Source organism: Lycium barbarum, chromosome 12 (assembly GCF_019175385.1).
Source record: "Lycium barbarum isolate Lr01 chromosome 12, ASM1917538v2, whole genome shotgun sequence".
NCBI classification, from domain to species: domain Eukaryota; kingdom Viridiplantae; phylum Streptophyta; class Magnoliopsida; order Solanales; family Solanaceae; genus Lycium; species Lycium barbarum.
This window is the reverse complement of record NC_083348.1, coordinates 87,104,019-87,176,107: the sequence shown is the minus strand read 5'-3', so window position 1 is coordinate 87,176,107 and position 72,089 is coordinate 87,104,019. Positions and strand designations below refer to the sequence as shown.

The 72,089-nt window shown below is 37.1% G+C and overlaps 5 protein-coding genes and 2 pseudogenes across 26 annotated transcripts in view; 2 read left to right on the top strand and 5 right to left on the bottom strand.

The window, feature by feature from the left end:
• Window positions 1-28,619: 28,619 nt before the first annotated feature.
• On the bottom strand, window positions 28,620-32,543 carry LOC132622349 (G-type lectin S-receptor-like serine/threonine-protein kinase At1g11300). Its single transcript, XM_060336952.1, has 7 exons — window positions 30,707-32,543; window positions 30,367-30,483; window positions 30,081-30,277; window positions 29,793-30,003; window positions 29,428-29,665; window positions 29,193-29,343; window positions 28,620-29,057 (listed from the first exon to the last, which is right to left on the bottom strand). Exons 1-7 carry the CDS (start codon window positions 31,983-31,985, stop codon window positions 28,758-28,760), a joined length of 2,493 nt encoding a protein of 830 aa, XP_060192935.1. The 5' UTR covers window positions 31,986-32,543; the 3' UTR covers window positions 28,620-28,757.
• Window positions 32,544-34,119: 1,576 nt separating this feature from the next.
• On the bottom strand, window positions 34,120-36,216 carry LOC132622350 (G-type lectin S-receptor-like serine/threonine-protein kinase At1g11330; annotated as a pseudogene).
• A 2,942-nt stretch (window positions 36,217-39,158) lies between these two features.
• Window positions 39,159-42,792, bottom strand: LOC132623861 (G-type lectin S-receptor-like serine/threonine-protein kinase At1g11330). Its single transcript, XM_060338670.1, has 7 exons — window positions 41,314-42,792; window positions 41,116-41,223; window positions 40,834-41,030; window positions 40,549-40,759; window positions 40,210-40,453; window positions 39,974-40,124; window positions 39,159-39,876 (listed from the first exon to the last, which is right to left on the bottom strand). The coding sequence occupies exons 1-7, from the start codon at window positions 42,590-42,592 to the stop codon at window positions 39,577-39,579; spliced, it is 2,490 nt and encodes an 829-aa protein (XP_060194653.1). The 5' UTR covers window positions 42,593-42,792; the 3' UTR covers window positions 39,159-39,576.
• Window positions 42,793-52,189: 9,397 nt separating this feature from the next.
• Window positions 52,190-54,186, bottom strand: LOC132624599 (G-type lectin S-receptor-like serine/threonine-protein kinase At1g11300; annotated as a pseudogene).
• A 4,574-nt stretch (window positions 54,187-58,760) lies between these two features.
• On the bottom strand, window positions 58,761-61,946 carry LOC132623164 (G-type lectin S-receptor-like serine/threonine-protein kinase At1g11330). The gene is made up of 7 exons (XM_060337878.1): window positions 60,528-61,946; window positions 60,330-60,437; window positions 60,048-60,244; window positions 59,763-59,973; window positions 59,424-59,667; window positions 59,188-59,338; window positions 58,761-59,090 (listed from the first exon to the last, which is right to left on the bottom strand). The coding sequence occupies exons 1-7, from the start codon at window positions 61,798-61,800 to the stop codon at window positions 58,791-58,793; spliced, it is 2,484 nt and encodes an 827-aa protein (XP_060193861.1). The 5' UTR covers window positions 61,801-61,946; the 3' UTR covers window positions 58,761-58,790.
• A 6,505-nt stretch (window positions 61,947-68,451) lies between these two features.
• On the top strand, window positions 68,452-69,168 carry LOC132622393 (calcium-binding protein KRP1-like). Its single transcript, XM_060337002.1, has one exon. It carries the CDS (start codon window positions 68,638-68,640, stop codon window positions 68,980-68,982), a length of 345 nt encoding a protein of 114 aa, XP_060192985.1. The 5' UTR covers window positions 68,452-68,637; the 3' UTR covers window positions 68,983-69,168.
• A 1,006-nt stretch (window positions 69,169-70,174) lies between these two features.
• Window positions 70,175-72,089, top strand: part of LOC132623532 (transmembrane E3 ubiquitin-protein ligase FLY1-like) — a 2,840-nt gene continuing 925 nt past the window's right edge. Inside the window, exons 1-5 of one of the 22 annotated variants that reach the window (XR_009576277.1) lie at window positions 70,184-70,477; window positions 71,236-71,304; window positions 71,427-71,584; window positions 71,672-71,730; window positions 71,890-72,037. Coding sequence is in view for 10 of the 22 variants with exons in the window: in XM_060338305.1 (XP_060194288.1) it covers window positions 70,471-70,477; window positions 71,236-71,304; window positions 71,427-71,584; window positions 71,672-71,730; window positions 71,850-71,907 (351 nt within the window). In the remaining 12 variants the exon portion in view is untranslated. Of the gene's footprint in view, window positions 71,731-71,849 lie in introns of all 22 variants that reach the window. The other 21 variants (XM_060338307.1, XM_060338309.1, XM_060338306.1 and 18 more) reach the window with 21 other exon arrangements.

The following is a 72,089-nucleotide window of genomic DNA, read 5'->3' as shown; positions in this document are numbered from 1 at the left end:
TTTATATACGAACTACGCTGACCTGATTCCTTTGGTGGGATACGTAGGCAGCCCACAAAGGGTTCGGTTGCTTTTAAAAAAAAAAAAAAAAAAAAAAAAAAAAAAAAAAAAAAAAAATCTTATCCGTACGAACTACGCAGCCCACATAAGGTTCGGTTGCGCTATAACAGAAAATCCAAAAATCCTTACACAAAGAAAACCACATAGGGCCTGATTCCCCCGGAGGAATTCATAGACTATCAACATACAGATCCGTCACACCTAGATAAAATCCAACAAACCCTTTACCATAGATATAGTAGAACTACGCCGACCTGATTCCCTTGGTGGGATACGTAGGCAATCCACATCGGGTTCGGTCCCTTTATTAGAAAACTTCAGACCATTTTTGTTATGAACTTACGAACTACGTTCTGACCTGATTCCTCGGCGGATACGTAGGCAACCTATATAAGGTTCGGTCACACCGCAACATAAATTTAGTACACCCCTCAGAACCAAAACTGGGGCATATTTTTTTTTTAGAAAAAAATATAGGCAAAAGAATAATTGTGCATCGACAAGATTAAGACTACCAGACAGGAAGTATTATGAACCAATTACTTTAGAAGTGTCACAATCCGAAGTTGGCAGAATATTTTACAACTTACATACATAAATTTACATGTATATCTTTCCTTACGTACATACATTTACACATACATATTTCTCAACTTATCTACATATAGTTACATTTCCTTATACATATTCTTATATACCTACCTTTCAAATGAAATACTTTCTTTCAATCATTTTCACTACTGTTCATCTACCGAGGCTTAAACAGAGATCACGAGATCCAAACAAACAAGACAAATGAAGCGCCAACAACGACAAGCTTCGAGTCAACACGAATCAACTTCCCCCTCCCAAACTAAGAATTTTTCTTTGAGTACAGGAATTAAAGGACCGCAAGATCAATAGTCAAGTCTATCAATCGCGACGAAAAGCATCGTTAAAGACGAATCAAATCAGGATTACGCGTCATTAATTCAGCCTGTCACAATACCGTCGACATCATCAGCCAAACGGCTATGCTATCACTTTACTCCATACTTTATTACCTTCTTTACCTGCTTTAACCACTTTGCCCTGAACTTTACAGGAATCAACATTAAGTCCCCGAAGACAACCGGAGACACAACATCAAGTCCCCGAAGACAACCGGAGACATAGCATCAAGTCCCCGAAGACAACCGGGGGCATCATTCGGCTATACAGCCTCACATGCATAAGCCAGACGGCTACACTATGACTTTACTCTCTACTTTATCATTCACTTTACCAACTTTAACGATTTTACCCTGAACTTTACAGGAATTATCATTGGAGCCTCCGAAGACAACCGGAGACATCGTCCACTTTACAACTTTATCCTGGACTTTACGGGAATCATCATCAAATCTCTGAAGACAACCAGAGACATCGCATGGCCACACGGCCTCAATACGCATAAGCCAGACGGCTACACTTTGACTTTACTCTCTACTTTATCATTTACTTTACCAACTTTAACAATTTTACCCTGAACTTTACAGGAATTATCATTGAGCCTCCGAAGACAACCGGAGACATCGTTTGGCTATATAGCCTCATCAGCATATCATTGAGTCCCGACAACCATCGGAGACATCACCCGGCTACACGGCCTCACTTGCATAAGCCAAACGGCTACACACTTATTTTTCTCCTTACTTCATTCCTTTATTTCATCATCTACCTTACCGCTTTAATGAATTTACCTTAAAATTCGCAGATATCATTTATCATCGAGTCCCGGAAGACAGCCGGAGACCTTATCACTATCATCTTCCAATGCAGCGGGAGATATTATTACATCCCTAGCATGCGCATCACACATTCATTCAAGTCCCTGAAGACAACCAGAGAGAACATTGGCCACACGGCTTCATTTTTCATTCCCCCAATCTATTTACTATAATTTACACTCTTTATAGTTTTACACTGTTAACTTTATTACTAATTTTGACATGAATTTCAGTTTTGGCAGAAAATACAACCTGCAGGGACACAACACAACGTGGAACTTTATCTTACGCAGTGAACTGGGGCAAATTTGCTAAAGAGGAATACCAAACTCACAAGCAAAGGTCACGAATCTACTCTCGAACTCAATTCCGCCTATGTCCACAAACACGTGGTACGTAGGTTAAATTCTCTTTCACATCCTCCGCTAAAACTCTACTCAATCTACTCTTTTCACAATCTCATATTCCTTTCTACACCCCAGTGTCTCCATAACTCAACACTGGGGCATCTTTGAAGAATTCACATCGTGCCTTGTAGAGTCCTACTTAAAGGTGTGTTGCGCGCCACATTTATAATTAGGAGGCTATAAGCATGTGTTCCATTCTTGAACGCTCTCGTCACCTGTCCACAACCCCTACAAGATTATGAATCCACAAAAACTTTCGAACTACACATGGCCTGATCCTCGTGCAGCCCGAGGTATGTAGGCAACTCGAAACCGAGATTCGGTCATAATTTTCCATAATTCCTTCGGTCCTCATAATATTTACCATCAATTTTCCTAAATCGTACTTTCTTATAAATTCATATTCGTTGGTCCAAACAAAATTGGCTACTACGTCAACTTCTTCGCCCGAAGATTCTTACATCATCTCCGGTCGAAGAGGGGCATCTGTTGACACCCAATTTTGTCCCTCTCCTATTTAATTTACCCGGTTTTCTAAATTTACTGACGAGCTAAATACTTTATTTTCACTACTATTATTTTCGCTACTTTTATTTTTTAACATTATAAGTATTACTTTATCACAGATTTTAAACGGTTAGTCATCGTTTCATTTTTTTCGGGTGGACTCGTTAAAATTAATTACAAGACAACATTTTCTAAAATCCTTATTTTTCTACATATTAATTACTATTTATCTTCACATAATAAATATTGTACTAGTTACTGAATTAGAAGCCTGAAAATAATTAAAATAGCGGAGGAAGGACCAACAATTTTCAGCCAAATTAATGGCCCAAAATACAAATGTAATATTATTTCCCTACCCGAATAAGCAACCCACATTTTTAATATCCAATCCACATTTATATCAGCCCATATTTAAATTAATAGGCCAGCCCAAAACGGACCAGCCCAAACAATTCCGCGACCCGACCAGCCCAACCCCTTCACTTTTCTACCCTAATCCCTCATGCTCTTCTTTTTCTCTTCTCAATCTCTTCCGCCTCCATCTCCCTTCCTCCATTTTCTCCTTCTTTTTCGCCTTCTTCTTCTCCTCCATTCCCGCTTCTTCTTTCCGCCTCTTCATCTCTCTTTCTTCCTTTTCCCCCTTTCCTCCGCCTCCACTCACCCGACACCACTCCCACTCGTCGCTGTCCCCCACTCTCTGTCCACGCTCCTCTCTTTCTCAAACCACACGAAGCCCTATAAATCTAGGACGAATTGTTCTGAAAAAGGGGGGAGATTTTACCACATTCAACATTTGGACCCTTCCGTTACTTTAGATTTCGAATCTGTTCAAATCCCAGTGTGTTTCGAATCATTCTTTCACTTACATTCAGGATTATTTAAAAAATCAAACCAAACTTCTCTTTGAAGAGAGTAATCGATTCCATCAAAATTTTCGATTTGGAAGACTATTTTCGGGTTCGAGTTCATCGCATTCGAGTGTAGATTCGAGACCCCGACGACCTCAGTTCACTGCGCGCAAAGCAGGTCAGTGCCACCCTCCTCTTTTTCCCTTTGGTTTCGATCTAACTCTTATCTGTGTCGGTGATTTTTTTTTGGTTGCATGATTAAAGTGTTTTTAGTTTCAAGTTGGATGTTGCGATAAAATTCTGTATATCCGAGGTCATAAAGATAGGAAGCTACATTTTTTTCGTTTAATAATGGTTGCTGCTCATTTAGCGCATTCAGTGTTTCATCTGAAAATATGGCTTGAATCTCTATCGGGTATTCATATGAGTCGATTCTCTGAAGTTAGTTAGTCCTAGTTAATTTTATTCAATGAATTTCATGCCCGCTTGGTGTGCTAGTCGTGTCACTTGATTGATAATTGATTTAGATTGGGCGTCAAATCCGTTCATATGTTTGATTAGGAATCTCTGTTTAATGTTAATCTATAGCTATATGCTCAGTTTCAAGCATGCTTATTGTTGAAGTATGGTTCGATGCATTAGATGTCAACTGGTAATAATAGTCTTAAAATCATGTTATTAACCAATACGCTCAGGTTTAGATGACTTCTTGATAACGATTGGTTCTAATATTTGATATGCTTAACATCAGGATCTGTTTAAAAGAGTAGCATAATTTCCTTGTTCAAAGTTCAGAAATCAGCCCAGTTATGTGTTTATTGTCCAGATTCTGTTCGGTTTAATGACCATGCTTAAGTTTAGTTTAATGGCATCATCTGCTTAGTGTGATATTCTTGATTTGCTTAGCCTGATTATCGTATGGCTCAGTCTCATTTAGTCATCTTTGTTCTGAGAATGATATTAGTCTCTTGCTCAAAGTCTAATGCACATAAGGTCAGAACCCAATTAGTGTGTCCGAGACCCAGTTTCCATTACTTTTGAAATAATATGGGTTTCTGTCTAGGCTGTTTGCTCTATATGTTGCATGAAAGATCAGTCCGCTCCCAAATTAAGCCTGTTTGCTTTCATCATGGTAGGTGTGCCCTGTTGTTTTTTTAGTACTGTTTATATGTGGTCATCGAGTGTTAACTCCTTAGCATGATTCAGCTGGCTGTTTATGCCCTTATCGTCTGGGCTTCTCTAGAGACTGTCCAGTGATATACCAGATATACAGGGTATATTCACTACCACACACTCTTTAAAAAAAAAAAAAATGTACATGAGTTTAGTATATAAACTATGCTGATAATATCTGGGTCGGGACTAAATGTTAATGCATCCCATGTTATAAATCTTCTCAAACTGTTCTTTTTTTTGCTTTCTCTGAACAATAAGTTGCTGAACTTTCTGCTCAATTTTCATGATTGTGGGTTGTTTCACCTATATTCCAGTCCCTCCTCTTTGTTTTCCCTTTCATCCTCTTGAATGCTATATGTTAATTAACCTATCCTAATTATAGCAATCTATCATGTATGTTATGTTTACCTCCTTGCTGCATTATGCTGTTTCCAGATATTTGTGTGCTGCCATGACTTCGACTCTACTTATTCAATATCTTTTCTCCTGCTTGCTTAGAAGCTGTTGAATAGCTATAGGCAGTTCCTGATTAAATTAAAGCCACTAAATTGCGAATAGATTGCTCCGCTCGATAAATGTCTTGTGGAGTATTGAATTGATGTCCCTTGCCTTTTTTTAAAAAAAAAAAACTGCTGTAGTTTTCAGCCAGCTTCAACTGGCTTCATCTCTGTATGGACTCCTTCATTGGTGCTCATATTTTCTTTTCTTTTGCTGAGCCATTTGAATTATAATAGAATAGAATATTGAGATTGCTTATCAGGGAAAACAAAACTGTTGTTTGCGCACCTTTGTTGATCATCAATCCCTGATGAAGGTTCTGTTTTGCCTTGCTTCATGTTTGAATCTTCTCTTTGGAACAAATAATGCTAATCTGCCGTGCTCCCTATCTGCTGGGTTGTTTTGTTTGTTGTTTGGGAACTATGATTGTGATCATAATAGCTTAATTAGCCGGTTGGAATACTTCCAATGCACCTACAGTTGTTTATATATCTATGTATACATGAGATATACTAAAATATACGTGACATATACGTATAATCGGCTGCTTCATTTTTTCGTTCTATCTCGCGTGTTTGAATCCGTTTATGGTTCGTATACTAATCTTTTCCTTTTCATTTTATGCATGAACATCGCACACGGGTCTCTCGGACTCATCATCTCCCGCATTTGGTGTTGGGCCATAGCCCAACGGGATCTTCTCCTTTCCTATCCTCTGTCCACAGCAAGAAAAAACAAAAAATGAAATCTGGGCCGAGGCCCAGCCATCAGCAAATCGTAACAGTCCAAGGAGATGGGTTGGGCCCATCTCCGTTATATCTATTCCATCATCCTTTTTATTTTGTTCTTTTATGTGCATTTAACGCGTATTGTATGATTAACATTGTGTTTGCTAATTTAGATAAACTTTAGTAACATTGGGGATTTCAGTTTAGTTGTGGGTAGTTAATTCAAAGAGAAAACTAACAATTAGCTCCATTAGTTTATGTCGAAATTATTTATTAATATTTATCTTTTAGAATAATTGATTTTCAAAGTATCATGACTATATACTTTTGACTAAGGGAACCAAATTATACTTTTCTATTTTAGAAATTTTTAAAACGCTCCAAATCTTACACTAGGTTAGCTTATTCTAAGAAACAAAAAGCAAACTAACTCAACGAACAACTCTTTCACCTTAGATTATTTCCAACACTTAAGCAAATCCATATTGAAATACATATTTGTCTAGAATAATCTTTAAAAACTTTTTTTTTATTTAAATAACTCTTTTAAATTTTAGTCATTTCCTCCATATACGAACATTACATATCCCGCTTTCCTTTTAGTTTATTTTTAACTAAACTCTTTTATGCGATTACTATTTTCTATAAGTATTACTTTAAATAACGCTATTATACTTTCGTCTTAAACTCTAACAACATTTATAAATCGTATTTCAAAATAGCATTAAAAGCACTCTTTTATACGAATTATCATTATTTTTATAAGTTCTATTTTAAATAGCATCCTTACATATTTATCTATAACTTTGGCCATACTTATAAAATTACTTTCCTTTTTCCTGTAATATTATATTTACATTTAGCCTAATTAATCATAAGTCCGGTCGGTTAACCATTGTTAATGGGTCTTAAAGGATGCCTAATACCTTCCCTTTAGACTAATTGAACCCTTACCTAGAATCTTAAGTTTCGCAGACCTTAAACAGAGTTAACTTTAAACATAACTTTAATAAACTTTAGGTGTCCTAATTCACCATAAGTAATTAGGTGGCGACTCCTTAAAAACAACAAACAAAAAAACAGGAATCTCCAATACGTCGTACTTCTAATTTTAACCTCCGGGTAAAAAATGGGGTGTGACACCCACCATATTTGTTTCTCTAGTAGATCTCTATTTTCCAACATCATTTTCCACACCTGAGATCCACCTCTCCATTAAACCAGTGAAGGAATTTGCATTTTACAGTATTTGTTCCACATAAATGTAGTACATAAAGATTTACCAGTCCTAAATTTCCACCATAGCTTGGCAAACATTGCTTTGGACACATCAAACATGGATCTAAATCCCAATCCCCTTCTATGTCTAGGCAAGCAAATATTAGGCCAAGAGGACCAATGTCTATTTTTCCCTTCTACCTTGTTGCTCCAAACGAACTTTGCAAACACTTTACGTATCTCATTAATCACACATTTTGGAGGTACCAGTTCAGACAGTAAATGAATGCGGATACTTTGTAATACAGATGTAAATAGTACTGATTTTCCTCCATATGAAAGTATTCTATCTTTCCATGCTTGTAACTTATCTTTCACCTTTTTGATGATCTCAGCATAATAAACTTTTCTCTTCCTAGCATGAGTAATAGGACAGCCCAAATAGATAAAAGGAAATTGTCCTCTAGTCATACCAGTTCTTTGTTGCACCAGATGTACCAACTCATTGGACACATTTGTATGTACATATAAGTCACTCTTCTGCTTTTTTATCTTCTGACGCGATTGTTACTCATACTCCTGTAGTGTCTGCATTATCATATCTAAGGAAGCTTGATTTGCTGAGGTGAAAATGATTGTGTCATCTGTATAAGCAAGGTGATTTAAATTGACACTCCACTTTGGCATACCAAATCCAACATACATATCATTTTCAAATAAAGAATTCAATGATCTTTTTAGAACTTCTACTGATAGAAGGAATAGTGTAGGTGATAGAGGGTCCCCTTGTTTAACTCCCCTTATTGAATGGAAGAATCCATGAGCTTGACCATTAATCAAAATAGAATACCAATTATTAGCTAATAGTCTCCATATCATATCCAAAAACATCTCTGAAAATCCCATTTTCTTCAAAACTTCGATGAGAAAAGACCATGACACTCTATCATAGGCCTTTGTCATGTCAAGTTTAATTATAACATTTGCTGGTTTACCCCTTTTCCTGATGTCAGTCACTATCTCCTGTGTTAACAACACATTTTCTATAATATTCCTTCCCTTCACAAATCCAGACTAATTTGCAGAAATAAGATATGGCAACACCTTTTCTAACCTGTCATGCACCACCCTTGACAATACTTTATTGATGAAATTACTCAAGCTTATGGGCCTCATATCAGAATAGGTTAGAACATCATTTTTCTTTGAAAGAATAACCATGTTTGTGTGAGTTATTGACTTAGGAAGAGTTTGACCATCAAAGAAAGCCTGAGTGATCTTCACTATATCTATACTCACTATTTCCCAGCATGATTGGAAAAAATATCCTGTGAAACCATCCGGGCCACAAGCACTATCCCCATGCAACTCAAAAACTGCCTTCTTCACTTCCTCTAAGGTAGGAGAATCACACAACATTAAGTTTTCCCCAGTAGAGATCATCTCAGGTATATATTGCAACAAAGAAAAATTTGTGTGACTAGTATCTTGAGAAAATTGGCTCTGATAAAACCTGATTGCTTCATCTGCTATTTGTTCCTCTTCCTCTAACCATACTCCTTGTTCATTCTGGATCTTTTTCAGCTGCAACCTCCTCCTTTTTCCATTCACTAGATTGTGAAAGAATCTAGTATTTCTTTCTCCTTCATCAAACCATGTAACACCAGCCTTCTGCCTCTAAAACTCTTCTTCAAAGTGCAAGTACCTCTTATATTCTGCTTGTGCCTGATGTAGCACCATTCTATTAATATCAGTAGGAGAATCTTCAAATAATTGCTCTTTGATCTTCACAATGTCCTCCCTGATAATCACCTATTTAAAAATATCTCCAAATGTATCTTGACTTCATCTCTTCAAAGCTAATTTGGTGTTCTTCATTTTCAACTTAAAATCCACAAAATGGATCTCCAATTTCTGGTGCCTTCCAATGCTGCAATACTACTTCTTTGAATGATGCATTATCTGTCCATAATTTCAATAATCTAAAACGCCTATAAATATGTTGTCCTTGAACACCACAAGAAATAAGAAGAGGAGAATGATCTGAGCCTGTTCTTGCTCAGTGTTCAACCTCCAATCTTCCAAACCAATTTTGCATCTCTTGATTGATAAGTATTCTATCTAGCCTTTCAAATATGCAGTCATTTCCAGCTCTGCCATTTCACCAAGTAAATGGACTCCCTTTAAAACCAACCGCCAACAGTTCACATGATCCAATGCAATTTGCAAAATCTTCATAATCAAGGGGAATAATAGGAGTTCCACCTATCTTTTCCTCTTCATTTAAAACTACATTAAAGTCACCTCCACAAGCCAAGGAAGATTCATATTATCAGCCACCTGATACATATTTTCCCACAATTCCAGTCTCTCCATCACACTTGGCATACACAAGAGTAATGATCATTGATCTATTAAACTCTTGTAAGTGCAACTTAAGAGTTATTTGTTGCACAGTGTCCAATATAAATTCCACATCTACGACATCATTAGAAAAATACCATATTTTCCCATTGCAATTCGCAGCAGCTAAAGGCATATTCAATTTCCTCCTGTAACTCTGGATGTGCCTAACCTCTTGAAAAGGTTCCAGTAGAGCAATAAACATAAATTTGTGATGTCTATGTAGCATTTGAAGCCTATGAAAGGCTTTCTGAGTCCTTATAGATCTTATATTCCAAATAAATGATTTGATCATCATTTACTAGAACTCTTTGCAACAACCCTCTTTGAAGCAACCTGTGAGGACCCACAGCTGGCGCTAACCATACTGTGAACCCTTGTGCCAGCTGGGCGCTAACCATACTGGACACCATGAACATGATCTGCATGACATGACATACTGAGGTATTGTATGAGCAAGAATCACAGACAGTTCGCACACGCTGCAGCGCTTCGAACCCGTGACCTCTCCCCTTTTGTTCTCCCGAAGGAGACGACTCTTACCAATTGAGCTGCAGCTCAATTGGTGAAAGTCGTCTCCTTCGGGAGAACAAAAGGCCTGAGGTCATGGGTTCGAAGTGCTGCAGCGTGTGCGAACTGTCTGTGATTCTTGCTCATACAATACCTGAGTATGTCATGTCATGCAGATCATGTTCATGGTGTCCAGTATGGTTAGCGCCCAGCTGGCACAAGGGTTCACAGTATGGTTAGCGCCCAGCTGTGGGTCCTCACAAAAAAGGCGACTTTTTGTCGAGGATCCGAAGGTGTTACCCATACATGCAACGGGTTGCCCTCTCGTACATACATGACATGCATACATACATGACCCACAGAAGGTGTTACCCATACATGCAACTGTGAGGACTACTGAGTAATTGTGGCAGTGAAATCACAGACAATTCGAGATAGCACGCTGCAGCGCCTCGAACCCGTGACCTCAAGCCTTTTGTCCCCCGAAGGAGCGCCTCTTACCAATTGAGCTGCAGCTCAACTGGTAAGAGGCGCTCCTTTGGGGGACGAAAGGCCTGAGGTCACGGGTTCGAGGCGCTGCAGCGTGCTATCTCGAATTGTCTGTGATTTCACTGCCACAATTACTCAGTAGTCCATGCACAGTATGGTTAGCGCCCAGCTGTGGTATGTCAGCATGTCATGTACGCATGTATGTATGAGAGGGCAACCCGTTGCATGTATGGGTAACACCTTCGGATCCTCGACAAAAATTCGCCTTTTTTGTGAGGACCCACAGTTGGGCGCTAACCATACTGTGAACCCTTGTGCCAGCTGGGCGCTAACCATACTGGACACCATGAACATAATCTGCATGACATGACATACTCAGGTATTGTAGCAGTGAAATCACAACAGTTCGCTACGCGCTGCAGCACTTCGAACCCATGACCTCAGGCCTTTTGTTCTCCCGAAGGAGACGACTTTCACCAATTGAGCTGCAGCTCAACTGGTAAGAGTCGTCTCCTTCGGGAGAACAAAAGGGGAGAGGTCACAGGTTCGAAGCGCTGCAGCGTGTGCGAACTGTCTGTGATTCTTGCTCATACAATACCTCAGTATGTCATGTCATGTATATATGTATGTACGCATGTTCATGGGGTCAGTATGGTTAGCGCCCAGCTGTACCCAGAGGTTCACAGTATGGTGAGCGCCCAGCTGTGGGTCCTCACAAAAAAGGCGACTTTTTGTCGAGGATCCGAAGGTGTTACCCATACATGCAATGGGTTGCCCTCTCATACATACATACGTACATGACATGCTGACATACCACAGCTGGGCGCTAACCATGCTGTGCATGGACTACTGAGTAATTGTGGCAGTGAAATCACAGACAGTTCGCACACGCTGCAGCGCTTCGAACTCGTGACCTCAGGCCCTTTGTCCCCCTGATGGAGCGCCTCTTACCAATTGAGCTGCAGCTCAATTGGTGAAAGTCGTCTCGTTTGGGAGAACAAAAGGCCTAAGGTCACGGGTTCGAAGTGCTGCAACGCGTAGCGAACTATGTGTGATTTCACTGCTACAATACCTGAGTATGTCATGTCATGCAGATCATATTCATGGTGTCCAGTATGGTTAGCGCCCAGCTGGCACAAGGGTTCACAGTATGGTTAGCGCCCAGCTGTGGGTCCTCACAAAAAAAGGCGACTTTTTGTCGAGGATCCGAAGGTGTTACCCATACATACAACGGGTTGCCCTCTCATACATACATGACATGCATACATACATGACGCACAGAAGGTGTTACCCATACATGCAACTGTGAGGACTACTGAGTAATTGTGGCAGTGAAATCACAGACAATTCGAGATAGCACGCTGCAGCGCCTCGAACCCGTGACCTTAAGCCTTTTGTCCCCCGAAGGAGCGCCTCTTACCAGTTGAGCTGCAGCTCAATTGGTGAGAGTCGTCTCCTTTGGGAGAATAAAAGGGGGGAGGTCACGGGTTCGATACCAGTCGCTGCAGCGTATATCGAATTGTCTGTTGGCACCTGCCCATACAATACCTGAGTATGCATGTCATGTATGTATGTATGTATGTACGCATGTTCATGGGGTCAGTATGGTTAGCGCCCAGCTGTACCCAGGGGTTCACAGTATGGTTAGCGCCCAGCTGTGGGTCCTCACAAAAAAGGCGACTTTTTGTCGAGGATCCGAAGGTGTTACCCATACATGCAACGGGTTGCCCTCTCATACATACATGCGTGCATACATACATGACCTACAGAAGGTGTTACCCATACATGCAACTGTGAGGACTACTGAGTAATTGTGGCAGTGAAATCACAGACAATTCGAGATAGCACGCTGCAGCGCCTCGAACCCGTGACCTCAAGCCTTTTGTCCCCCGAAGGAGCGCCTCTTACCAGTTGAGCTGCAGCTCAATTGGTGAAAGTCGTCTCCTTTGGGAGAACAAAAGGCCTGAGGTCACGGGTTCGAAGTGCTGCAGCGCGTAGCGAACTATGTGTGATTTCACTGCTACAATACCTGAGTATGTCATGTCATGCAGATCATGTTCATGGTGTCCAGTATGGTTAGCGCCCAGCTGGCACAAGGGTTCACAGTATGGTTAGCGCCCAGCTGTGGGTCCTCACACAACCCTAGTGGACAACACAGTTTCACTTGCTACCTGTTTCTTCCCTTTTCTTTTCGATTTGTTGGATGCTCTTGGAGAAGTATCAACATGCACCTTAGGCTTTTCTCCTAAACCCTCACTTTTTGAACTCTGTCTGGTACATCTTTCTTGTTTCTCAATCTCCTTCAGAACAGGAAGACTATGAGAGACTAGCTCATGCAAAACCTTATTAGAAGAATTTTTCTTACTTCTTGATACTTAATCCTGTTGATCCTGTTGAACATTCTTATTTAATATATTATATTTTTGAGCCTCATCTATACTAGGAAAATCAACCTATTGTTCATCTTAACCCGTATCATGCAAGTTCTTATCACTTGAGTCAGTAGTAAAATTGTGATCATCACCCTCCTCTGAAATTTGTGGATCCCCTATATGTTCTTGTATCTACTAATCTTCTATCTTCTCTGACTTGGTATGTTGGATTTCCTCTGATTTGTCACCCTTGTCCACTTCTACCATAGTTTCCATGTCAGTATGACCTTATTTTTGCAATGAATCAAAATTTCCAACTTTGTCTCCTGAATCTGCTAAAGTACTTTGCACTTCCTCCTCTTAAAAAATGATATCCCCAACAACCATTTCATTGTTGGCAGGGATGGGATTTATGTTACTTCCCTCAGAAGATGTCAACTCCTGATCAGATGACTGTTGTGACTTCTTAACTACACTGTGCTCTATAGAATCAATGTTGATTTTCGTCACTTCCTTCAATTCTTCTTTCCTCTCATTCCTTGATTCCAAGACTGTTTTATTTTCTTCAAGATTATGCAACTTCCCCCCTTGAGTCTCATGACTTACTACTTGTGAAAATATTAAAATCTTGTCTACTACTTCCTTTACTTATATCTGATCTTCTGTACCCTTTGAATTAGCCCCTTGATCACTAATGATTAAACATTGTTGTTGTACCGTGTCATCCTCAATTCTATCACCAGTTCCATTAATTACAGCTACCATATCATTGTTGTTCATTTCCTTTGGCATCTCCATCTTATCTTTATCAGCAACATCACTACTGCTTTGTCCTACTATGACTTGATCAAAATTGCTTTGATCATTGCCACACAGAATTTCCTTTGTACAACCATCTCCACCAGTAGCTTGAGCCCCTTCTTTATTGTTACTATCATCTTTTCCACCTTGGCTATCCTTGACATTATCCTCATCCCCATTGATGTTTAAAACATCATACTTGTTGTGAATCTGAACCACTGAACCTTGCCCCCTATCTCTGCTGTCTTGTTATTATCCCTTCTATCCACCTGTTTCTTGAGATCTGGGTAGGTTACAACCTTTCCACTTGATAACACCTTAGGTACAAATATCTGGATAGAATGGTGTCACCATGTTTAGCATTTTGGTCCTCTTTCTTGGCATTTTGCTCCTCAGTAACAACGACCTCTTCCTCCACTCTCTTCTCTAGGTGAAGAACTCTACATTCCTCTATGGAATGCCCTTGCAGTTTGCATTCAGTACAATTCTTGGGTAAGTAATCATACTGGATTTTAACAATCACATGCCTAGTCTGCTTTAACTCTTCATCCTCAATTTGCATTACTACAGATTTTGGAAGATCTCCCAACAAATCAACTTGCATCTTAACCCTAGCACAGCTTGGTCTGGTTTTGTTAATAGTAGCTAAATCCAATTGCAATGGTTTACCAACTGCAGACGCAAGAGTGAATAGAGACTCTTTGACCAAAAATGTATGTAATAGATTCGGAAAGGAAATCCACGCCATGACCATCGATGTTTCTTCATCAACTTTAAACTTGGAATCATAAATGAGGGGCCTTATTTGATATATGAATCCATCCGAAGATTTCAAATAATATGCACCTTTTGACATGATATTGATATAATCTTCTAATAATGAACACCTAATCAATATATGTCCATATCTAAGAAAGCCTATTTGACATACTCCTTTAGCACCACACTACACTGTATAAATGTCTTCAATTCCTCTAAGGCTGGCCAACCTTGAAAAAACTTGCCCACAATAGCGTAACGTAGTTTTTCCATAATATTCATTCGTGTAACTTCTGCTTCTATCCATTTTACGTGTGGAATCCCATCAATATACGTGATTGTCTTAATAGGAATGAGATCACAGGTCTGCTCAACATTTGTAACACCTCGTAACTTCGGACGAAAGTTTGACTCATAAGATGATAATATAATGGAACCAATATGAGGATTATAGAAAGTGTTTTGAAAACCAATTAAGTCATAAGAAATGTCTTTGGGCAAAGCAAAGTTGAAAACCACTCTACGGAACATGTTTGCAAGAGAGTTTATAGAAGGTAATACTTCCAACGATTATAACCCCATTATTATTTTGGAATTTGGGAAAACATCCTTGATTAAAGTTGTAGCCCTTTGAAATAGCTTTCCAACGGTATATTATGGAGGTCAAATGGACATCTTTGCAAAGAGTTATGCCCATTTTACTGAAGCCTGTCTTCGCTGGAAAATGGGTGACTTCGACGGGAAGATCGACGTTTCGTCGATCTGATCGACGTTTCGTCGATCTGATCGACGGTTCGTCCTTTGAACCGTCGATTGTGAATTGTTCACTGGAAATTTGACCAATTCGACGGAGCAGATCGACGCTCCGTCGATCTGATCGACGGTTCGTCGTTTGAACCGTCGTTTGGTCCGTTAAGTACGTTTTCGGGTCAAAAGTCGGGTTTACGCGTTTTCTTGTTATATTTGGGGTTGGGGTTTATTTCCCCAACACCCCATTCACGAAAATTCTCTCTAAACTCAGAGACAACAAATCCCAAACCTCAAGATCTTCCAAGGTAAGTTTTTATCATGATTCTAAGTTGAATTTAAGTCCCTAATCCCTTTCTAACTTGAGTAAAACTCTTCTAATCCATAGAGTTAGGATTGGAACATTTTTGTTGGATGTGGAAACCCTAGAACCCGAATTCAAGAGGATTGGACTTCAAAAAGGTAATGTTTTTATCCCTAATCATTTATAGTTGTGAATTGATGAATTCTTGGGAGAATAATATTTGGGTTGGATGAAGAGAATTATATGAACTATGCTAGAGTTGTTGGATTGTTGATTTGGGATTGTTGTATTCATATGGGTGATGAAGAATGATGTTAATTACATCTAATTGAGATTTTAGCATTAGCTAGAAGTAAAAGAATGGAGATTGGGTGAAGAAAACACCATTAATAAGGGTTATAGAGCTTCATGCCCACTAAGTGTTTGATAAAATGCTTAGATGAACAAAACATGGATATTGTTGCTAATATAGGATCCCTATGACTTGTATTGCTATAGATTGAAGTTGAAGGGGTTGAAGGACATTGTGATACTCTCAAAAGCGGAAAGTTAAGGTATGTAGAACTTCCATCCACATGTGGGAATCTCTACGTTCTTCCCCATGATTCGTTTCGTAAAATATATGAAGTTCAAATCCTAGGGCATTAAACCCAACATATTGGTAGCCCGTAATTATGTATGTATGTACATGAATTTTGTATCTATGTTCGTTATTGTATTCCTAATCTTCCATTACGGATATTAGGAATCCTAGCTAAATCCATGAATCATGAATTCTTCCTCATGTGTTCTCATTATGTTTATATGAAACTTTATGATTTCATCCAGCAAGTTACAAGCATGTTTTCAAGTCAAGTATATATATATGATTATGAACTATTGTTATTACTCATGCATCAAAAACATGTTTTGCAAGACTATGACAAGTTATCTTATGAAACTATATTTACAAGTTATGATTTATGAAAATCATGTACAAGTAAGTTATGATTCATGAAAACCATGTACAAGCAAGTTATGATCATGAATACCATGTACAAGCAAGTTACGATTCATGATATACCATGGGCAGCAAGTGCCACTATTTTCATGTTCATGTTTTGGGAGTTGCATTAATTACCGAGGAGGGCTTCAGATAGCCTGAAACTACGTAGCCACCGTAGGATGAGGATCGCTCCACCCATGTCCCGGACGATCTCTCATAATGACTGGATCCTTTCATATTTTATTAAATCTCATGTTCCCTGGCAAGGACTGAGTGTTCTGCTGGCGGGACGCAAGCACCAGACCATGGATCGGTTATAAGTTATTGCTCTCCCTACTTATGATATTTTTACCATGTTTTATATATATATGTATGCACTCATGTTCATGTCCAGGTTTTCAGTTTCAGTTCTTATCATGTTATTCCATGTCCCATGTTATTTCTTTCAGTTGTTTTACATACCAGTACATTCAATGTGCTGACGTCCCCTTTTTATTGCCCGGGGGCCTGCATTTCACGATGCAGGTACTGATATACAGGACGACACATCTGCTCAGTAAGACAGCATTCGTATCAGCTTATTGGTGAGCCCCATCTCATTCGGGGTTTAGTCAACTTTTGTTTTATGCTTAGTTATGCATCTGAAGATACGCTGGGGGCCTTGTCCCAGTAAGTATGTTTTCCAGTCAGACTCATGATAGAGGTTTCATAGACTAGACAAGTCAGTTATGTTATGTCAGACATTCGGAGTCGTATAGCCATTTTTGGCTCATTCATGATTATTTCCGCACTCATGTTTAAACAAGTGTTTTTATTAAGTATTATGACTTACTACGTTTTATAAAGGCTCATCATGCATTCACGTTATATTTCCGCTCATGTATGTATCATGATGATTCAGCAAGCCATGTGGTTCGCTCGGTCACACGCAGTCAGGCACCGAGTGCCGTGTTACGTCCAGGCCATGGTTCGGGGCGTGACAAAGCTTGGTATCAGAGCCAGGTTCAAGTGTCTTAGGGAGTCTATGAAACCGTGTCCAGTGGGGTCACTTTTATATGTGTGTGCGCGCCACACATATAAACAGTTGACCACCAAGACATTCAGGATTGTCTCATTTCTTTCTACTCTAGATCGTGCCATGAAGCTTAGAGCAATAAGAAACTTCTCTTCCTCTCGAATTACATACGTTTCGAATGCGCAGGAGATGAACAGAAAACTCAAGGTCCAAGTAAGGATGTTTACCCATAGGGGGTACAATTGTGCAGTACTTACTGGTAACGAATGAGACTTCAAGTGCTATTGAAAGTGGAATACAATGTAAGTTGCCCGAGAAGGGGTGTAGTGGAATGAATGGTATGTTGAATGATAATGATGTTCTTGAGAAAGGAGAATGGAATACAACAGGGAGAGGATATCAGAGAAATTAGAAAAGGAGCTAAGTCAACAGGAAAAAGGTAAATCATGGAGGATCTCAAGGAAGTGGTGGTAGACAGTTTTCTACCGAAGGTCATCAGGACCCACTCCATCTACAGTTAAAGGTTGAAAGGGAAAACAAACAGGAAAGTGTATTAGGTATAGTTTGAGTTGGACATATGAGGTAAGTTCATCATTTTTATACTGTTGTTGAAATTGGAAACCCTGTGTGGCTATGATATGATATGATATGATATGGTATATATGTATATATGCTGGCCTTGTGAGGCATTGTTGGTATTTCCTGTGTGCAGGTTTTGGGATAGTAAGAAATACAGAGGAAACTCTGCCAAATTTTTTCTAGAAATAGAAGGAGAATAAGATATAAGTTCGTAATATGTCTGGAAAAGCCATGTCAACAGTAATGATAAGATTTGACTAAGTTACGAGTACGGCTGACCTTGATAAATATAATTTGATTTCCTATTCAGATGAACACCTTGAGTGGGTGACAGTCCGGATACATCCGAATGTGTGTTAGAAACCAAGGGCTTAAGTTAATTTCAGAGTTGAGTGATTAGTGGAAGAAGAAATCAGCTAAGCCGTAAAAGAGCAAACTACAGAAGAATAGCCTTTAAGAGTTGTCAAAAAGGGGTTGCCCTAATATTTACAGTGTGAGCAGAGTTAAGTCGTTAAGATGAAGTATGCCAGTTATGAATACAGTAGCAACCCGTTCATGTAAGTAAATTTAGTTTTTCCCCATGAGAAATTGCTCAGATGTGAGTCAAAAAAAAATCGTCAGTGTTGTAGAATACAAAGAAATTACAGAAGATAAGGAATGTTAATTGCAATCCCATCAGAAGAGAAGAATTTATAAGTATAAGATGTTAGCCTTGGTCTAAGGGGGAGATGCATAAATCGCTAGTAAGTCCAGCGAGATAATGGAAGACCTGAATGGTTAGTATGAGATATGATGAACCTCAGTTAAGTTAAGTTGGTATAATGAGACAGTCTCCATAAGGAATATGCCTCATCTTAGAGGAAACCCGAAGTGAGTAGAATGATCGTCGAACGAATCGTGTCAAGTTCAATTACAGATGTAGATGGAATCAGAGAGCTAATTATGTCAAAAGCTCACCATTCTAAAGATTAGAGTCTTGTGCAATGGCACTACCCTTATGACACATAACTGGGTATGATCTTATAGCTTTTCTGTGATCGCCTAATCGATAGTAATTGAACTTGACACGATTCGTTCAACGATCATTCTACTTACTTCGGGTTTCCTCTAAGATGAGGCATATTCCTTATGGAGACTGTCTCATTATACCAACTTAACTTAACTGAGGTTCTTCATATCTCATACTAACCATTCAGGTCTTCCATTATCTCGCTGGACTTACTAGCGATTTATGCATCTCCCCGTTAGACCAAGGCTAACATCTTATACTTATAAATTCTTCTCTTCTGATGGGATTGCAATTAACATTCCTTATCTTCTGTAATTTCTTTGTATTCTACAACACTGACGATTTTTTTTTTGACTCACATCTGAGCAATTTCTCATGGGGAAAAACTAAATTTACTTACATGAACGGGTTGCTACTGTATTCATAACTGGCATACTTCATCTTAACGACTTAACTCTGCTCACACTGTAAATATTAGGGCAACCCCTTTTTGACAACTCTTAAAGGCTATTCTTCTGTAGTTTGCTCTTTTACGGCTTAGCTGATTTCTTCTTCCACTAATCACTCAACTCTGAAATTAACTTAAGCCCTTGGTTTCTAACACACATTCGGATGTATCCGGACTGTCACCCACTCAAGGTGTTCATCTGAATAGGAAATCAAATTATATTTATCAAGGTCAGCCGTACTCGTAACTTAGTCAAATCTTATCATTACTGTTGACATGGCTTTTCCAGACATATTACGAACTTATATCTTATTCTCCTTCTATTTCTAGAAAAAATTTGGCAGAGTTTCCTCTGTATTTCTTACTATCCCAAAACCTGCACACAGGAAATACCAACAATGCCTCACAAGGCCAGCATATATACATATATACCATATCATATCATATCATATCATAGCCACACAGGGTTTCCAATTTCAACAACAGTATAAAAATGATGAACTTACCTCATATGTCCAACTCAAACTATACCTAATACACTTTCCTGTTTGTTTTCCCTTTCAACCTTTAACTGTAGATGGAGTGGGTCCTGATGACCTTCGGTAGAAAACTGTCTACCACCACTTCCTTGAGATCCTCCATGATTTACCTTTTTCCTGTTGACTTAGCTCCTTTTCTAATTTCTCTGATATCCTCTCCCTGTTGTATTCCATTCTCCTTTCTCAAGAACATCATTATCATTCAACATACCATTCATTCCACTACACCCCTTCTCGGGCAACTTACATTGTATTCCACTTTCAATAGCACTTGAAGTCTCATTCGTTACCAGTAAGTACTGCACAATTGTACCCCCTATGGGTAAACATCCTTACTTGGACCTTGAGTTTTCTGTTCATCTCCTGCGCATTCGAAACGTATGTAATTCGAGAGGAAGAGAAGTTTCTTATTGCTCTAAGCTTCATGGCACGATCTAGAGTAGAAAGAAATGAGACAATCCTGAATGTCTTGGTGGTCAACTGTTTATATGTGTGGCGCGCACACACATATAAAAGTGACCCCACTGGACACGGTTTCATAGACTCCCTAAGACACTTGAACCTGGCTCTGATACCAAGCTTTGTCACGCCCCGAACCATGGCCTGGACGTAACACGGCACTCGGTGCCTGACTGCGTGTGACCGAGCGAACCACATGGCTTGCTGAATCATCATGATACATACATGAGCGGAAATATAACGTGAATGCATGATGAGCCTTTATAAAACGTAGTAAGTCATAATACTTAATAAAAACACTTGTTTAAACATGAGTGCGGAAATAATCATGAATGAGCCAAAAATGGCTATACGACTCCGAATGTCTGACATAACATAACTGACTTGTCTAGTCTATGAAACCTCTATCATGAGTCTGACTGGAAAACATACTTACTGGGACAAGGCCCCCAGCGTACCTTCAGATGCATAACTAAGCATAAAACAAAAGTTGACTAAACCCCGAATGAGATGGGGCTCACCAATAAGCTGATACGAATGTTGTCTTACTGAGCAGATGTGTCGTCCTGTATATCAGTACCTGCATCGTGAAATGCAGGCCCCCGGGCAATAAAAAGGGGACGTCAGCACATTGAATGTACTGGTATGTAAAACAACTGAAAGAAATAACATGGGACATGGAATAACATGATAAGAACTGAAACTGAAAACCTGGACATGAACATGAGTGCATACATATATATATAAAACATGGTAAAAATATCATAAGTAGGGAGAGCAATAACTTATAACCGATCCATGGTCTGGTGCTTGCGTCCCGCCAGCAGAACACTCAGTCCTTGCCAGGGAACATGAGATTTAATAAAATATGAAAGGATCCAGTCATTATGAGAGATCGTCCGGGACATGGGTGGAGCGATCCTCATCCTACGGTGGCTACGTAGTTTCAGGCTATCTGAAGCCCTCCTCGGTAATTAATGCAACTCCCAAAACATGAACATGAAAATAGTGGCACTTGCTGCCCATGGTATATCATGAATCGTAACTTGCTTGTACATGGTATTTATGATCATAACTTGCTTGTACATGGTTTTCATGAATCATAACTTACTTGTACATGATTTTCATAAATCATAACTTGTAAATATAGTTTCATAAGATAACTTGTCATAGTCTTGCAAAACATGTTTTTGATGCATGAGTAATAACAATAGTTCATAATCATATATATATACTTGACTTGAAAACATGCTTGTAACTTGCTGGATGAAATCATAAAGTTTCATATAAACATAATGAGAACACATGAGGAAGAATTCATGATTCATGGATTTAGCTAGGATTCCTAATATCCGTAATGGAAGATTAGGAATACAATAACGAACATAGATACAAAATTCATGTACATACATACATAATTACGGGCTACCAATATGTTGGGTTTAATGCCCTAGGATTTGAACTTCATATATTTTACGAAACGAATCATGGGGAAGAACGTAGAGATTCCCACATGTGGATGGAAGTTCTACATACCTTAACTTTCCGCTTTTGAGAGTATCACAATGTCCTTCAACCCCTTCAACTTCAATCTATAGCAATACAAGTCATAGGGATCCTATATTAGCAACAATATCCATGTTTTGTTCATCTAAGCATTTTATCAAACACTTAGTGGGCATGAAGCTCTATAACCCTCATTAATGGTGTTTTCTTCACCCAATCTCCATTCTTTTACTTCTAGCTAATGCTAAAATCTCAATTAGATGTAATTAACATCATTCTTCATCACCCATATGAATACAACAATCCCAAATCAACAATCCAACAACTCTAGCATAGTTCATATAATTCTCTTCATCCAACCCAAATATTATTCTCCCAAGAATTCATCAATTCACAACTATAAATGATTAGGGATAAAAACATTACCTTTTTGAAGTCCAATCCTCTTGAATTCGGGTTCTAGGGTTTCCACATCCAACAAAAATGTTCCAATCCTAACTCTATGGATTAGAAGAGTTTTACTCAAGTTAGAAAGGGATTAGGGACTTAAATTCAACTTAGAATCATGATAAAAACTTACCTTGGAAGATCTTGAGGTTTGGGATTTGTTGTCTCTGAGTTTAGAGAGAATTTTCGTGAATGGGGTGTTGGGGAAATAAACCCCAACCCCAAATATAACAAGAAAACGCGTAAACCCGACTTTTGACCCGAAAACGTACTTAACGGACCAAACGACGGTTCAAACGACGAACCGTCGATCAGATCGACGGAGCGTCGATCTGCTCCGTCGAATTGGTCAAATTTCCAGTGAACAATTCACAATCGACGGTTCAAAGGACGAACCGTCGATCAGATCGACGAAACGTCGATCTTCCCGTCGAAGTCACCCATTTTCCAGCGAAGACAGGCTTCAGTAAAATGGGCATAACTCTTTGCAAAGATGTCCATTTGACCTCCATAATATACCGTTGGAAAGCTATTTCAAAGGGCTACAACTTTAATCAAGGATGTTTTCCCAAATTCCAAAATAATAATGGGGTTATAATCGTTGGAAGTATGACCTTCTATAAACTCTCTTGCAAACATGTTCCGTAGAGTGGTTTTCAACTTTGCTTTGCCCAAAGACATTTCTTATGACTTAATTGGTTTTCAAAACACTTCCTATAATCCTCATATTGGTTCCATTATATTATCATCTTATGAGTCAAACTTTCGTCTGAAGTTACGAGGTGTTACAACATTAACTTCAGAATTGCCCGCAAGAGCCTGCACAAAGTTATTGGATTTGGAGTCTTGCTGGGTCATGGGATTGTTATCGGTAGGACTCGTGGAATTTAGAGGTGGGAATTGAGATGTAGAAGCTAAAGCCAAAGGCTGGCCAGCCACCGGAGGCTGCCGGCCAGTGGCCAGGGTCACCATGATTAGGGTTTAGTGAATTAGGGTTTGCATGGAAATCGCATTCAATTGAGCCTTCTCTTTGTCTCCTCTTATTAAAGATGCTTGGGTGAGTATTTCTTAAGGTAGAGTAACCATAGAATTGAAGTGTTCTTGAATTTTGAGGTAAGTTTTCATCTTAATTCCATGTTTATGAGTTTATTTGGTAATTATGTTAAGGTTTGAGGAGAAGAAATTAAAGGAACAGTCCAAATATGAATTTGATGATATTTTGAGTTGTAAATTAACTTGAGCTATAATTATTAGTATGTTATAAGTATAGTCTTGCTAGGAGGGATAATAATGATGATGAGGAAGTGTTGTATACAAGTGTATGAAGGATTATGTTGAAGTTGTTATTATGGATTGATTATGAAAAGAAGTTTTGGGATTGAATTGAGCATAAATTTAATGTAACCTTTTGATTATGGTATTGTTGATTTTGTTAAGGAAGTTTGGGAGCTGTTTTAGAATTTGGTGGAAGTAAGTTATATAGGGGAGATGCTGCCTAAAATTTGTTAGCTCACCTAATAGTCTAGTTTGATCTTGCAATCGTTTCAACGACCTAAACTTAGTGTGAATCATCTTGAATGTAGATTTGCAAACTCATGAGGATAGGCGAGGAGTAGTAAGGAGACGACGAGGTGTGTTAAGGCTAACCCTTTCTTTCTTATAGAATGATCACTCCGATATGAACATATATGCAAATGTCCTCCATGGCAACTCCATTTCTAGAAATGTTAAAGCTTATAGTTCTTGATGTTCTTATGATAGCATTGATCCTTGTTTCGCAGTTATTGATCTTGTTCATTGTTGTTGATCTCGTCTTATGGTAGTTGTTCTCTCAAGGTAAGATATAGCGATGATGATGATTCCATAATGGAAATCGGAGGGTTACCGACCCTACGTCACTCCGATAGAGTCATAGCTTTCATTTGGGCTCTCATGCATGCTTTATATATATGAAGGATGTTACATCCCGTATTTTCGTAAGTAAGATGTGTCGTAGTAAATCCACATGAGATTGAAGGGATTAAGGTCATTCATGAGGTTACAGATATAAGACCCTATAATTTTGACGAATTTCGAAACTATTATTGCCTTGAACATGGGATGTTCCACTGCAAGAAAGTTTAGAAGTGGTAACAAAAAATTTAATATTTGGTAACAACTTAGTTTTATTGTTGGCAAAGAACTTATTTGTTTCCAAAGAATTTAATTTTGTTGTCATAATATTGATTATTGTTACAAAAAGTACTTTTGGCAACAATAAAAAAAGTTATTGCATCAACCGCTGGGAAAAGTCTATGCAACAAAAAAAAAATTGTTGTCAAAAGTACTTTTTGCAACAATAATCAATCTATGGCAACAAAAATAATTTTGTTGCTAGATATATTTTTTCTTGTTGTGTTCCTTTAAGTGAAACCTTTTAGTAAAAATTTGATAAGTATGATTTTATATAGTTATTTCATTATTACTACTTCCGGATATATTTCAAAATAATGCAAATGATATGTGGAAATTCGTAGATGGGATTTCTTTACTATAAAGGTAGAAATATTTCCTCATAAGAAAAGAAAGTTGTCTTTTTCCCTTTTTTTTTTTAAATTTATAGTATAAAAATTTGTAATTTTGATATTAGGTTGGAAAAAAATTAGAATGTGAAAAAAAAAATCTACATATAATAACTTTTTGAGAGATGTTAGTATGTGTTTTAAATTTATAAGGTATTTTAGATTTATTGATTTTATAATATGAGATATATGGATGATTATCTATTGAAGTCCAGTAACATTAATAAGGGACTGTTTTACAGCCACGTTAGTACCATATATATATATATTCCTAATAAGAATAGTTTTTGTGGTGTGAATTAACTTCTGGCATCCTACAGATTTACAAGACGAAGATTACATTATCCTAATACACGTCCATATACAATAAATAGTATCCTTTTATATACATGACTGGCTACTGTGCAAAAACCAACAACAAAACTAGTGTGGTTGCTCTTCAATTGACTCTCAGCCAAGACCAATCTTGACAAATATCCGAGGTAAGTTTTTATCAAATATAGGATATAAGGTAGAATTAGCTAACACCTGTGTTACCATCATGATATATTTAGATTAGTTAGATTCCACTAAGAATTTCAAGAGTATCCCTATAGGAACTCAAGTTTATAGGTTATGTTATGAATTTTAAGAACTCACAGGACGCTGATCGGAAGCCGTGAGTTCAAGTTGTAGTAATTATATAAATTTATTATGGAGTTTTCCTGTTGTACGGAGATTGGTGGGGATTTGGAAGCTCGTGTGGAGCTTGTTTTGTTGTTAAACAGCGGCCAGGTGTGGAGTACACCATTGTACATAGCTTCAGGAACTCGTCGCTCTTTGATTGCTTGACAAAGTGTTGGCATAGTTGTAGTATGTTGTTGGGTTGTTAGCTATGTTGATACTTGTTGTCTTAAATAGGTTAAACGTATATTTGAAGGGTTGACTCGTTGTGGTCATTCGAAGATCGAATGGAGGTATGTTAAGGTTATCCTTTCTTTCATTTTGGCATGACCTATGATAGAACGAAACGTAGATGAATGTTGCTTCATAATGATTCTACTCTTAGAATGTTAGAGAAGTTTACTCTTTGACATTCTATGATTGAGCTTCCAAGCATATTGTTCCTTAAGTTCCTAAGTCCCGAAGGGGCATGTACGAGGTTTCACATTTCCATACATTTCTTGATTAATTCCAAGTCCCGAATGAGGCGTATGAGTATGATGACTAGAGAGTCACTCCGAAGGGAGTTCCGAGTTTTATAAGCTTTGTCATGCATTATACATATATATATATATATATACACTTATGCATCATGACATTATGGGGCATGAGAAGGGCTATGGCGTTATATACGCAAACCACTTGATCAGCTTGTATACGATGCCGAAGAGGCCAATATGATATGATGCCCGACGGGGCAGTGAATGGGTTAAGGTATATATGCATATATGATATACATGTTTTCGAGATATTATCATGCATACTCATGGCTCTTAGTGACAGGTTGCAGTTCAGGTTGATTCTCGTATCCCTTCTGATTCATATCGTATTTATTATGTCTTCTTGTTGCCTTACATATTCAGTACATTTTTTGTACTGACACCCCTTTGCTTGGGGGTGCTACATTCATGCCATGCACGTTCAAATAGGCAGGTTGGCGGTCTAGATTCTTAGGGCTTCTGTTCAGCGGATGTCGGTGCGCTCCACTTGGTTCGGAGCTGCTGTTTATTTTGGTATGTTATTTTGATGTATATGTGGGTATGACGGGGCCCTGTCCCGTCCTTTCTACAGCTTTGTACTCCTTTAGAGGTCTGTAGACAGTTGTACGTAGTGTGGAAGTCATATAGCCTTGTCGGCTTCTATTGTGTTGTACAGTATCTACAGCGGCCTAGTCGGCTTGCACTGTTGTTTCTAGTAGGTATATATATGTATGCCTATGAGCCCTTGATGCATAGTTCGTTGTGTTTTCATACAGAAGTCAGTATAATTCAGTTACGAGTCATATATGGTCCACCCTTTTATTCAGTAAGATTCAGGTACGAGAGTGTTTGATAAGTAGAAGTCGGGCACTCGTCATGTTGGTTCGTGACATATGTATTTTCTCACACCGTGCCGCGCTATAGTCGGCTGGCCAGGCACGTAGATGTGCACACCATTGCAGTGGGCAGATTATGATATTACACTGGACGCGGGATGCCCCGGACGCGGGATGATGATGATAACACCGAGCCTAAATAGCTGGGCAGATATTATATATATGTATGTATGAAAATGTTTTTTTTTTTAAAAAGCTAAGCATGCATGACATCCGCCTTAAGAGGCACTCAGAGGTACAGATTGATCTCTTTATCTTATGTTATTTCTATATTTTTGTCATTCTGTTGCTCATGCCTTACATACTGGGTACATTATTCGTACTGACGTCCTTTTATATGTGGACGCTGCGTTTATGCCCGCAGGTAGACAGGGAGACGGACCAAACCCCTAGGCTGCTTCATTAGCGATTGTACAGGAGGGCTCCTTTTGTTTCAGAGCGGTGATTCGGCTGGTATTATTCTTTTGTGTACATATATGGGCATGGCGGGGTCCTGTCCCGTCTTTATGATGTTATGCACTCCATGTAGAGGCTCGTAGACAGATGTATATAGTTAGATGTTCTATAACCTCATCGGTTCATATTTTTGTATATCATTTTTGGCAGCCTTGTTGGCTTGCGCATATGGGCATAGTTGAGGATGATTATATAGATGTGCATTTATCTTTTGGACTCATGCCCTTACAGATTATGATAGTTATGAGTTATCTTTGTGGTCCACCTAGTTATGATTATGAGATGTATGAGAAGAGGTGCTCGGGAAGTTAGCTCCGGGTGCCTGTCATGGCCCTCTGGTTGGGTCGTGACATAAGGTATGTGTACATCCTAACCTCCCTAGATCCTACTTGTGGAATCACACTGGGTTTGTTGTTGTTGAATTGGATGGAAACCAAAGAACTTTGGGCCTCAGACTTCAAGATTTGATCGCCAGTACCTTTTATCAAAAAGATAACTCCTTGATATAATGTTGATCATAGCTTTAAGTGTAATATGTACATTAGAGTTTCACTATGCATCAGGAAAAAAAAAGGCAAACTTATAGGTATAACTACCTTCCATGAGAATCTTACCATTAGTAGCTACCATTTTCCAAATTACAATTCGTAGCTTACTTTTAAGCAAAAGTTGTGTATTTCGCGTGTATTTGGGCGAGACTCTCCCCTTGCCCCCTAGGTTCGAACCCAGCCAACAACATTACTTTTCTTACATATTTTTCCTAGCTTTTTTTTTCGAAATACACTCAAATACAAGGAGAAGAAGTTAGGGAAAATATGTGAGAAAGAAATGTTGTTGGCCGGGTTTGAACCTGGGTGGGCAGGGTGAGAGCCTCGCCCAATAACCACTTCAGCCACTCTACCTTTATGTATTTTGGTATAGCTATCAATGGTAATTTACAAAATCAGTACCTACTAAATATAAATAAACTAAAAGGTAGTTATTATCAATAATTACCTCTTAGAAGAAGCTACACCAAGTAAAAATTCCAAAAAAAATAGCTATCGTTACAGTTTTATGGAAAGGAATGATCTTTGCCTACCTTGAAAACATTACATCCTATCGTGGTTCCACTACAGTTATGGAATCAGCGTCCACGGAACCTTGGGCTTTAGAAGATCCTTGCTCTGGTGGACCATGTCCTCGGGTAAATGCTGGTTGTTTAGGAGTAGGAAGTTCAGCTATGTCTCTAGTGAGCATTGATAGAACCGTGGAGACATTTGGCCTGTCGTCTGCATATTCTTGAACACATAATAATCCAATATGTACACATCTCACAACTTCTTTTTCAAAGCATGGATCAAATATTTTGGGGTCTATCAATTTTATAATATTGTTTTCATTCCACAACTTCCATGCCTGAAGAGCAAAGACATTGACAAACAGCCAAAAGATTATTTTCGAAGTTTCGTGATTTTTCTCTCTTTTTCTTTTTTTTTGGTTTGATGAGTAAGGAAAAACATTAAAGCTTCGTCGTTTCAAGAATGAACTTACATATGCAAGTAGAGTCAGTTCATCTTCAGCATCGTAAAAACTAGAGTTCTTCCTTCCCCTGACAATTTCTAGTATCAACACTCCGAAGCTGTAGACATCTGACTTTTCTGAGAATCTCCCGTGCATTGCGTATTCAGGGGCCATGTAACCACTGCATTACATACAAAAAGAGAGACTCAATGACTAATGATGAAAGTTCCTCCATGACAAAATGAAGGAAGCAATACAAACTTACTATGTGCCAACAACTCTTATAGTATTGGCCTGATCTTGATTGCCTCCAAAAATCCTCGCCATGCCAAAATCTGAAATTTTTGGGTTTAGGTATTCATCCAACAGGATGTTGCTTGCCTTCAGATCTCTATGAATAATTCGCAGTCTCGAGTCTCTGTGAAGGTAAAGGAGGCCTCGACCAGTTCCTTCAATAATGATGGCTCGTTTACTCCAATCAAGGAACTTTTCCTGGTGTGAACCTGAAAAGTTATCACCCAGAAATGTATGATGAATTTTGTTTCCTTGAGAAACTACAGCTTTCGTTTGAGTCTAGAAGTCCTTAATTGGCATAACGGGCAAAAACAATGAACAAAATCATGCACTAACCAAAAAGATATGCATCTAAGCTTCCATTTGGCATGAAATCATAAACCAGCATCTTTTCCCCTCTCTCTGTGCAGCAGCCGAGGAGTCTAACAAGATTACGATGTTGTAGTCTAGAAATCACGACGACCTCATTCATAAACTCTTGTAGCCCCTGACCAGAAGACTGTGAAAGCCTTTTAACTGCAATTTCTTGTCCATCTGGCAATTTTCCCTGCGGATAAGTGATCTGATTTATTTTACGCTTCCCTCATTTATAAAACAATGCACAGATGCATCGAGAAACATTACTTTGTAGACCGGACCAAAGCCTCCTTGCCCTAGCTTGCTAGCTGAGTGAAATTTGTCAGTTGAATTTGCTAACATGTCAAAGCTGTACAAGGTGATGTCTTCAATTTTGAATTTGTGGATGTCATCTTTAATCAGCCTCTCCTTGTAATAGTTCGGAGACGCTTCTCTTAAAACTGCTTCATTTTTTCTCTTCCTTCCTGTTTCAGAATGGACAATCAGAAATCCAGTGATCTGCAAAAATAGAAGCCCTAGATTGTGTTCTGAAAAATCTCATTTGATTAATTACCTCTGTGCTTAGCAAACAATTTCCAGAAAAGATATCCACATATGGAAACTGTTATTGAGCCTATTGAGACTGTGATTGCAATAGCTACTTTAGGGATGTCTTTCTTGTCATTTGCAGCTGCAAAACATGTATGAACCATAGTCAGTTATATCTTTTTACCCATGGATGTGAAAGCACTAATTGAGATTCTGAGACTACTTCTATGGTATTGTAGATTTTATTAGGAGTTTCTTGGTAATATTCTCCAAAGACTAGCAGGCTAAAATTTTCACCTCTCCTTGTTGTTCCAATAAAATAAGCTAAACAATTGAAAGCTTAAGGTTGAAAAGAGGTATATTACCAAGTTCAGAGTAGGCAAGGCGAATGAACAAATCAGCCGCCCCATCCATGGAGAATTCTTGAGTATCAATTAAGCTTCTATTCCAATGCATACAACCTATGCCTGTGTAGTACGAATACGCCGTGCAGGAACAATTACTCAAGCAGTCTCTCTCACAGTCTCCTTTCGCAGAAGGTACCCAAATTACAAAATCTGGCACTCCCATTGTCTGCAGTTTCAAAAACCCGTCCTGCTTGCCCTTCTCAACATCAGTTTTGTTCCTTTCACAGTCTAGTGCAGTCCTTCTGATGCATCCACCAGTCCAATTTCCTTTCTCCCATTCTCCTTCATTTTTCGGTTTAAACCCTTGTATACAACTGCATATTGGAGAACTCTTTGGGTCACAGCCTCCAAACGGCCCACACTTAGCATAAAAATCACACTCACTTCGGGGATTTGCCCATGTTACCACCCAATCCTTCTTTCTCGGATCCCAAACCTTCTCCTGATAAGACCCTGTTGAATTCAAGGAATAGTAGAGTATCCAAGACTGATTTCCATCGGAATAAGTTTGGTATGCTGTGCCAGCATTATCAGCTATGAGGTCAACACCAGAGCCATAGGAAGATTTCATTTCTGGTAATCCAATATAGATCTGTTTATTCCATGGACTAGAACGCCAGTAAGGAGCGTTGTTATTCCAAATAAAAGCCTGGGGGATGTATTGAAGTTGAATTCCAGCTGAGAAACTCCCGACAGACGGATCATCAGGATTTCTCCATGATTTCAGTAGAGCTGTTGTGTTAGTACTCTTATCAATGCCCATTTTCATGAGCTGTAAGAGAGAATCTGTAGGATGTTGAAAGCTTTCCCATAGAACTCTCCCATTTGAGCTGTCATTCAAGACTAAGTTGCCAATGTCCAAGAGCCGGGCAGTGGAATTTTTCATAGCGTTTGAAGTACTGGAGGACCAAATAATCTCCTTCTGTCCATTCAAAATTACAAGATTTCCATCCTCTGATATTGTCAGTATTCCACTAGAATCATTTATAGGTTTGTCTCTGTTAGCTACCCATACTACAGTCGGTGTTGGTGATGGTAGGTTGAACATAATACCTACATAACGATTTGCAGAATTCCCAGGGCTGAAAAATCCCAGTTTAAATCTTTTGCCACTGGAAAATACAGTTTCCGAGTCTCTCACGGGCTCACTACTGCTAATGGTGTCTGAAGCATTGGCAGCGAAAAAAAACACATAAAAGTAACAGAGCAAAATAAGAAAAGCTCGAGATAAACTCATTGGTTCTTTTCTGCCAAAAGGTTCAGTTTATCATTTGAAATGTAAGAACTGAGAACTTCAAGGATGACTCTTCCTTTTCCTTTTTAGCCTCAACAATAAGTTTTTTGGATACTTATATTTTATATATTTCTCTTCAGTTTACCATTCAATCGGGTGTCAATTAATTGCTGGACCCGCGTCTCAAATGATTTCTTAAGTGGCCATTTGGCTTCTAACTCTACAGCTTACTGTATTTCAGAGTATTTCTTGTTTCCTGTGATACTGCAAATCTCTCGGGCGTAACTTTAGCTTTGAGAATAGAAGTGGCCAGGATGTTGTGTCAGGTTGAAGTGGGCATCTATTTGAGAATTGGAATTTTATAAAATGTTTTGTCACCTTGTTATTGTTGAACATATTTTTCTCCAAAATGAGTGAAAATGACTTCTCTCACATATAAGGTCTCGTAAATATAGGTTATTATGGACTTGGTAAATTAGAAGTTTTGGTTGTGAGCATAGACAAAATCATGGACACATTTGATCTATCTTCTACTTATTATCTACCGAATAATAGTCCAACATGTGCACATCTCAAAATTTCCCTTTCACACTGAAGGTCTATTATCTTGGGGTCTACCACTTTGACAATCTTGTTTTCATTCCACAACTAACATGCCTGAAGACCAAAGGCATTGACAAAACAATAGCAAATTGAGCTACGGAAAGTTGAGGCTTCAGTCTCCGAAACTGTAAATATCTGATTTTTTCTGAGAATCTTCCTTCCATTGAGTGTTGAGGCACCATCTAACCACTGCATCACATCATAATTTTGAATGGTTACCTGTTTCCTTTAGACAGCGAAATAGAGAGAATGATGCAAGACCTTACTTCATCCAACAATCCCACTTGTTATCTCCTTATATTATGAAATAGAGAGAAAGATACAGCTTATGTCAACACAAACCTTCCCATGCCAAAATATGAATTTTTATGGTCCAGCTGTTTGTCCAATAAAATGTTGCTAACATTCAAATCTCTATGAATAATCTCCAAATGCCTATCCACAACAACAACTACGCCTCAGTCTCAAACAAGTTGGAGCCAGCTATATGAATCTCCATTTCTTCATTTAAGCCCAAATCATATCATCATCATACTAAAATTTTGTGGAAACACCAAGATTTTTTTTGTCATGCTACTTGTTAACAACATTGTGTATGAACTCTTCCGCTCTTCTTGCTTAGATATTTTTTTGGGTCCCTTTATCTTGTGCTGACTGAGCATGAAAGCAATTTGTAATTTGAACTCCAACTTCAGATATGGAATACCCTTTGGTAACATAACTAAATTGTTAATCTCCTGACTGAAATTCTCACAGCTAGAGGACTCAACTCAGTTTAAACTTTTCTTTTGGATTCTAAATATAAAAGTCACATACAAGAATAATTACAGGAAACGAATAAGATATATGCCTACACCTAAATTATTAAATCTCTATCGTCCTTCCATAATAGTAATGCTAACATCGTTCACAGAGCCTTGAATTCTAGAGCAGCCTTTCTTGGAACAGGTAAAACTTCTTGTAAATGCAGGATGTTTTGGACTTGGTAAATCAGCAATTTCCCTAGTGAGCATAGACAAAACTGTGGAGACATTTGGCCTGTCTTCTGCATATTCTTGTACGCATAATAATCCAGCATGTACATATCTATGAATTTCCTTTTCGAGCTCCAGGTCTATTATCTTGGGGTCAACCAATTCGACAATCTTGTTTTCGTTCCACAACTTCCATGCCTGACGAGCAAACACATTGGCAACAGAGTAGAAACTTGAATTATGAAAAGTTAACATTTCATAAAAAACTAGGAGCTTAATTTTCATATGAACTTACATATGCTAGAAGGCTTAATGCACAATCACCTTGGTGAAAGCTCGTGTTCCTCCTTCCACTAATAATTTCCAGTAACAATACACCGAAGCTGCAAACATCTGATTTTTCTGAGAATCTTCCTTCCATTGCATATTCAGGTGCCATATAACCACTGCATCACATTATAAATTAGAATGGTTACTTGTTCTTTTCATTTTAACCATGAAAAATGGAGAGTGAGATTCAGAAACTTTCTAGGTTCCAACAACCCTAATTGTATTTGCCTGATTTTGGTTGCCTGCAAAAATCCTTGCCATGCCAAAATCTGAAATTTTGGGGTTCAAGTATTCATCCAACAAAATGTTGCTTGCCTTTAAATCCTTGTGGATAATCCGTAGTCTTGAATCCCTGTGAAGTTATAGGAGGCCTCGACCGATTCCCTCAATGATAGTCAGACGTTTGCTCCAATCAAGGAAGTATTGCTCTTCAGAGTGTGTATCTGTAAGTACATTGAAAATGTAAAAGGTCGAAAATAAATCAGATAGTCTTCTTTTTAGTAAGACGGTTTGGAAAATAAAGACCAAAAAAAAAAAAAACCCAACGAGATAGGCATCCGAGCTTCATTTTGGCATGAAATCATAAACCAGCATTTTCTCCCCTCTTTCTATGCAGCAACCAAGGAGTCTAACAAGATTACGATGTTGAAGTTTGAAAATAACCACAACCTCATTCATAAACTCCTCTAGCCCCTGACTGGAAGACTGTGAAAGCCTTTTCACAGCAATTTCTTGCCCCTCTGGAAATTTTCCCTGCAGTTATATCATATAACTTCAGTTTCTTTTCTTTAAAAAAAAAAAAAAAAAAAGATAATAAAACGTTAAATCACACAAAACATTACTTTATATACTGGACCAAAACCACCTTGCCCAAGCTTGCTAGACAGATGAAAATTGTCAGTTGCATTTGCTAGCATGTCAAAGTTGTATGAGGGCAGCTCTCCAAATTTAACTTGGTTAATGTCATCTATAGTCAATTTTAGCTTGTAATAGCTTGGCAATGATTTTCTTGATAAGAGCTCACTCTTTCTCTTCCTTCCTGATTCAAATTGCACGTCGAGAGATCAACTCATTAGCTTAATTAAAGCCACTGTAGATTGTCTGATGTTATACATAAGCTTGTTACCTCTATGTTTAGCCAACAGTTTGCAGGAAATGTTTCCCAAAATGGCAATGGCTATTGAGCAAATTATTGGGACTATGATCCCGATGGCTACTTTATTATTCTTCTTCCGTTCTGTATTTTAAAGTAAGTGTCCATTATACACAATACATTTTGGTGCACAGAGCTTAACTAAACTTAGCATTGTTGTTTAGGACGTAAGCTAAAAACGCATACTTAAGTGAATAAGAGGTAATACCTTGTTCAGTATATGCAAGGCGAAGGAATAAATCAGCCCCACCTTTTGAGAATTTCTGAACATCAGTTAAGCTTCCTTCCCAATGCATGCACCCTATGCCTATGTAGTATGAATAAGCTATGCAGGAGGAATTCCTCAAGCAATCACTTTCACAATCTTCTTTGACTGAAGGTACCCAAATAGCGGAATCCGGCACTTTCATTGACTGCAGCGTCAAAAACCAATCTTGCTAACCTTGCTCAATGCCAGAGTTGTTTCTTTCATTCTCTAATAGTCTTTCTGATGCATCCATTTGTCCAGTTTCCTTTGCCCCATTCCTCTTGATTTTTTGGTTTAAACCCTTGCAAACAACTGTTGGTGAACTATTAGGATCACAGCTTCCGAAAAGCCCACACTTTCCATAAAAGTCACACTCATTTGCAGGACTTGCCCATGTTACTTCCCACTCATGCTTCCCAGCATATAAATCTTTTTCCTGCAAAAATCCTGTTGAGATCAAGACTAAGTACAGCATGTCAACACCTTGATCTGCATATGAATAAGAGAAGTAGGTGGTGCCCGTGTTGTCATTTACTAGCTCAAATCCACTGAATTAGAAAGAAGTCATCTGGTGTACTTCAATGAAAACCTGTTTATTCCATGGACCGCTACGCCAGTGAGGTAAGCCATTCTTCCATAAGAAAATCTGAGGAATTGTTTCTGGTCTAATACCAGCTGAGAAACTCCCATCAGATGGATCTACAGGACTTTTCCATGATTTCAGCAGATTTGTGGTGTTAATACTCTTATCCGTTCCAAGTTTCATGTGCTGCAAGAAGGAATCTGAAAGATCACTAAAACTTTCCCATAGAACTCTCCTACTGGAGATGTCCTGTAAAACTAAGTTTCCATTATCCGAGAGCTGGGCAGTAGAATTTCTCACAGCTGGTGAAATATTGGATGACCATATACTCTTGTTCTGTGCATTCAAGACTACAAGATTTCCATCTTCTGATATTGTCATTCTTCCACTAGAATCTTGTAAAGGCTTGTCTCTGTTGGCTACCCATATGACAGATGGTGATTGGGTATTAAACATAATACCAACATAACGTTTCGTCGAATCCTCAGGACTAAAGAATCCCAATTTGAATCTTTTGTTATTGGAAACTAAAGTTTCTGAATCTTGCAGGAACTGATTGACACTAAGGGTGTTTGATGAAGCATTTGCTATGAAAAACCAGAACAAGAATAGCTCGCCAAAGAATTATCTTGGTACTGCTTAGCATCATTGTTCGTCAAGTTTTCTTCTGCCAATAAGCACTAAAATTGTAGTTACATCTGAAATTGATTTTCCTATAGTTGCATTATTTCTTGATATTTCCTCACATTTTTTCCTATTCTGTTTGCTCAACAGTATCATTTTCAGTCTTTGTCAACAACTTCTGGATCAAATGCCTTGATAGACCCGTCATGTTACACTTGGGTGATAATTTTTTTTTTATTTTTTTTTATCATTATTCATTAACTTAGGATGGTAAGCAAACCGCATCAACGCTATTGGAGACTTCCATGCTAATTAGAATTGTCAAATACGATATTTCCTAGTTAATTCTAAGCCGTCGAAACATAGGATTTGTTTGTTTTTGGATTCAGCGTTTTATTTGAATATAGTAGTTCAAAATGTCAAATTATGAAAAAATAATATGTTGATTGAACATGGGCAGTGGGTAGAAAGATCCTTCAGTAGAATAAGATTGTCATGGGTAGGAAACTTCTTGGAAAAGGTATGTCAGCCAGTTATGTAGGGAAATGTTTGAATAGAGGAGGGAATGGTTCAAAACTATGTTGGTAATCGTTTCATTTCTTTTCCTTTTTCTATTTTCCTTTTCACATAATTCCAATTATTGAATGTGAATCGTGTACTTGACCAAATCCAACCATTGAAAAAAAATTGATGCGCACCAACGAAAAGAAAACTACAAGTGTACATTATAGTTCCTATTAAGCCAATATTGCTACAAATGCTGGACTCGAGCATATCAGTTAACACGAGGAAAAAAAAAAAAGGGTTTCAATCGTAGTTCTCGAACAAGTTCGGAAGTCACTTTTGGCTGGGTTTCTGATTTTCTTGGATTTCCATACATTACTTAGCCAAATTTAAGATGGACAATTTGCAAGGAAATGTAATTTGATGTTAATATTATTTGAATTGATAAAGAATTGGCAATAAAAAGATTACAACACATGAATCAATTAAAGTGACAAGGATAAACTTTGAATTTTTCTTTGGCTAATTTGTTTGTTACAAAATTGCTTTTGTATGTAATTAGATTCTGTGAATACATTTCCCCAGGCAATGCTTCATTCTGTCAGATTCGCAGCTTTGGTATTAATGGGCCCTCATATGGGCATTTGCCCATTATCCTAATGTCCATTCGATTGCAAAATTATCCTACTCATAAGAAATATAGCTAACTCTTGATCTAATGTTCTGCATCGAGTATATGTAAGTATCTAGAATATGTAAAAGGACATGAATACATCACCTAATACTCATTGATTTAATATTGGTTGGAAGAGTAGATTATTTCACATATTATCACCACGTTGTACAATGCCTTTCTCACTCTCCTAAGTTTATAATCCCAAAAATTAGATTACAGTGCAAGAATATTACTAGACTTCTTAATAATAATAATAAATAAATAAAAAATGTTAGTAGGCTTCTTCATTATACTCCCTCAATTTCATAATAAGTGGTGTTTTAGGCTATTCATTTTATATCAAAATAAATGGTGCTTTAGGATTTCAAAGAAAAATTGATCTTATTCTTCCAAACTTATCTTTATTTATAATTAAGAATCATTAAGTAATTTTTCCTTTTCTAGACATTAATTAGGAATAAGTTAGTAAAAACATTCATAATTTTCTAGGAATAAGCAATTTCTTAAGCGTGTGCATAAGCTAAAATCACCACTTATTATGGAACGGAGGGAGTAATATTTAGTAAAGGCATCAGAAGAAGAACAATTCTAAGGAAAGGAGTAATCTTTGCCTGAATTTTGAAACTCTTAAAATGTGTGTCTTACAGTATCTCATAAGATTTCTAGTCCTTTATTACCTGTGATAATGCAAATTTTCTTGGGCTAATGCAAATTTTCTTGGGCTGACATCTGCAATTTCTGATGTAAATTTGATGTGTGTTCCCCTTCCCTACAGGGTTTCCCGTTGATCCGGTGACCCACCAAATACGCTATAAGAATGTCTTTGCCCAGAAAAGTTGTTTAGCCTCAGAATCAGCTGTAATATAAAGCTACCTCTAAAATGATCTCAATCCACTGGTGGATGAGCTTCTCTAAATTTCTGCAAACACCTGTTTAAGCTACTTCTGCTATTATGCATAAGTGACTTGCACGGTTTACACTTTTCTTGGATTCTTAATGTACTGAGGTAATATAAAGTGGAACCAGCTCAACTGGTAAGAGGCGATTCCCTCAGGGAAATGTAAAGGTGACTGCAAGGTCGCGGGTTCGAGGCGCTGCAGCATGTATTCTCGAGCTAGCTAAGCACCCTTTCACACAATACCCAAGTATGTCATGACATGTCAAGCATGAATGGGCCACCAGGGCCAGGGTCCCACCAGGGGTCCCCACAAAAAAGGCGCCTTGTGTTTGAGGATCCACAGTATCTGCACTGCGGGTTGCCCTCCATGACATGCATGTACACTGTAGTATTGTCTATGCTAGGGCTCAGCCAGTTCGCACAGGGACTTGCCCCCATTTAATCCCTCTTCACGCTGCAGCGCTACGGGAGTATCGAACCCGGAACCTCAGGCTCCTTTACATTCCCCAAAGGAAATCGCCTCTTACCAATTGAGCTGCAAAACGTTCTACGGACCGTCAAATGGTCCGTCGAAATTCTTCTGCTCGGACAGTCTGTCGTATAATGGGCATAACTCTTTGCACAGATGTCCGTTTGAGGCCCATAATATACCGTTGGAAATCTATTTCAAGGGGCTACAACTTTCATCAAGGAAGTTTTCCCAAAATCCAAATTAATAGAGGGGTTATGGTCGTTGGAAGTAAGACCTTCCATAAACTCACTTGCAAACATGCCCCGTAGAGTGGCTTCCAACTTTTCTTTGCCCAAAGACATTTCTTATGACTTAATTGGTTTTTAAAACACTTCCTATAACCCTCATATTGGTTCCATTATATTATCATCTTATGAGTCAAACTTTCGTCCGAAGTTACGAGGTGTTACAACCATTACCAAAGAATCAGACACAGTAATAATTACAGAGAAAGGAATAAAATACATGCCTAAATAAAACTCTTAAATGTCTTATCGTCCTTCCATAATAGTAATGGTAACAGTGTTCACAGAGCCTTGAGATTTAGAAGAGCCTTGTGTGAAATGGCTCGGTCTTGTTGTAAAAGCAGGTTGTTTAGGACTTGGTAAATCATCAATTTGCCTGGTGAGCATAGACAAAATTGTGGAGACATTTGGTCTGTCTTCTGCATATTCTTGTACGCATAATAGTCCAACATGTACACATCGCGTAATTTCCTTTTCGATGTGCAGGTCAGTTATCTTAGGGTCAACCAATTCCACAATCATGTTTTCGTTCCAACACTTCCATGCCTGAGGAGCAACCACATAGACAAAACAATGGAAACTTGAATTATTGAAAAGTTGACATTTCATAAAAACTAGGAGCTTAATTTTCATATGAACTTACATATGCTAGAAGGCTTAATGCACAATCATCTTGGTGGAAGCTAGTGTTTCTCCTTCCACTTATAATTTCCAATAACAATACTCCAAAGCTGTAAACATCTGATTTTTCTGAAAATCTTCCTTCCATTGCATATTCAGGTGCCATATAACCACTGCATCACATTACAATTTTGAATGTTTACTTGGTATTTTCTTTTCAACCATGCAAAAGATAAAGAGAAAGACACCGGAACTTACTAGGTTCCAACAACTCTGTTTGTGTTGGCCTGATCTTGGTTGCCTCGAAAAATCCTTGCCATGCCGAAATCTGAAATTTTGGGGTTCAGGTATTCATCCAACAAGATGTTGCTTGTCTTTAAATCCCTGTGGATAATCCTTAGTCTTGAATCCCTGTGAAGGTAAAGGAGGCCTCGACCAATTCCCTCAATGATGCTCACGCGTTTACTCCAATCAAGGAACTCCTCCTCTTGTTGCTGTGACCCTGAAAGCACATTGCGAATTTGACATTTTAAAGCAAAAAATATTTCCTTTTAGTTAGACGCAATGGAACATTAAAGAAAACTAATCATAACCAACCAAAGAGATAGGCATCCAAGCTTCCTTTTGGCATGTATTCATAAACCAGCATCTTTTCCCCTCTTTCTATGCAGCAACCAAAAAGTCTAACAAGATTACGATGTTGAAGTTTTGAAATCACCACAACCTCATTCATGAACTCCTCTAGCCCCTGACCAGAAGACTGCGAAAGCCTTTTCACAGCAATTTCTTGTCCATCTGCCAATTTCCCCTGCAGTTATATCATAGAACATAAACATATTTTCTTAAAACAAGAATAAGACACTCAATCACGCGAAACATTACTTTGTAAACTAGACCAAAACCTCCCTGTCCAAGCTTGCTGGACAGATGAAAACCTTCAGTTGCATTTGCTAATATGTCAAAGTTGTATACAAGCAGCTCTTCAAATTTAGCTTGATTGATGTCCTCCGTAACCATGCTTTCCTTGTAGAAGTTTGGCAATGATTCTCTTAATAAGAGCTCACTCTTTCTCTTCCGTCCTGATTCAAGAGAACATTAGAGATAAAGCAGTCTGAATGATTAAAGCTACTGCAAATTTCCTAATGTTTCAGATAAGTTTGTTACCTCTGCGCTTAGCTAAATATTTGTAGGAAATGTATCCGAAAATGGCAAGAATTACTGAGCCTACTGGGACTATAATCGCAATGGCTACTTTAAAATCTCTCTTTTGATCTGCATTACGAAATAAGGGTCCATTATACATATGTCTTTGACGAGCATAGTATTACAGATTACATTATAGTTCTGAAGAAGAGGTGTTACCAAGCTCAGTGTACGAAAGGCGAATGAATAAATCAGCCCCACCGGTTGAAAATTTCTGAACATCAAGTAAGTTTCCTTCCCAATGCATGCATCCTATGCCTGTGTGGTATGAATAGGCTATGCAGGAAAAATTCCTCAAGCAACCCTTATGACAATCTTCATCTGCAAAAGGTACCCAAATAGTGGAATCCGGCACTTTCATTGACTGCAGCTTCAGAAACCAATCTTGCTTACCTTGCTCAATGTTAGAGCTGTTTCTTTCGCTCTCTAACATGGACTTTCTGATGCATCCACTAGTCCAGTTTCCTTTGACCCACTCCTCTTGATTTTTTGGTTTAAACCCTTGCAAACAACTGCAAATTGGTGAACTATTAGGATCACAGCTTCCGAAAAGCCCACATTTTCCATAAAAGTCACACTCATTTGCAGGACTTGCCCATGTTACTTCCCACTCATGCTTCCCAGCATATAAATCTTTTTGCTGCAAAAATCCTGTTGAGTTCAAGACTAAGTACAGCATGTCAACACCTTGATCTGCATATGAATAAGAGAAGTAGGTGGTGCCCGTGTTGTCATTTACTAGCTCAAATCCACTGAAATAGAAAGAAGTCATCTCGGGTACTCCAATGAAAACCTGTTTATTCCATGGACCGCTACGCCAGTGAGGTAAGCCATTCTTCCATACGAAAATCTGGGGAATTGTTTCAGGTCGAATACCAGCTGAGAAACTCCCATCAGATGGATCTACAGGACTTTTCCATGATTTCAGCAGACTTGTGGTGTTAATACTCTTATCCGTTCCAAGTTTCATGTGCTGCAAGAAGGAATCTGAAAGATCACTAAAACTTTCCCATAGAACTCTCCTACTGGAGATGTCCTGTAAAACTAAGTTTCCATTATCCGAGAGCTGGGCAGTAGAATTTCTCACAGCTGGTGAAATATTGGATGACCATATACTCTTGTTCTGTGCATTCAAGACTACAAGATTTCCATCTTCTGATATTGTCACTCTTCCACTAGAATCTTGTAAAGGCTTGTCTCTGTTGGCTACCCATATGACAGATGGTGATTGGGTATTAAACATAATACCAACATAACGTTTCGTCGAATCCTCAGGACTAAAGAATCCCAATTTGAATCTTTTGTTATTGGAAACTAAAGTTTCTGAATCTTGCAGGAACTGATTGACACTAAGGGTGTTTGATGAAGCATTTGCTATATGAAAAACCAGAACAAGAATAGCGCGCCAAAGAATTATCTTGGTACTGCTTAGCATCATTGTTCGTCAAGTTTTCTTCTGCCAATAAGCACTAAAATTGTAGTTACATCTGGAATTGATTTTCCTATAGTTGCATTATTTCTTGATATTTCCTCACATTTTTTCCTATTCTGTTTGCTCAACAGTATCATTTTTCAGTCTTTGTCAACAACTTCTGGATCAAATGCCTTGATAGACCCGTCATGTTACACTTGGGTGATAATTTTTTTATTTTTTTTTAATTATCATTATTCATTAACTTAGGATGGTAAGCAAATCGCATCAACGCTATTGGAGATTTCCATGCTAATTAGAATTGTCAACAATACGATATTTCCTAGTTAATTCTAAGCCGTCGAAACATAGGATTTGTTAGTTTTTGGATTCAGCGTTTTATTTGAATATAGTAGTTCAAAATGTCAAATTATTAAAAAATAATATGTTGATTGAACATAGGCAGTGGGTAGAAAGATCCTTCAGTAGAATAAGATTGTCATGGGTAGGAAACTTCTTGGAAAAGGTATGTCAGCCAGTTACGTAGGGAAATGTTTGAATAGAGGAGGGAATGGTTCAAAACTATGTTAGTAATCGTTTCATTTCTTTTCCTTTTCTATTTTCCTTTTCACATAATTCCAATTATTGAATGTGAATCGTGTACTTGACCAAATCCAACCATTGAAAAAAAATTGATGCGCACCAACGAAAAGAAAACTGCAAGTGTACATTATAGTTCCTATTAAGCCAATATTGCTACAAATGCTGGACTCGAGCATATCAGTTAACAAAGAAAAAAAAAAGGGTTTCAATCGTAGTTCTCGAACAAGTTCGGAAGTCACTTTTGGCTGGGTTTCTGATTTTCTTGATTTTCCATACATTACTTAGCCAAATTTAAGATGGACAATTTGCAAGGAAATGTAATTTGATGTTAATATTATTTGAATTGATAAAGAATTGGCAATAAAAAGATTACAACACATGAATCAATTAAAGTGACAAGGATAAACTTTGAATTTTTCTTTGGCTAATTTGTTTGTTACAAAATTGCTTTTGTATGTAATTAGATTCTGTGAATACATTTCCCCAGGCAATGCTTCCTTCTGTCAGATTCGCAGCTTTGGTATTAATGGGCCGTCATATGGGCATTTGCCCATTATCCTAATGTCCATTGGATTGCAAAATTATCCTACTCATAAGAAATATACCTAACTCTTGATCTAATGTTCTGCATCGAGTATATGTAAGTATGTAAAAGGACATGAATACATCACCTAATACTCATTGATTTAATATTGGTTGGAAGAGTAGATTATTTCATATATTATCACCAGTTTGTACAATGCCTTTCTCACTCTTCTAAGTTTATAATCCCAAAAATTAGATTACAGTGCAAGAATATTACTAGACTTCTTAATAATAATAATAAAGGGGAAAAAAAGGAAATGTTAGTAGGCTTCTTCATTATACTCCCTCAATTTCATAATAAGTGGTGTTTTAGGCTTTTCATTTTATGTCAAAATAAATGGTGCTTTAGGATTTCAAAGAGAAATTGATCTTATTCTTCCAAACTTACCCTTATTTATAATTAAGAATCATTAAGTAACTTTTCTTTTTCTAGGCATTAATTAGGGATAAATTAGTAAAAACACTCATAATTTTCTAGGAGTGAGCAATTTCTTAAGGGTGTGTGTCACGACCCAACCCCGTAGGCCGTGACTAGTGCCCTACTTGGGCACCCTGACATACCTATCCATGTCGAATCACATACAAATAGCATATGCGGCCATAAATACTCTATGCTGTCTCAAACCATATCAAACTGTATCAGACACATTTCAACGCAACCATGTGCGAACATATATATATATAGCAAAAAGCCGGCAAGGCTGTCAAATGTATTAAAAGCCGACAAGGCTATCAAATGGTACAACGGCCCAAAACGCATATACAAAATGCACACCGACAAGGTTGCCATAAACATATAGAAAATGCACGCCGACGAGGCTGCCATAACGAGTAGAATCATATAAACACAACTGTACAGAAGTAGGCACACACCCACAAATACGTCTACAGACCTCTAAACAGACCAAACGAATCACATTGCGGGACAGGGCCCCGCCGTACCCCTGAACGAATATATATACATACATAGCGAACAAAAGTATATACCCAAAAGATATGCTCTGAAAGGAGAAGAGCACTCCAAATAGCAAAAGGGTGTGTCCTAAACCGGTGGACCACCAAACTGTGCGTCGGTACCTGCGGGCATGAAACGCAGCCCCCGAAGAAAGGGGGTCAGTACGAAATATGTACTGAGTATGCAAAGCAGAATGTACAGAAAGCAAATATGAGGCATAAACGAAATGGAAGTATCAAACATAAGCGCAAATCCAACATATCCAAATTTGTTTACTTTCAAAAATATGTAAGTCATGCATAGGGTACAGAAGAATATGGTCGCCCGCCTGTCAACGGCGCCAATACACAGCATAACACCAGATGTAAGTTTCAATTCTCCGAATCCCCGTCACATATCATAACCCAACATAACGCCATATACAGCATAACACCGAACATAAGTGGAACCCGACCCTCATTAGCGAGTAGCTCGGAGAACCATAAACACGGCTGTTGACACCCAATTTTGTCATTTTTTTATTTAATTTACTCGGGTTTCTAAATTTACTGACGAGCTAAATACTTTATTTTTCACAATATTTTATTGCTACTACTATTAATATCACTACTTTTATTTTCAACATTATGAGCATTACTTTATCACAAATTTTTAATGATTCGTCATCGTTTCATTTTCGGGTGGACTCGTTAAAATTAATTACAAGACAACATTTTGTTAAATCCTTATTTTCTACATATTAATTATTATTTGTCTTCACATAATATATTTTGTACTGGTTATTAAGTTAAAAGCCCAAATAAATTAATTGAAGGAAGAAAGGGCCACATTTTCGGACCAACAAACGGACCAGCCCATTACCCACACGACCAGTCCACTACCATTTTAATTCAGACCAGCCCACTCCATTACCCGACCCGGTCCAGCCCACCCCTTTATTCTCTTCTACCCTAATCCCTTTCTCTTTCCCTTTCTTCTTTTTCCACTTCAGCCGCCACTCACCTCTCCTCTCTCTACCCTCACTCGCCTCCCTCACCCTTCTCTCTCCCACGCTCCCTCCACTCACTGTTGTCCCCCCACGCCTCACGTTCTTCTCCACTTCCCCTTGTCCCCCACGCCTATCTCCTCCGCTCCTCTCCCTCTCCTTTCTTAAACCATATAAATTGTTGTTCTTGAGTCGTTTTAAGGGGAGAAAAAAGAAACCCCCCAAGGATCTGGAACCAGAAAATTCCCTACAAAAACACAAGTTTTAATCATCAAAGATAGCCTTGCTCGAAAAGAACAGCCAACAATCACTCTATTTTTGGTTGGAAACTTTTGTTACTTTAATCGGGTTCTTCGAGTTCGAGTATAAATCCGAGACGTCGACACCCACTTCACTGCACCCACAAAAGGTCAGTGTGTTCTTTTTACTTCGAATCTAAAGTTTGTGATGTTGTTCGTGTATGTTGTTGCTTCAGTTTGGTTAAATTTCAGTTTAGCAGCTTAGTAGTATTGCGTATGTTCAAGTTGTAGTTAGTCTAATTTCGGTTTAGTAATGTTTAATTTACCTGCTGGTTATGTTAGTTAAACAATGTTTGTGAGTTGATGTTTTGATCAAGGATTGTTTTATTGGGTCTGAATTACTGCTATTATGCGACCAGTTTTAAACCTTTCATGTAAGACTTGATCCTGGTTGATCCTTGTCTCGTATGATTTTGTATGTTGACATCATGAGTAATATATAAATTGATGCGTATCCTTGAGGCATTGCCTGTATTTGCCTAATGTATAATTTTGATAGCTTGTCCAAGTATCTCGATCCCTGTGGGTCTAGTTCTGGGTTTTCTCAAAATATGTGTGCGGTCTGATGTATATACTCATACTTAACAACTGGTGATTACTTTTCTCTATGTTCATCCATGTCTACTTAGTTGTTAGTTAAATTTGTTGTTTGGCTGCCCATGGATGTGCTGAGAATGTTCTGTCAACATATCAATCACAATTTACTATACAAGCATGTTTTAGATCAGTGTCCAAATCACATATGTCGTAAAAGGTTGTGAGATGAAAGTAGCGTAGACCAATATAATATCCTATAAGATACCTATTGTACTGCTATTAGACTGAAGAAGTTCAACTGATTACAATATTACATGAATGTGTTAAGCTAAATTTCAGAACTGTGTACATGAAACTTGGTGTGTCTGCCTCAAGCTATGCCAAATTCACAATGATTAGTAACTTATTTATGTTTAGGTGTGACTAATCCTTCTTTGATGCATATGGTGCTATGTGATTTTGAGTGCTTTCGCTTCTTGTTTTACATCCCATGCCTGCTTCGACTGCACTTAACCTTGTCCCTTCCAAACTGTCACACTGCCTGAAGTGCCTTGCACACCTCAAACACCCATCTGATAACTTCATATTCAACTGTGGCTACCTGAATTACTGCCTTGATGACATAATATGGTTTTGTGCTTCTCAACTCAATTCATATGTGACCATAAGCATTGAACCTGGTTTGTATGCCCATCAAAATTCTGATTAAAAAAGGTGTGCTCAGCAGTAGTGTTTTAGGATCTCATTTTGATGTTCCAAAATATGTAAATGGGCAGTAGCAACTTTATGAGCATGAGTTTATCAATTTTGCATAAGGAATATATGTTCTTAGCTATGTTTAGTATGTTTTCACACATCCTTTAGAACCCACGCGATACCACTGTCGGGTTTCTTTAGACAAGGAAGATCGGATTATATGGTAATTAGTAACATTATTGTTGAATACTCGAAATGTATTTATAGTTGCTTCTTATTAGAGTGCTTAGATACCAGGAGCGTAGGGTACAATTTCAGTCCCATATCCCCTTTGCTTTTTCAATGTTCGAATTTATTTATTTGTTCTTTATTTTTTCTTGTGTTGTTTGAATGCGGGAAGTGCATACAGGACAGTCTCCTCTTCTTTTACCTCCAGTGAGCAATATGTGAATGAGACTCCCGATTCTGTGTAGTTCGAACTTGATACCATGTAACTTTGGCTACACATCTAAGTTTCGATTAGTACCAGAATAATAATCCTTGTGACTTTTGAAATCAAATTCTATATTATCAATTCTGTTACATGCTCTTTTATAGTTGATTGACGATGAACCTGGATAAAAAACTCTGTTCTAGGCCACTATGTTATATAATCTTGAGGATAATGTACCTTGATCGCATGAGTTCTGCCTAGAAATGATATTTTGACTTGCTTCTTGAGCTATAAAATCTGATGCTGTCTTATTAAGTCTTCTGTGAAGTGTGTTCAAAACGTTTAACCACCTAGGATCATGTTTTAGGCCCAATTTTTTACATTAATGAATATTGTTCATTTGACAAGGAACTTTGTGTTATTTTGACAAAGTGAAAGATCGTGTTGCAGGAGCATCAGAAAGATGCCTACTTACAAAAGAAGTAGATTGTTTGCTGCAGTACTAGAGAGATAAAAATACTTTTGTAGCACCACTACATGGAATCTAAACTAATACTAGGGAGCATACAAAGTCTAAAAACATGTCAATACTATTAATGGGTGTGAGAAAATTCCTACTGAACAAACTAGCTAGACATCCCAGCCATGGTGAACTTGGTGGACATTAACTTGGAATTAATTATTTGGCGGCGTCTATTTTACTTTCCATAGTTTGTTGAGAATTAAATTTCCCTTTGCTAACTCCTCTTTATCTTTTTTTTACATGTACACCTCGGAGCGAAATGGAGTCTTCATAAAGACTCACTCTCCGAACGATCTCATTTTAAGACTATGTGGCAATTGGACCTTGAGCGCGCATTCCCATTTAGCTCTCATTCTCTCGATATTCATCCGAACAGAAAGCAAAGAGGGTGGCTAGCCAAACGGCGAACCACTGAAAACTTCACGCTTTTATGGAAGCCAAATACGGCTTTAGTCATTTTAATTCTATATTCCGATGTTTATTTATATGTTGGTGTGACTAACATATAAATACGGCTTTAGTCATTTTAATTCAATACTTAGTTGCTTATGCTTGATCGAGCCTATTTTATATTAGGATGTCTTAATTAGCAAATTTGGGTCTTAAATCATGTGAGCTTAGTTGTTCCTCGTAAGTTTGTCATTTTAGTTAAAAGGAAAGATATGTTTTCAAAGCATCATAAATTTTACATACTAACGTTAGCTTGTTTTGAGAAATAAAAAAAACAAATTAGTTTCAACGGATAACTTTTTCACTTTAGTTTCTTTCCAACACTTGAAATACATATTTGTTTAAAACAACCATCGCACAATATACGTTGAACTAATAGTCTTTCTATAAAACTTTATTTAACTCCTTTCAAATTTGTTAGTCATTTTCTCCAAAAACATATAAACATTACACATTCTGTTTCTTTTAGTTCATTTGTAACTAAACTCTTTTATGCAACTATTACTTTTCTACAAGTTTTATTTTAAATAACATTTTATTTCTGTCTATAACTTTAGCAAATACTTACAAGATATTTTCTTAAATATTTACATATTACATTTATATTTTTGGCGTTAATTAAATAACATAAGTCCAGTCGGTTAACCATTGTTAATGGGTCTTAAAGGATGCCTAATACCTTCCCTTTAGACTAATTGAACCCTTACCTAGAATCATTTGGTTTCGTAGACTTTAAAAATAAAATCAACTTTAGATAATCACTTTAATTAACTTTAGGTGTCCTAATTCACCGTAAATAATTAGGTGACGACTTCTTAAAATAAACAAAAAATAGGAATCTCCAATATGTCGTACTTCTAGTTTAACGCGGTTAAAATGGGGTATGACAACAGCATAACTCCGGAGTATATCAAAGCGCGCACGATAACAGAACCGGCCCGAGACTTGGCGAAAGGAATAACAGAATGCACGAATAGATTCGTGAGTAGTCATATGCATAAAATCATTATCATAAATTCAAACATAAGTAAAATGATCATAGTTGAAATCGGAACAATAGTCATACCAAATTCTTTCGAAGATTCTCCGAATTACATAAAGGAAAGTCGCGGGACCCACGGACGGGAATTTGCCCAAGTCAGGCCCGCTTATGGCAAACATACTCATTATACATAATGCAAACTTTTATAAAAATATTGGAGCAATCCGAGCATTCATGTGAAAGGTATGGCATTCAGAAATTTCGAAGTTCTTTAAAGTGAAACCTTTTTCCGCACAGTTCGGAAAGCGATTATTTCAAATACATAAAGGTTCATATTTCATCAATTCATACATAAGAGTGTCAAGGAACATATACGGATCATAACATGCTCAGATTTCGGATTTAGAATTCCCTTAAGGCTCTAATCTAGCCTATGTAAAACTAAGACATGCCAAAAAGAAAGGAGGTTGCTTTACATACCTCGTACGCACTCCAAGCGAGCCAATCTAAAGCTAACCCAAATCTACGCCTCGGGATCCCCAAGGTCTACAATATGCCAAAGAATATCCAATATTAACCATAGGCACTTAATCGATTCATTTCAAACTAACACTAAATTCTACAGAAAATTCGGCAGCATTTCCCCTGTAAATAGGCCATCCCGAGAATTTAACTCGCTAAAACTCAACAACAACAACCACAATAACCAACCTAGTAACATTGATAATCAATTCGAAAGGAAAAACAACATTAATAGCTCTCTTTTACATCTTTCCGCAACTTTCCCAAATATTCGTTTCGACGGCTTACATTCAAGCCACATTATCGTTCATACATTCGATTATTAACCCAAACCCATACTAGCAACATTCAAGAACATTCTAAACAATTTACATAATAATTCCGACAATCCACAATTTTTCTCCAATGTTGGCCGAAACCAGTCCCCTAGCCGAGCAGCCCCCTTTTTTCACTTTCCTCATTTTCAAGTCATGTTTTGTATCACAATCCACAATATAACGATATAATTTTCATAGATATACGAATTACATCAAACGTACAATAAGCCTTAGATCAGCCCCAACTATCTCAACATCATTCTTAAGTCATTAAACACTTATTTCTAACTAGAATTCATATCGACGATAACTAAAATACTAAACGATAGTAAAGCGATCTTCGACATATTATAGGACTCACATTCGTCCACACTACACATATATATATGTTAATGGTTCTCATATATAAGAATTGCATTGAATGCACAAAGTTCTCCAAATCAATCCACAACGCTTACTGTGTCAATTTGGGACATTAAATTCTCATTTCCAACATAGAAGTCATCACATTAACCATTACGACGCTAAGCGATAGCAATTCATGCTTTGCTTCAAATTGGGGCTATACTCGGCCACACTACACACATTTACATATATTGAGGATTTTTATTCTCTTCCCCACTCTCCAACAATCTAACATGATATAAGAATTGATTCACAAATTCCATTTTCTACACCCATATACACGGCTAGAACACAATGCACACACTCCACTTCCAACATACTATACTTCACCAATTTCATCCATATTAACATACTACAACATGAAATAAACGTTCGCAACACAAAAGCAAGAGCAAAACATACCTTTGTTCTTCACCTCCACCAATAGGCTAGGGTTTGCAAATAGGCACAACTAATGGTTGGATGACCCAAACAATACTTCCACGCTACTTAGGGACTTCAATATAGTGGGTTTGTATCAAGGAAATATTTTTAGGGAGGCTTGAAATGATCTTGGTTTTCTCTTGCTCTTGGCCGAAAACAGTGGGAAAAAAAATGGAGCTCCCAAGTTCTTATTTTTCTAAGTGTTGAAGTGAGCAATTGATGAAAGAAGACCTGGTCTTCATCTTTTAAGAGTATACAAAATATCTCTTAGTTGACTTTGGCCCACACAATGTGTTGGACCAATTAAAATTGGCCACACAATGTGTGCGACCCTTTCCATTGTACACGGCCACATGCCCCTTTTTGCACAAGATTTTTAATTCCAATTTTATGAATTGTGGTCCCAATTTTTCCTAAGTGTTCAGTGCCATCAATTTCATACATAACTTATGTCTCAAAATAAAATCAAATGGTCAAAAATCCCGACTTCAAATCCCCGAAATAGTCTTGGCATTAAATTATCATAGTTAATCCGGGTTGTCCCAATGTATAAAAATACGGGATGTAACAGTGTGCATAAGCTAAAAGCACCACTTATTATGGAACGGAGGGAGTAATATTTAGTAAAGGCATCAGAAGAAGAACAATTCTAAGGAAAGGAGTAATCTTTGCCTGAATTTTGAAACTCTTAAAATGTGTGTCTTACAGTATCTCATAAGATTTCTTGTCCTTTATTACCTCTGATAATGCAAATTTTCTTGGGCTGACATCAACAATTTCTGATGTAAATTTGATGTGTGTTCCCCTTCCCTACAGAGTTTCCGGTTGATCCGGTGACCCACCAAATACGCTATAAGAATGTCTTTGCCCAGAAAAGTTGTTTAGCCTCAGAATCAGCTGTAATATAAAGCTACCTCTAAAATGATCTCAATCCACTAGTGGATGAGCTTCTCTAAATTTCTACAAACACCTGTTTAAGCTACTTCTACTATTATGCATAAGTGACTTGCACGGTTTACACTTTTCTTGGATTCTTAATGTACTGAGGTAATATAGAGTGGAACAATTACCAAAGAATCAGACACAGTAATAATTACAGAGAAAGGAATAAAATACATGCCTAAATAAAACTCTTAAAATGTCTTATCGTCCTTCCATAATAGTAATGGTAACAGTGTTCACAGAGCCTTTAGATTTAGAAGAGCCTTGCATGAAATGGCTCGGTCTTGTTGTAAAAGCAGGTTGTTTAGGACTTGGTAAATCGTCAATTTTCCTGGTGAGCATAGACAAAACTGTGGAGACATTTGGTCTGTCTTCTGCATATTCTTGTACGCATAATAGTCCAACATGTACACATCGCGTAATTTCCTTTTCGATGTGCAGGTCAGTTATCTTGGGGTCAACCAATACCACAGTCATGTTTTCGTTCCAACACTTCCATGCATGAGGAGCAACCACATAGACAAAACAATGGAAACTTGAATTATTGAAAAGTTGACATTTCATAAAAATTAGGAGCTTAATATTCATATGAACTTACATATGCTAGAAGGCTTAATGCACAATCAGCTTGGTGAAAGTTAGTGTTTCTCCTTCCACTTATAATTTCCAATAACAATACTCCAAAGCTGTAAACATCTGATTTTTCTGAAAATCTTCCTTCCATTGCATATTCAGGTGCCATATAACCACTGCATCACATTACAATTTTGAATGTTTACTTGGTACTTTCTTTTCAACCATGCAAAAGATAAAGAGAAAGACATCGGAACTTACTAGGTTCCAACAACTCTGTTTGTGTTGGCCTGATCTTGGTTGCCTGGAAAAATCCTTGCCATGCCGAAATCTGAAATTTTGGGGTCCAGGTATTCATCCAACAAGATGTTACTTGTCTTTAAATCCCTGTGGATAATCCTTAGTCTTGAATCCCTGTGAAGGTAAAGGTGGCCTCGACCAATCCCTCAATGATGCTCACACGTTTACTCCAATCAAGGAACTCCTCCTCTTGTTGCTATGACCCTGAAAGCACATTGCGAATTTGACATTTTAAAGCAAAAAATATTTCGTTTTAGTTAGACGTAATGGAAAATAAAAGAAAACTAAACATAACTGTCACGCCCCGAACCTGGGCCTGGACGTAACACGGCACCCGGTGCCTGACTGCATGTGACCGAGCGAACCAACTGGCTGACTGAATCAACATGTGATACCAAAACATAACTAATTTATAAAATAAAACTAACACATGCTGATTAACTAAAAGTCTCACTGAAATATCATAATGCGGAAATACTTAGACAATCTGAACATATCTGAAAGTAGCCAACATGGCTAAACCAAACAACTGAACGACTGCCAACAAGGCTAACATAATAAATATCTGACTGTGCTTCTAAGTTTCCTTTACATCGTATAGTAAACTTCAACGTTAAGAGCCTTTAAAATCAGAACTAATTTTTTATTTGTAATTATCTAACGGACGAGTATATGCACATTAACTTATATGTACAGCAAAGAAGTTATATTACATTACACAATTAAAATAAGGAACAAAATAGTCTTATTGCCAACGGTGTAGTTGATCTCTTCTAATAGGTAACAAAAATATCATGAATTCAAATTACGTTTGGTTGTTCTCCAAAAGGAATCTGTCACGACCCAAACTGAAGAGCCACGACGGACACCTGACCGTACTAGCCAAGTACCATCTGACATACATCTGTGACAACAACATAAACATAGGTGGGTCGATAGGGCCGTTATGTGACTCTCAATAAACTCACAAGAAACATGCATGTATCAACTACGCTGAAAGGTTCATCTCTGTGAAAATACTGAACATATTGTGAGCCGGTAAGGCTATCATAACCAACTGCGATGACATATGAAACCTCAAGCCTGGACATCATCTGACTGTACGTAACTGTCTACAAGCCTCTACTGGAAAACATAACGCAACGTGGTCGGGACAAGGCCCCGCCATACCCATACATATGTGTGTACATATCTATATATACATAAGACCATGCCGACTCCCGGCATCTCCGGAACAAACGGAGTGCACCAACTTCATCCGCTGAGCTGACATCCTAATAGATGGATCACCAACCTGTATCTGCAGACCAGCGGGCATGAAACGCAGCCCCCCAGGAGATAGGGGAGTCAGTACGAATCATGTACTGAGTATATAAGGCATGAAAATAGCATATACACAAGAATTATAAAAGGAATCTGTGACATGAGAGCCAATCTGTATATCTGAATGTATTTGTATGACTGAATGTCTGAATGTGTCTGTGTAACTCTGTATAACTGAAAGTGCCTCTGAGGGCGTATGATATGCATGCTTTCTTTCAAAAATCATATACATAAATCATAACTGTTAGAGCTGAGGAACGTACAGCCCGATCCATAAATGTCGGTGCTGCGGAACGTGCAGCCCGATCCATATATTATATCATCCCGCGTCCGGGGGCATCATCATAATTTGCCCACTGCAGTGGTGTGCACATCTAAGAAAATGCATACATATATATAAAGCATGCATGAGAGCCCAATAAAAGCTATAAGTCTATCGGAGTGACGTAAGGTCGGTAAACCTCCGATTTCTATTATCGAACCATCAACATCGCTATATCTCACCTTGAAAGAACAATTAATATAAGATGAGATCAACAATAATGAATAAAATCAATAATCATGAAACAAGCTCAATAATATCATGAGAACATCAAGAACTATAAGCTTTGGAATCTTTAGAAATGGAATCATCATCATCATAAGAACATTTATCAATAATATCAAAGAACCTTGAGAATCATGAGTTCCTAGCATTTTTAGGAATAAGGATATTATGGATATCGTGTGTAAGTTCACAACAAAGGAATCATGCTTTGAGTAAGAAAGGGTTACCTTAACATACCTGGATAATCTCCTTCTCAATCCACAACCAAGCTTAACATAATCCTCTTGCACCTACAATAAGTGAAATGATATCGTCGTCAACATATAAGGTCATGACTATCGTATTTTGCTAATCTTATAACCTACGGAAAAACAGGCAGCATTTCCCCTATTTATACTACATCCCAAAATACGCCAAAGGTCATCAACAACCCACAACAAAAACAACAACCAACAATAGCAACAACTACAATATAATCCAATATAAACCTCTTCGATTACTTTAATAATCATATTGAGCAGCAAGCTCGTTTAACGAATAACAAAGCGCAATTCGAACCCAATTCTTCTTTCATAATTCAGTCCACACCCTTCATAACATTATACTTATGTTTACCATATCCTTTTCCACCCAAAACATTATAAAGATAATCTCTAAACAGTCCATATGTTTTAACTCTTCAACCTTCACTTCCGAGTCCTAGTTTTACATGTTTTCCTTTTTCACTTCCTTCAATTAAAACATGAATAATCTTAACAACAATAGCCACAATATAGTCAGGTTATATTCCATAATTTTCAGCAATTAGAAACCATATTTACATCTTCAAAACAGTCCAACAACACGACAATAAGTTACTAGCATTTCATGACGAGCGACAAGCTCGGATTGGAACACATATAACCCGTATTACCTTTTGTAAGCTCCTTTCTTAACTTAATAATATTCTCAACATGATAATGAAATCATTTATATAAAATTCTAGCCTTATACCATAGGATTATAACAAGAAAACAGTCCGAAAAATCAACTACTTCCGAATAGCAATTCTATTCATAAGTTCATGCTTTTCTCGTCAATTCACCTCAATGAACATCAAAATAATCATAAGTACAACAATATATATATATATATATATATATATATTACTCACCTTATACAGTAGCCCCAAGTTGAATCCCAAGCTTCCCTTAGCTTATATTCACCTTCAACAACAACCCAATACGATAAAAGTGATTTCCTTTCACTTGGGCTAACTTTCAAGGTGTAACTTGCATCAAATCTTTGTGTTTGGCTCTTGAATCCATGAGAATTAATTATAGAGGGTTTGGGAGAGTTTAAAGGGAGTTTAGGGGTGAGAAAGGGGTAGAAAATGATGCAAAAAAATCAGATTTCCCGTTTCTAATATTTCTGATTTTTCATTGTTCACCCGCGTACTGTTCATCCAGTGGAATTATTTCACGGACTCGATTTTTTTTCCATCGTTTTTCACGGATGGTCTCATTCCCGAGCTTACATTAACCAACTTACAATATGAACGACGCAAAAAAATTCCGAGGTGTAACAGAATCAAACTTGTAATTAAGGAATTTTTTTAATTTCACCCAAATACCAAAATAATCAGCGAACAAATTCTACTTGAATTCAAAGTCTACTATTAGAAAAAGTCACGATATTACAATTTTATCCGATATCTAATTATTTTTTGAAGCAATGATTTAGCATAAAGAGTATAAAAATCGTTTAATATTTAAAAAATATTTTGGTCAAACAACATTTATATTCATGTTTTTATAATAATATAGATATGGTAGTTCAAAATGTCAAATTATTAAAAAATAATATGTTGATTGAACATAGGCAGTGGGTAGAAAGATCCTCAGTAGAATAAGATTGTCATGGGTAGGAAACTTCTTGGAAAAGGTATGTCAGCCAGTTATGTGGGGAAATGTTTGAATAGAGGAGGGAATGGTTCAAAACTATGTTAGTAATCGTTTCATTTCTTTTCCTTTTTCTATTTTCCTTTTCACATAATTCCAATTATTGAATGTGAATTGTGTACTTGACCAAATCCAACCATTGAAATAAATTGATGCGCACCAACAAAAAGAACATTGCAAGTGTAGATTGTAGTTCCTATTAAGCCAATATTGCTACAAATGCTGGACTCCAGCATATCAGTTAACCCGAGGAAAAAATAAAAAAGGGGGGATTGAGGGGGGGGGGGGGGGGGGGGGGGGGGGGGGCTTTCAATCGTTGTTCTCGAACAAGTTCGGAAGTCACTTTTGGTTGGGTTCCTAATCTTCTTGATTTTCCATACATTACTTAGCCAAATTTAAGATGGACAATTTGCAAGGAAATGCAATTTGATGTTAATATTATTTGAATTGATAAAGAATTGGCAATAAAAAGATTGCAACACATGAATCAATTAAAGTGACAAGGATAAACTTTGAACTTTTTTTTTGGCTAATTTGTTTGTTACAAAAGCAAAAAATTACTTTTGTATGTAATTAGATTCTGTGAATACTTTCCCCAGACAATGCTTCATTCTGTCAGATTCGGAGCTTTGGTATTAATGGGCCCTCATATGGGCATTTGCCCATTATCCTACTCATAAGAAATATACCTAACTCTTGATCTGATGCAGACCTGTCAGATTCGGAGCTTTGGTATTAATGGGCCCTCATATGGGCATTGCCCATTATCCTACTCATAAGAAATATACCTAACTCTTGATCTAATGCTCTGCATCGAGTGTATGTAAGTATCTAGGATATGTAAAAGGACATGGATACATCACCTAATACTCATTGCTTTAATATTGGTTGGAAGAGCAGATTATTTCACATATTATCACCAGTTTGTGCAATGCCTTTCTCACTCTCCTAACTTTATAATCCCAAAAATCAGATTACAGTGCAAGAATATTACTAATAATAATAATAATAATAATAATAATAATAATAAAGGAAAAAAAGAAAAGAAATGTTCCTAGGCTTCTTCATTATACTCCTTCCATTCCATAATAAGTAGTGTTTTAGGCTTTTCATTTTAGGAATTCAAAAGAAATTGATCTTATTCTTCCAAACTTACTCTTATTTATAATTAAGTAACTTTTTTTTTCTAGGCATTAATTAGGGATAAGTTAGTAAAATCACTCATAATTTTCTAGGAGTGAGCAATTTCTTAAGGGTGTGCATAAGCTAAAAGCACCACTTAGTATGGAACGGAGGGAGTAATATTTAGTAAAGGCATCAGCAGAAGAACAGGTATAATAACAATTCTAAGGAAAGGAGTAATCTTTGCCTGAATTTTGGAACTCTTAAATGTGTGTCTTACAGCATCTCATGAGATTTCTTGTCCTTTATTACCTGTGATAATGCAAATTTTCTTGGGCTGACATGACTTTAGATCCAAGAATAGAGGTGGTGCAAAATTTCACATCATATCTGCAATTTCAGATGTGAATTTGATGTGTGTTCCCCTTCCCTACAGGGTTTCCCATTGATCCGGTGACCCATCAAATACGCTATAAGAATGTCTTTGCCTAGAAAGTTGTTTAGCTTCAGAATCAGCTGTAAGATAAAGCACCTCTAAAATGATCTCAATCCGCTACTGGATGAGCTTCTCTAAATTTCTGCAAACACCTGTTTAAGCTACTTCTGCTATGAAGCATAAGTGACTTGCATGGTCTACACTGTTCTCTTGGATTCTTAATGTACTGAGGTAATATTGAGGGGAACCATTACCAAAGAATCAGACACAGTAATAATTACAGAGAAAGGAATAATGTACATGCCTAAATAAAAATCTTAAAATGTCTTATCGTCCTTCCATAATAGTAATGGTAACAGTGTTCACAGAGCCTTGAGATTTAGAAGAGGCTTGCATGAAACGGCTTGGTCTTGTTGTAAAAGCAGGTTGTTTAGGACTTGATAAATCATCAATTTCCCTGGTGAGCATAGACAATACTGTGGAGACATTTGGTCTGTCTTCTGCATATTCTTGTACGCATAATAGTCCAACATGTACACATCGCGTAATTTCCTTTTCAATGTGCAGGTCAGTTATCTTGGGGTCAACCAATTCCACAATCATGTTTTCGTTCCAACACTTCCATGCCTGAGGAGCAACCACATAGACAAAACAATGGAAACTTGAATTATTGAAAAGTTGACATTTCATAAAAACTAGGAGCTTAATTTTCATATGAACTTACATATGCTAGAAGGCTTAATGCACAATCATCTTGGTGAAAGCTAGTGTTTCTCCTTCCACTTATAATTTCCAATAACAATACTCCAAAGCTGTAAACATCTGATTTTTCTGAAAATCTTCCTTCCATTGCATATTCAGGTGCCATATAACCACTGCATCACATTACAATTTTGAATGTTTGCCTGATATTTTCTTTTCAACCATGCAAAAGATAAAGAGAAAGATACAAGAACTTACTAGGTTCCAACAACTCTGTTTGTGTTGGCCTGATCTTGGTTGCCTGGAAAAATCCTTGCCATGCCAAAATCTGAAATTTTGGGGTTCAGGTATTCATCCAACAAGATGTTGCTTGTTTTTAAATCCCTGTGGATAATCCTTAGTCTTGAATCCCTGTGAAGGTAAAGGAGGCCTCGACCAATTCCCTCAATGATGCTCACACGTTTACTCCAATCAAGGAACTCTTCCTCTTGTTGCTGTGACCCTGAAAGCACAATGCGAATTTGACATTTTAAAGCGAAAAAAAATTCCTTTTAGTTAGACACAATGGAAAATAAAAGAAAACTAATCATAACCAACCAAAGAGATAGGCATCCAAGCTTCTTTTTGGCATGTATTCATAAACCAGCATCTTTTCCCCTCTTTCTATGCAGCAACCAAAAAGTCTAACAAGATTACGATGTTGAAGTTTTGAAATCACCACAACCTCATTCATGAACTCCTCCAGCCCCTGCCCGGAAGACTGTGAAAGCCTTTTCACAGCAATTTCTTGTCCATCTGGCAGCTTCCCCTGCAGTTATATCATAGGACTTAATATCTTTTCTTAAAAACAATAACAAGACACTCAATCACACAAAACATTACTTTGTAAACTGGACCAAAACCTCCCTGCCCAAGTTTGCTGGACAGATGAAAATCCTCAGTTGCATTTGCTAAGATATCAAAGTTGTATATAAGCAGCTCTTCAAATTTAGCTTGATTGATGTTCTCTGTAACTATGCTTTCCTTGTAAAAGTTTGGCAATGATTCTGTTAATAAGAGCTCACGCTTTCTCTTCCGTCCTGATTCAAGAGCGCATTCGAGATAAAGTGATCCGAATGATTAAAGCTACTGCAGATTTTCTAATGTTTCAGATAAGCTTGTTACCTCTGCGCTTAGCTAGATATTTGTAGGAAATGTATCCGACTATGGCAAAAATTATTGAGCCTACTGGGACTATGATCGCAATGGCTACTTTAAAATCTCTCTTTTGATCTGCATTACAAAATAAGTGTCCATTATACATATGTTTTTGGCAAGCAGAGTTTTATAGATTACATTATAGTTCTGAAGAAGAGGTGTTACCAAGCTCAGTGTACGAAAGGCGAAGGAATAAATCAGCCCCACCGGTTGAGAATTTCTGAACATCAAGTAAGCTTCCTTCCCAATGCATGCATCCTATGCCTGTGTGGTATGAATAGGCTATGCAGGAAAAATTCCTCAAGCAACCCTTATGACAATCTTCATCTGCAAAAGGTACCCAAATAGTGGAATCCGGCACTTTCATTGACTGCAGCTTCAGAAACCAATCTTGCTTAACTTGCTCAATGTTAGAGCTGTTTCTTTCACTCTCTAACATGGACTTTCTGATGCATCCACTAGTCCAGTTTCTTTTCCCCCATTCCTCTTCTCTTTTCGGCTTAAATCCCTCTAAACAAGAGCAGATTGGTGAGCTTCTAGGATCACAGCTTCCAAAAGGTCCACATTTTCCATAAAAATCGCACTCATTTGCAGGGAATTCCCATGTTACTTCCCAATCATTCTTACTAGGATCCAAATATTTCTGCTGCAAAAACCCTGTTGAGTTCAAGGTGAAAAAGGTCATCTCAGCCTGATTTGCATATAAAAAGGTGAGGTATGCGGTGCCCTTGTTATCATTTACTAAATCAAATCCATTGAGATAGAAAGAAGTCATGTCTGGTATCCCAATGAAAATCTGTTTATTCCATGGTCCGCTGCGGCAATGAAGTTTGCCATTCTTCCATATGAAAATCTGGGGAATCGTTTCAGGTTGAATACCAGCTGAGAAACTCCCAACAGATGGATCTGAAGGACTTATCCATGATTTCACCAGATTTGTGGTGTTAGTACTCTTATCACTTCCCAGTTTCATATGCTGCAAGAAGGAATCTGAAGGATCCCGAAAACTTTCCCAGAGAACTTTCCCGTTGGAGCTGTCCTTCAAAACTAAATTTCCATTATCCGAGAGCTGGGCAGTAGAATTTCTCACAGCTGGTGAAATATTGGATGACCATATACTCTTGTTCTGTGCATTCAAGACTACAAGATTTCCATCTTCTGATATTGTCACTCTTCCACTAGAATCTTGTAAAGGTTTGTCTCTGTTGGCTACCCATGCAACAGTTGGTGATTGGGTATTAAACATAATACCAACATAACGGTTCGTGGAATTCTCAGGACTAAAGAACCCCAATATGAATCTTTTGTCATTGGAGACTAAAGTTTCTGAATCTCGCATGGATTTATTGGTGCTAATAGTGTCTGAAGCTTTTGCTATATAAAAAAATAGAACGAGAGCAACTGGAGATAGAAGTATCTGTCTAGTGTTTAATTTCATTGCTTATGAAGTTTTATTCTGCCAATTTGAATGAGCATTAGTTGCCTATAAGCTTTAAAAAAGTGCCTATAGTTGCAGTATTTCTTGATATTTTCTCACGCTTCTTCTCTACAGTATGCTTGACACGTCTTTGTCAGCTGTTGGTATGGATCAAAATGCATTGGCTAAGCCGTCATGTTGGAATTTCTGCGCTGTGATTATTATAAGGTAATTGCCCATTAGCTCACGAAGACTAACCAAACCCCATAAGGAAACTTCCATACTAAATTATAAATGTCAATAAGTATAGTTTTATAAATAGGTATGAACATACAATGTCAACAAGTATAGTATTTTCCATGTGAATCCAAATCACAAAAATAAAAGCAAAAGATAACCGATTACGTCTTGGTCCCAAGCAAGTTAGGGTCGGCTATATGAATCCTTATTGATCATGTTACCCATTAAAATTCATCTCTAAGTCAACATTATACAAAATAGAAAATATATATCCTCACAAAAAAAGTAAAAATTAACCACACACACAAAACTTTAACAAAAAAAACTGTATATATGGAGTTCAGTGCTTTATTTGACCAGTGTGGTTCAAATATTGTGTTACATGATTAGGAAAGGGTATATTGATTGGAAATCCTTCATTTGAATAAGATTGTCAACGTAATCTCTATATCAAAACATAATGTGGGTAGGAAACGTTGGAAAAGGTATGCAAAAGTCAAAATTTTTGATGGGTCAGAAGAAGTGACAAAAGGGGTGGTCGGCAGATGATTACAGATCTAACTACCGGAGTAAAAGTACTAGAATCCTGTAATCTATGTGTGATTTACGGGTTTTTAACTGCTTTTAACTCTTGCTAGGGCTATATTATGATGGGAAACTTACCGATACATACCGTTCGCCCATACTTATTTACCAATATGGCCAAAATATATAAAACTTATACACTGATTAGGTATATATTACATGTATAGGTATATATTATATGTATATTATAGTTGCAGTAGGAGTGGGCGTTCGGTTCTTCGGTACGATTTTGTCAAACTTTGGTTTGGCTATTTCGGTTTCGGTGTTTTGAAGGTGGACACCGAACACCGAACAAAACTAGTTCGGTTTGGTTCTTTCGGTTTCGGTTTTTTGAAGTTTGGTTCGGTTCGGTTTCGATTTTTTCAATTCGGTTTTTTTGATATGCATGACGGATCCTCAAGGTCTACCCGGTCTTAGCTTAGTCTAGCGGATGAACATGCAAAAAAATCAATTGTATAACTTGATCAACCATACATTGAATTAATTGAAAAAGATGCCTTCAAACACACAAAAGGAGATAAAAAGAACATACACTGTATTCTAATTCTCTAAAGATTTAGATTACAAAATCAAATGGTGAAGCAGCAAAATGAATTTTTTTTCCACCTCATGAATCTTTCACAACCATTACATTCCATCATAAATAGATCTATTAAGAAAGATAAGAGAAATGAATAAGCAAAACTACAAGGTACAGACTTTAAAAACCCATCTGCAAAATCAAGACATTTCATTACCAAAACGTATCCCAAATAAAAAGATTGGACTATTTAATACTTTTTGGCTAATACATAAAATTTCGGTTTAAACCGAAAACTCGAAAAATCGAACACTAAACCCCGAACACCGAACCGAACCTCGAAATTTCTGAAAATCGAAATCGAACCGAAAACCTGAAAACCCGAAAAACCGAATTAATTCGGTTCGGTCCGGTTTTTCGGTTTTCGGTATTTATGCCCGGCCCTAAGTTGCAGAATGAATTCATCAAAATTCTTTTTATCTAACATATCTTTGTTCTCGGTATCTTTGATTAATTTGGTGTTTACTTTTATGAACCAATGAAATACCTATGGTTTGATACATAATAAATTGTCCATTATTTTTTACAGACAACCGAATAGGTTCGATAATCAATATCCCCTTCTTCATCAATTCTGTAAGAGTTAAATTCTCCTGAATCAGCATTATATCCTAACTCATTTCTCCCCTTTGAATTGACGATACAGTAATTTAGTTTGGATTTATCAGTCGAAGCAGGAGACAATATATAATTTTTCCTGTTTTGATCTTATCTATAAAAAAAAATCATATTTAATTACTCTGGGAAGCAATGAGAAGGGATCAACAAAGATGAAATGATGACAACAGCCTTTTGTATAGGAGTTCTGCCTATGCGTGAACTTTACTAATATAAAGAATTGTACATTGTACCGGGAGTGTTTTTAGGGTGTGGATGGAATCTGTATGGTTATTGCTCTTTTGAACTTCTCTTCCCTTATCTAAATGAAAAAAAGGCAAAAGTCAAAGAAAAGAAAATATCTATTCCCCTTATGATTCAACTAATTTTGAATCGTCACATATCACACAAGAGAAAGCTGACTCGGAATTTGCTGCCCGAAAAATGACCAGAATCACAATGATTGCCTTTTTGTTTTTTAAACTACCATTGGTGGGGATTAGGCAGTGCCTAATCTATGTATTGATAATAACAAAAATACATATTCAGTGTGTTGGATTTTTGTCCGAACCACCTTGAGAAATAAAAAGAATGAATAATTCGCCCCTATACAAAAAAGTTCCGGTGCAAAAGAAGAAAGAAATGGAAATATCATCTGCGGTTTATTTGCACCTGAACTTAGTGAAATAGGTCTCTGTTAATAGTTGGATTAAATATATCTCTCTCATTACAAGATTGTCCAAATATGTTCATATGCATTAACGATGGAAGCTTTCTAACACTAAAGGTGTATCCAGAATTTCAATTACATGGGTGCACCACTATTTATTTATTTTTAAAAAGGTTTAAGTCATCTGTCGCCACCTAAACTTATCTACAGATTCCACTTAGACACCTCAATCCAGACTTGTACCTATTAAACACCTCTACCGCTCTCGATTTTTAAACTAATTTTTTTTTTTTTGCTCAAAGGCTTAAAAATTACCTCAAATTTTTATGTATGAAGCCGTATGAAAAACGTATGAAATGTGTATGCGTGAGCCAAATTTTTAATATAATTTTCATACACAAAATTGTGAGTGAAAACTTTAAGCCTTGAATATTGTATGAAAGTTGTTACAATGTTGTTGTAGTTGTATTAATTTTCCAGAAACCTAATATGAACTTTATATACGAAAAGTGTGAATGAAATTCTAAGTCTTGAGCGAGATATACACATTTCATACCATTCTCATACATAAAATTGTGAGCGTAATGTTTAAGCCTTGATTGAGATATATACATTTCATACGTTTTTCATACACAAAATTTGAGCGAACTTTCTAAGCCTTGAGCAAGATATACACATTTCATACACAAAAATTTGTGCGATTATTTTAAGTCTTGAATGTTGCATCAAAGTTGTATACAATGTTGTTGTAGCTGTATTAATTTTACAGAAATCTAACATGAACTTTATACACGAAAATGTGAGCGAAATTTTAAGCCTTGAGCAAGATACAAATTTCATACCGTTTTCATACACACAATTTTGAGCGGATTTTTAAGCCTTGAACGAGATATACACATTTCATACATTTTTCATACCATTTTCATACACTAAATTTTGAGCGAACTTTTTAAACCTTGAGCAAGATATACACATTTCATACATAAATTTTTGAGCGAAAAAAAAATTATTACAAAAAATTATTTAAATAAAAAAAAAAAAAAAAACTTGTTTTGTATAGGGTTTGTAATGTTATGTTTTGTAAATAAAAACTATCGTCACGTTTCGTAAATATTTCTCCTTAATATGTATATATACGTACTTTACCCTTACTTGAAATGTAGAGCATGATTTGGGCTTACTACTTCAGGTTAGCAAAAGCCCAATATAACATTTGGATATGTTTTGAATAACGTTACTAATTTTTTTATATTATTTATTTATTGTGTAGTGTTCACTATAAGCAATTATGATAACGAAATCTAGGAGGAGATTTATGAGACACAGAAAGATTTCGAACATCAGGAGGCTAGTGAACAACATTTATTTTAAGATTATAGATTATACACACTCATTTAGTTGCAGCTCACTAAGGAATAGATAAGACTGAGTCCGGAGTCTAAAGGGTATAAAAATACACGATATTTACCAAAAGGGGATGCCCAAAAATTTATATACCAAAAGGGGTATATCGTGGGCTGATCCACGATATACCCTAAAGTTTTTTTTTCGGCTGTCAGAGCCAATCAACGAAAAATTAAAAAAAAAAAAAAAATTTGAACGTATAACGTGGACTGATCCACGTTATACAATATATTTTGTATAACGTGGATCAGTCCACGTTTTACCTCTAAAGTTTTTTTTTTTTTTTTTTTTTTGCGCGAGCACTAAAAAAAAAAATTGATAAACTTTTTTTTTTTGTGCAACACTTAGTGTGTTTTTTCATACTTTGACCAATGATTAAAAAATTCCTTTTATCCCATTCGATTTTTAAAAAAACTCCTTTTATCCCATTCAATTTCGATTTTCCCCCAAATTGGCGTGAAATTTTCAGTTTTATTTACTTATAAGATGATGATACGCAATAGATTTCAACGTAAAAATCGCGGGGTAATGTATCTGTGAATGTCAATTTCACTTCTGCGGTTTCAATTTTTGAAAATAAAGCTGATTAATTTTCTCGACATATAAAGTTGACTAAAATAACCTTACAGTCAAACACTAAGTTTTTTCAAACAAAACTTACTTCGGGCACCTTTTCAACCCCTAAAATGACGATCCGAACGTCTACGTATCCTTGATGTATTCAGCCTACATTATTGTACGCAGAAAAAAAATATCAGGTTCTATATGATCTGATCGGATCCCGGACACGCAAGAGCTCAGCCCGGGAGGAATGCATGGTTCCCTGGCGCTTCATGGAAAAGTGGTTGGCTGATTAGTGAGGTCTTAAAAACGTCATAGAATTCATGATCGGTCATTCCATTTTTTAAAAAGGCAACAAAAGAGAGAAAGGAAGAAATCAAAAAGGAGAAAAAGAATCATACTTCTTCTTCGTCCAAAATATTGACGTTTCGGAGTCTTCACACACGATTAATCATTGGTCAAAGTATGAAAAAACACACTAAGTGTTGCACAAAAAAAAAAAAGTTTACCAATTTTTTTTTTAGTGCTCGCGCAAAAAAAAAAAAAAAAAAAAAAACTTTAGAGGTAAAACGTGGACTGATCCACGTTATACAAAATATATTGTATAACGTGGATCAGTCCACGTTATACGTTCAAAGTTTTTTTTAAAAAAAATTTTCGTTGATTGGCTCTGACAGCCGAAAAACAACTTTGGGGTATATCGTGAGCTGATCCACGATATACCCCTTTTGGTATATAAATTTTTGGGTATCCCCTTTTGGTAAATACCGTGTATTTTTATACCCTTTAGGCTCCGGACTCAGATAAGACTAGCTAACACTGGCTTGGGATTTAACTGGCAATAACGGATCAACGTGATCTTCTTTAGTGGTTTATATAGGTAGTAAACTTTCTTGAATAAAACAAATAAAAAAAAAAGGGAAGAAGTTAGCTTATAATTATAAAGTTTATACGTTATTCAATCATAAGTAATCCCAAAATATTAGCACAAGATTTATATACATGATTAGCTAACTTGATAATTAAAGGGAAGTTCTAATTAATTTATACTCCTTGTAACAACATAATACGAATTGATTAAATCCAGTATCACCCGTCAATCCATGCATATAGGCGAACTAAGTTGGCAATTTCGTTAGATTGAAAAAAAAAAAAAAAAAAAAAAAACACCCACGTGGGATGAATTGATCCCTTTAATTTTACCAGAGGCATTAGATTCGAGCCATATAATTAATGAGGAATTCTTATCAGGCTAGCCAATTTTTTGGAGTTTGAACTACCACAGTTCAAACCCAACACTATTTCAGCATGAATCTGAATTAAAAATTGGATGAACTAGCTACATTTTGGACCGGTATATTCATGAAAGTTTGGCCGCTGTTTGAAATATAATTGAAAAGTAGTCGCTTTTTATGTGAAAATAAATTTTGGACAAAAGTCTAGAGTTCCCCAAATTAATTTCTGTAGTTTTTTGTTTCGTATTTTAGTCAGGGGTATGTTTGTCCCAATTAATTTTTGTATTTAAAAGCGTAAACAAAACATTTAATAATTTTTAAACAGTGATTAAATATTAAATAGTGATCCAAAAAGTAAGTTATTTACCCATTTCTCCCGAATCTAAATTAGTCCGTGAGCAAGATGTTTAAACAAAAAAAGTACTCCTCCTTCCCAAAAGGAAGATAAACAGTTTTAAAATATTTTAACGGTAAAACAGTTTTGACCAAAATAATTTTATGTCATATTTCAATAAAATAATGATTGTGGGTATCACTCTTATCCAAAGAAGCAAATTTGAAAAGAAATTTGTTACTAACATAGAAGGATGGCGCAGGTGAGCACACCAATAGTAGTGAATAACGTTATACGTAGTATTTTGTCTGTTGCAACAGTGAGAGGAAATTGCCCATCAAATCTAAAAGAGGCTCATGATATGACATGAATAGACTATTATTTGGGTACCTTCCCATGCAACTTCCACGAAACTAGTGCACTGTCTAATCCTCCCATGAAATAGCTCCCCCACTCAAGCTATGCTAGTCGCCAACAATAATTCTGCTCCTTCCTTCGTCTGCTTCTCCTTACACTCTTTCGTCCAAAATTTCCTTAATTTTTTTCTCTTCATATATATATCCATGTTGAGTCCTCTATTCTTCATTAATTCATCCCCTACACTAACAAAACATCGATCGATATATCACCATTTTCAAATCCATATTAAGTAATGGCTGCAATGGGACGTGACTTGGTGTTCGAGGATTTTTTCCCATCCATGGTGGAGAAACTGGGGTCGGAAGGGTTCTTGAACGAGCTCAAGAACGGGTTTCGGGTGCTGATGGATAAGGAGAGGGAAGTGATTACGTTCGAGAGCTTGAAGAAGAATTCGGCGTTGTTAGGGTTGGAAAATATGAATGATGATGAGCTAATGTGCATGTTGAGAGAAGGGGATTTGGATGGAGATGGTTGCTTGAATGAGAGGGAATTTTGTGTGCTAATGGTAAGGTTGAGCCCTGATTTGATGGACAAATCAAGAATGTGGTTGGCTCAGAGTGTTGAAAATGTGGTTTAATGTTGGACTAGGATTATTATTAGGCTATGCTAGCTAGGCTCTATGAATTAGTACCATGTTGTTTTTTCCCTTTTTATCTGTCTCTAGTTTAATTTATTAGTACTGTAGTTCATTGTTATGGTTCTTTGGTTTTTGCCATCGTTAATGTGGTTTCTTGAAAACTCAATGAATTGTTGGTTGCTAATCCCTCTATCCCAATTTATATACCGATGTTTAACTTTAGTTTTAGAAATAAAATAAGAACTTTTGCACGTAAGCTAAATCTATATATAATACCAAAATTACCTCTACTATATGAACGAGGAGGGCAGAGTTATAGAGTTCTAGCTATGAATTTGATAGAACCCTGTAGTTCTGGTCAAAATCATACATTTATATGTTACAAAAATTCCACTTAATATATATAGATAAATTGTTTAAGATCTAAATAAGTTATTTTTTCTATTCAAAACGCATAAGCTCAAAATTCTGAATTTGCTCTACTATCGACAATTTACATGTTCTTCCGTATTCTCTTTCCACATAAAACTGTGAACTTTTATATTAAATAAATAAATCGTCCTAGTAGTCGTTTGTCATTAAAGATACAAAGAAGTAATTATATGTGACATTTAAAAAAAAAAAAAAAAAACACACACACACACAGAAAAATGAGTACCAAGAAATGGGATGGGTGGAGGATATGTTAGGATTAGCTTCTGGCCAACTATTTGTAAAAGGTTCATAAAAAGCTATTGATATATATATAGTATGGTATTGGCCCCTCAAGACCCTTCAAATATGATAAATAAAAGAAACGTTGTCAACAGTTGGACCGTATGGAACTACTATTTCGCCTATCAACGTGTCATAAATTTTTTGGGTTACATATATCAAATGTCAAGGTAGTGATACATGCATTTAGAGTGTTAAAACGAGAACGAGAATTTCCAAATCTGTATTTACCATTTAGGAGTCGAGGAAGATTAGAATAATAGAAAGGTAAAAATCGAGAATCAAACCAAACCTTATAAATGGAAAAAGGTACATTTGCCGCCACTAAAAAAACAATTTTTTATTGACATTTATTTAAGGGAGAATTTAAAAAATATACAAGTTGGTCATTTATATTACCAAAAAATAGCTCAAAACTTACATTATAAAAAATATCTCAAAATATACAAACATATACAAAAATATACACACATATAAAGACACTTATACCAACATATACAAACATATAAGAAGCTAAGGCAGAGAGAGAAGTTTTGATATTTTTTGTAAGAATTAAAGAAATAGGTCAATTTTAATAGCATTACAGCTCCCATTAACAAACAGTGTAATTTTTATTTTAATGGCAATAAAGCAATTGCTACTAATTTGCTTGAACATTTGGCGGTAATAATATTCCCTCTAAATGTCATACCAAATAAGGGTTTGAGCGACCTCAATAGAGGAACTCCTCGCCATCGCTATCTCCGGCGAACTCGTTGAATTTCTCCGGTGAAAATGACTGGTAAGTTCCTCTATTTATGTTTCCTGATTCAATTGTTAGGGTCCCAAAATCAGTAATAATCTAGCGCCTTACTTCTGAGAGCAAAATCGTGGAACAAAATTGGTGAATGAAATCGACAGTAACTATGATCCAAGTTTTTTTTTTGATTGATTTGAGATAACAGAAAAAGAAAATAAAGCTTGTGCCTAACCTGTTTGAGAAAATGCCACACAGACTACTTTTTACATTAGAGAATACCTTTACATACTTCTCAAGAAATAAATTACTCCTACAATATTAGTTATGGAAGCTTCAGTGTATCAAGCACATATTGCTATTTCTTTTGGCCTGAAATGAGTAGTTTATGTAAGGCCTGATGTGGCCTGAAACATCAAGGAATCTGCCAAAAGAACTGGTGAATGGTGAGCATGCGAAACAAAAGCTGGTTATATTTCAGTGTAGCATGAGTAGTCTGATCCTTATTCTATGTGTCAGCTAGGTTTCAGCTACTGGTCTATCGTTTATTTGCTTTTGAAATTTATGTCCGTTGTGAGAACTAGTTCTTTTAGTTGCTATATAGAGTCTTGCCTTGCTGTGCTATCACTCGCTTCTTGCTTTAAGCTGCATATACGTCAACATTTTCAGCATTATCCTGTATTCAAATATACATTTTGAAACAGAGTTTTAATTGCATTTCTTTGGGAGACATCACAAAAGAGGATACGTTGTTATGATTTTAGATGCAATTTATATGTCATCTCATTTTAAGCTTAATTAAGAAGAGACCGATAACGGTGCTGATAGTGGTGCCGATGATGATGCAGATGCAGATGAAGATGAAGACCCTGGTTTTCCCTTTTCTTTTCTTTATTTTCATTCAAATGATTATGTTGATTCAGTATTCAACTAACTGATAAGCTGGTCCAAAATTTCAGGAGAAATTGAGCAAGTGATTTGTCTTCTTCCTCAGATGGAGCGCATGATCATTATCGCCTAGAAGGATTGATGGAGAGCCCTTCAGTGGATGCCGGCGGAGACTGTTTCTCACCAATGCTATTGAATGCTACTTCTGTCAATATAGAGGTTTACTACAACAAAGCGGTGAACTACACATTGATGGTAACATTTGTATCCTACAACACTTCTCATTTTTATCCATATTATATTTATATCAAATATCACTTGTTTGGATTCCTTAACTTCCTGATCCACTAGATTGCTTTCCTGCAAGTGCTCCTTCTGATTCGACAAATGGAACATAGCAACACCCATCAGTAAGACTACCACCATCTTGTTCATTTGATAACAATGGGCTTAGCTTGCATGGCTATTTTGTGCGCTCTCTCTCTCTCTGTTATAAATTATAGAATGACATGTGATATTCTTTTTATAGCGAGCTGCCAACGGTTTTAATTCTGATGATTGGAAAACAGGCTATCATGGATGCTTAACTTTGTCTTTTGCACCTGACCGCAGGGATACAGGTTGGCAAGTTTGATCAGCATATGTTGTCTTGGTAATCCCAGCTAGTACAAATACATTTGCAGACTTCTCTGTTAGCTAGTCATGCCTAGTGATCAGGTTTTAGTTTGATTTCATATGCAGTGACTAGCTTGTGATCAGGTTTTAGTTT

Excerpts from the sequence above, each read along its gene's own strand:
- LOC132622349 (XM_060336952.1), bottom strand. The coding sequence starts at position 31,985 with ATGAGTTTATCTCGAGCTTTTCTTATTTTGCTCTGTTACTTTTATGTG. Across the intron at positions 30,484-30,706 it reads CCTTGCCTACTCTGAACTTG|CTGCAAATGACAAGAAAGAC; the intron begins GTAATATACCTC and ends CATGTTTTGCAG. Across the intron at positions 29,666-29,792 it reads CTTAGATGCATATCTTTTTG|GTTCACACCAGGAAAAGTTC; the intron begins GTTAGTGCATGA and ends ATAACTTTTCAG.
- LOC132623861 (XM_060338670.1), bottom strand. The coding sequence starts at position 42,592 with ATGATGCTAAGCAGTACCAAGATAATTCTTTGGCGCGCTATTCTTGTT. Across the intron at positions 41,224-41,313 it reads CCTTTCGTACACTGAGCTTG|ATCAAAAGAGAGATTTTAAA; the intron begins GTAACACCTCTT and ends TTCGTAATGCAG. Across the intron at positions 40,454-40,548 it reads CTTGGATGCCTATCTCTTTG|GGTCACAGCAACAAGAGGAG; the intron begins GTTGGTTATGAT and ends ATGTGCTTTCAG.
- LOC132623164 (XM_060337878.1), bottom strand. The coding sequence starts at position 61,800 with ATGAAATTAAACACTAGACAGATACTTCTATCTCCAGTTGCTCTCGTT. Across the intron at positions 59,668-59,762 it reads CTTGGATGCCTATCTCTTTG|GGTCACAGCAACAAGAGGAA; the intron begins GTTGGTTATGAT and ends TTGTGCTTTCAG. Across the intron at positions 59,339-59,423 it reads AACAGAGTTGTTGGAACCTA|TGGTTATATGGCACCTGAAT; the intron begins GTAAGTTCTTGT and ends AATGTGATGCAG.
- LOC132622393 (XM_060337002.1), top strand. The coding sequence starts at position 68,638 with ATGGCTGCAATGGGACGTGACTTGGTGTTCGAGGATTTTTTCCCATCC.